At 43.6% G+C, this 71,652-nt stretch overlaps 2 protein-coding genes across 4 annotated transcripts; both read left to right on the plus strand.

The window, feature by feature from the left end:
• Positions 1-12,384: 12,384 nt before the first annotated feature.
• BCL2A1 (BCL2 related protein A1) lies at positions 12,385-18,094 on the plus strand. Its single transcript, XM_032232722.1, has 2 exons — positions 12,385-13,240; positions 17,967-18,094. The coding sequence occupies exons 1-2, from the start codon at positions 12,830-12,832 to the stop codon at positions 18,075-18,077; spliced, it is 522 nt and encodes a 173-aa protein (XP_032088613.1). The 5' UTR covers positions 12,385-12,829; the 3' UTR covers positions 18,078-18,094.
• Positions 18,095-23,014: 4,920 nt separating this feature from the next.
• Positions 23,015-46,743, plus strand: MTHFS (methenyltetrahydrofolate synthetase). 3 transcript variants are annotated; one of them, XM_032232719.1, is made up of 3 exons: positions 23,015-23,314; positions 31,094-31,358; positions 46,318-46,743. In XM_032232719.1, exons 1-3 carry the CDS (start codon positions 23,159-23,161, stop codon positions 46,551-46,553), a joined length of 657 nt encoding a protein of 218 aa, XP_032088610.1. In that variant the 5' UTR covers positions 23,015-23,158; the 3' UTR covers positions 46,554-46,743. The 3 variants fall into 3 exon arrangements, with proteins under 3 accessions (XP_032088610.1, XP_032088611.1, XP_032088612.1); XM_032232720.1 differs by having other exon boundaries at positions 23,015-23,284; XM_032232721.1 differs by lacking the exon at positions 23,015-23,314 and adding an exon at positions 23,661-23,873.
• Positions 46,744-71,652: the final 24,909 nt, after the last annotated feature.

Raw genomic sequence — 71,652 nt, forward strand, 5'->3', positions numbered from 1 at the left:
ATCAAGCCACTCCCACAAAGGAGGCCACACCCACAGAGTAGGTTCCAAAAAATTTTGAAACCCACCACTGCCACACACACACACACACACACACACACAGACTGACAGAGAGAGAGTGAGAGAGAGAGGAAGAAATAAATAAATAAATAAATAAAAAAGAAAGAAAGAAAAAGAGTGAGAGAGAGATGAAAGAAAAAAAGAAAAAAGGGACAGAGAGACAAAGGGAAAGAGAGAGAGAGAGAGAGAGAGAGAGAGAGAGAAAACACATGGCCGGCAAGCCACTCCAACCAGGTCACATGGCCATCAAGCCACTCCCACAAAGGAGGCCACACCCACAGAGTAGGTTCCAAAAATTTTTGAAACCCACCACTGCCACACACACACACACACACACACACACACAGACTGACAGAGAGAGTGAGAGAGAGAGGAAGAAATAAATAAATAAATAAATAAAAAAGAAAGAAAAAGAGTGAGAGAGAGATGAAAGAAAAAAAGAAAAAAGGGACAGAGAGACAAAGGGAAAGAGAGAGAGAGAGAGAGAGAGAGAGAGAGAGAGAGAGAGAGAGAGAGAGAGAGAAAACACATGGCCGGCAAGCCACTCCAACCAGGTCACATGGCCATCAAGCCACTCCCACAAAGGAGGCCACACCCACAGAGTAGGTTCCAAATTTTTTTGAAACCCACCACTATTTGGAAGCCTCCATTATTTCATCAAACTGGTGAGAAGCAGTTTCCATGGGTGTTTTTTAGATAGTGAGACTCAACCCTTCCCATTCTGCTTGAAAGCATGGCCGGATTGATGGGGTTGGACTGTCTGCAGACCTCGCCCCCCCCCCACTTCAGCCTACAGAAAAAACAACAGCAGATCAGCAATCTGTTCCTCCTAATAAACCCGGAAAACTTTCACTGAATCATCACAGTTCATTGAATCATATCGGATGCAGGGGTCGGCTGCTGGAGGAGGGGGGTTCGCAGGGGTTCGGGAGAACTTCTAGCTACGATTCCGTGCCATTCGGAGAACCCCCAATTCCCATTCCCGCCCACCCCACTCCTCCCCTCCCAGGAGTCCCCACGTGGCCCGTTTTGGTAAGTGCAGGGCGCCCCCGGACACTCAGGGAGGGTGACAAACATAAGGTGACCAGATTTTCAGATTGGTAAAGAGGGACACCTTTGACTATATTTAAAATATAGTCTAAGACAATTTAAAAAAAGAATCCACACAGAATAAATTGAAGTAAAATATTTCAAACTATTCCACACAGAATAAATTGAAGTAAAACTATTTTTAAAAATTCTATGCATAATACATTTCAAAGTATTGTGCATAGAATTTTTAAAAATGGTTTATTTCAATTTATTTTGGATAGAATCTTTTTTTAAATAGTCTAAGACAATTTAGAAAAAGAATCCACACAGAATAAAACTATTTTAAAAAATCCTGCACAATAAATAAAATATTATTTTAAAATACATTTAAAAAATAAAAAATAAAAACCTGGCTCACTTACCAGCAGGCAGGCACTCCAAGTCAATCCAGAATGATGTAGATGTTAATACAAAGAACTGAGCAAATTAAAATGGTGAAATTAGTTCCAGGGAAATATTTTTCAAAGAAACCTTGCCACAAATTTTCCCACACGAGCCAACCTCCAACCTCTGTGCCCCTCCCCTCCGGGAAATCCAGGAAGGAACAGTCGCTACTTCTCTAGCCAAAGTATTTCCTGGAGCTCTATGGTACTGGGTCATCTTTTCTTATAAAAGGAAGTAAAAGGGGCGGGGGGTGTTCCGTTTTCTTGCTTTAATGTTTTAATATCTTCAATGAAAGTACTGAGACATAGAGAGGGGTTAGACAGAGTGTCTTTTGTCTTGCCCCGGTTAGGATTTCTTAAGCAAATCCACTGCGCTTTCAACATGAAGGCAAAATGGGGACTTTTTTAAAACGCCGCGGGACACGGGATAAATTGTTAGAAATCGTGACTGTCCCGCTAAAATCGGGACGTCTGGTCACCTTAGACAAACAGGCCTACTAGAAGCTCCAGAAGGCTGGAAATGGGCCTGTTTCTGGCCTCCAGAGGGCCTCTGGAGCCTGGAGAAGCCATTTTCGCTTTTCCAAAGGCTCAAGAAAAGCCTCTGGAGCCCAGGGAGTGCAACCCTCCCCCACCGTGGTGCCAAAGGCTGACTAGGCCATGCCCACCATGGCAACGCCCTCCCAGCAACTGGGCAGAGAACCCGTTGCTAAAAATTTTGAAGCCTCACCATCGCCCCTCCCCATACCACACCTTCTTCCCCTTTGAATGGGCACATACAAACACTCCTAAAGTGAATTCTAGGTATCTCTGCTCAGCATTTTTGAACAGTGCCATGGTTTGCTACCAAGCTTGAAAAAGACATTTCTCCAAAGAAGGTGGGGGAAGTCGGCCACCCCTCTCCTAGAAGAATGAAATAGTTTGAGAAAAAAAAAAGGCAGAAAATTATATTTCCCTAAAGGAGGAATGGAGAAACAAGCTCTTGGAGACAGAAAGAGACAGCCCCCCCCCTCCCCACAACCTTTCTTAATGTGGAGACTCTAGAAAGAGTGCAGAGAAGAACAACAAAGATGATTAGGGGACTAGAGGCTAAAACATATGAAGAACGGTTGCAGGAACTGGGTAGGTCTAATTTAATGAAAAGAAGGACTAGGGGAGACATGATAGCAGTCTTCCAATACCTCAGGGGCTGCCACAAAGAAGAGGGGGTCAAACTATTCTCCAAAGAGCCTGAGGGTAGGACAAGAAGCAATGGGTGGAAACTAATGAAGGAGAGAAGCAACTTAGAATTGAGGAGAAATTTCCTGACAGTTATTACAATTAATCAGTGGAACAGCTTGCCTCCAGAAGTTGTGAATACCCCAACACTGGAGGTTTTAAAGAAGATGTTGGATAACCATTTGTCTGAAGTGGTGTAGGGTTTCCTGCCTAAGCAGGGTGTTGGACTAGAAGACCTCCAAGGTCCCTTCCAGCTCTGTTATTCTATTCCATTCCATTCCATTCTATTCTATTAGCCCCCAGCAGATATTTTTGCCCATTAAGAAAGACTGGACCATCCTATCTACAAAACAAAAGACCTTCAGCTCCAGGATGATGGGATTGAGACATGACCCTTCAGGACATAACAGGATTAACCCACTAACAGCAGAGCTCACCACATTGCACAATCTCCTAAGGACATTGCATCAGAGTCCAAACTTCAATCAAACCTGAGAGCTCAAACAACCTACAGAGCCAGCTATGACCCCTACAACAGCCAATAGAACACATGTCCTTGCACAGGAACAGGAAGTTCAAGTGCAAAGCCCAAGAGAAGGTATAAATACCCTTCGCTCTCAACTCCATGTGGTCAGCTGCCCAGAATCACACACGCTTGGTGGTTCTGCTTCATCGTGAAACCATCTTTCCAATCAACCCCCATGTTTCCAGTGTCTTTCTCCCCACTTGGAACTGAACCAGATGGATATTTCTTCCAGCAAAGGACATTGTTAAAAAAAAAAACCCCAACCCCAAAAGATAGGAGTTCATCCTTCCTCCTTAAAAGAAAAGAGCAACAATCGAGCATCCAGCTGTGAAGGAAGAATTTGTTTCCTGTCCACTTCCTGAGCTATTGGAAGAGTCATGATGCCCACAAGATAGTTGGGTGACTCAAAGTGAATTGAGAAACAGCTGATCCACCTGCTCTCCCCCCCCCCCCCAAAATGCGAAGAGAGAGCCATCCCAGCTAGTCATTTCAGGACCTGTGAAATGTGGAAGATGTTGTATAAGTTGTAAGCCCTGTTATTTCATAAGTCTACAGGAAGGTGAGTCAGGGTGCCTTCAATTGTGTTGTCATCTGTAGAGTGATGTTGATCGCTAACAATATTGGGAAACAGAGAAGGAAGCATTTTGTTCCAGAAAAGGGACAATACATCAGCCATGGGTGTTGCAACAGTGAAAATCCACTGTTGTGATAATGTAGAGTGGAATGGGGACATTTAAGCCACCAAGTTCATCTTCTGCCCCAGTGCAAGGATCCAGATTGATGCAGAAAAAGTCTTCTGAATCTCAGAAGGGAAGAAATTCTATAGGGCAGGCGAAAAACACAGTTCCGAGCTCCTACACAATGATATTGTTGAATAAGCGAGATCCAGAATACACCTTCCCTGTCAGATCTGATGGTCGCACAAGCTTGGCCTGGTGCCCTGCAGAGGTTTAAAGGCCGTAACATTTACTCAGTAACTCTAGTTAAACAAACTATGGTTTGACACATTGGCTGAATTCAGCCTGTCCTGTTCTCTATTTGCTGATCTCACCTCTCTGGAAATTTTTGTGAAATGCTTGTCTGAATGGAAGAGGAGACTCGGTGTACGCAACTGCTATTAGTTTAGAATATAGAATAACAGAGCTGGAAGGGATCCTGGAGGTCTTCTAGTCCAACCCCCTGCAGAAAACCCTACACCACTTCAGACAAATGGTTATCCAACCTCTTCTTAAAAACTTCCAGGGTTGAAGCATTTACAGCTTCTGGAGGCAGGTTGTTCTACTGTTTGCTTGACTATTAAACCTGAGAGCTCAGACAACCTACAGAGCCAGCCAGTAGAACACATGACCTTGCCCAGGAACAAGAAGTTGAAGGGCAAAGCCCAAGAGAAGGTATAAATACCTGTTGTGGCCCAGCAGGAGCCGTTGGAGCTGCAAACAGACTCCGACAGCGAGGGGCCTTATGAGTCGGCTCTGGTGGAGGACCATGGACAGGGTTCCGACTCCGAGCAGGGCACAGAGAGGCTGGTTGGCCACCAGGAGGCGCCTGAGGCATGGAGCAGTGGTGAGAGCCGAAGGGAGTGTGCTTCTGATGTCAGGCCTTAAAGTAGTGATGAGGAGACAAGGGAGGTGGTCCTGGATGCTTGGCAATGCCGGGCAGATCGGCGGAGAAAACAGCTTTGCAGTTACAAAAGATAATTGGACCCAGCTGGTTGTAATTAGGCTCCTCTCAAGATTGTATTTAAGGAAGTACTCTGGGAGGAGTCTGGTTTGCAGGATTCAACTTCATTCTTAACGCTGGAGAAGCTGTTATCTGTCTCTGTCGAAGTCTGAGTTGCTGCCAAAGTTCTTATCTGTTTGTTATGCTTGGGCTTTCAGCCACCGAGATTTATGTTTCCTGCTAATAAAGTGCTGTAGAATTCCAGTTAAGCTTGTCTCGGCATTCATTACTGGACGGAGGAGGAGGTCAGAACAAATACCCCTCACTCTCAACTCCATGTGGTCAGCTACCCAGAATCACACGCGCTTGTTGGTTCTGTTTCATCATAAAACCATCTTCCCAATCAGACTCCATGTTTCCAATGTCTTTCTCCCCACTTGGAACTGAACCCAGATAGATATTTCTTCCAACGATTGACTATTAAATGAGAATCCCAGTACGGAGCCCGTTTTAAATGGTCATTGTTTCTTCTTTTGTAAAAAAAAATGGAATCCAGATCGGAACATTAGGTGAAATGTTCTGCGCACGAGACCCAACGGAGCCAGCAATGGGGTGTCCATGCCAGAATATATGTCCCTAAATCCCAACTTGCAGAAGTTAATAGAATGCTGAATCCCTGATTCCCCTTAACGGCAGCTTTAATCTATACTGAAGCGATGCAATTAAGATGAAGCCACCATTTCTTTCTCTTCGGGGCCACTGAACTTAAGCCATTTCTGCTCTGTCGGTAGCTGGTGATTCCCAGACCTTGTTTCTCTTGTGAATTGAAGGGAGGGCTGGAGATAGGCCTTTTTGGTGATAATGTCAGACCCGGGAGCCATTTTTTACCTTTGGGCCTTCAGGCCTGCCACATTTTTCTACTGTGGGGAAATGGGAGCGGGGATCATATAGAGCCACGATGGTGAACCTATGCACGGGTGCCATAGGTGGCACGCAGAGCCCTCTCCACGGGTATGCACGCCATCACCAGTTACTCTTCTGGTTTCCGGCAGCTAGTCTTTGAGGGCACTGGAGCGCTTGAAAACGACCGGAAAATGGCCAAAAACGGTCTGAAAAAACAGCCAAACACAGGCCATTTTCTGGGCTGTTTTCAGGCCATTTGTTTGGCTAAAAATGCCCAAAAAACAACTTGAAAACAGCCTGAAAATGCCCCCAAAACAGGCATGCACGTGCCAGCCAGGTGGTTTTTCCTGGCGCTCCGGCACACGCATATTGGTGGTGGGATTCAGCCAGTTCGCACCTATTCGGGAGAACCGGTTGTTAACTTTCTAAGCAGTTTGGAGAACCGGTTTTTGGAAGAAATCTTTTGTTTTTTTCCACTTTACAGGGCTAATCCTGCAAGGAAGGCAAGAAGGAAACATTCCATTGTTGTTTCTAGCCTAATCTTAATTGCCCTGCTTACAGGAACTGCCTCTCCGGTTAACCCTTAGTACATTGTAACAGCTAAGGTGAAGCGCCCATCGACGTGAGTGACATTGAGTTGGCCACGCCCACCCAGTCACAAAACCACTGAGCCCCACCTACCCAGCTGGTCATTAGGGCAGAGAACCGGCTGTTAAATTATTTGAATCCCATCACTGGCGCATATGCACACATGTTCTGGTTTGGGCACTCAGCGCCAAAAAGTTTCGCCATCATTGATATAAAGTATGGGAGGCATATAGTCAAAATAACATTCTTTTCTCAGAGAGTCAAGGACATCTTGCCCTGCAGCTGCGATGGTATCACTGGGAGGCACCTCCAGTTTTGAACGGTGCCTGATTGGACCATGCAATGGACATGTGGGTGCTGGCCAGGGATTTGGACTTTCTTTTGGGTGGGGAAAACTTGGAAGCTTTCAGATTTGGGTTTTCCCAGATGTGCCAATAGGACATCTCTAATAAAATGGGACTTCGCAGAAACACAAGCCTCGGAGTCTTTCGTTGGGGGCGTGACTTGGAACCCACCCTGACATATAAATCCGTTTATATTGTGAGTTACTTACCTTGTTTCTCAGGAATCAACAACCCTATGGCAAGACATTCATGGTTTGCAAAACTACGTCTCCTTTCCCCTTATGTTTTTGTTCATTGCCCCATCATACCCTGTTTTTAAAAAATGACATTTGTTACTCTTAAGAGGAAGTGTCTCTCGCTGGCCTGAAAAGTTGTCATTTACTGCTAGGTGGCAGTCTCCTGCAAGACAACGAGAACCTAGCTGCCAAAATTCCTCTTTGCTTGAAATATGTATCAGATATAGGGGAGGAGAAGAGAGGAGAGGAGGGGAGGGGAGGGGAGGGAAGGGAAGGGAAGGGAAGGGAAGGGAAGAGAAGAGAAGAGAAGAGAAGAGAAGAGAAGAGAAAAGAAAAGAAAATAGAATAGGAGAAGGAATGGAATAGAATAGAATAGAATAGAACAAAATTAGAATGGAATAGAATTAGACTAGACTAGACTAGACTAGACTAAAATAGAACTGAATAGAATAAAATGGGAGAAGGAATAGAGTAGAGTAGAGCGGAGCGGAGCGGAGCAGAGCAGAGCAGAGCAGAGCAGAACAGAACAGAACAGAACAGAACAGAACAGAACAGAATAGATTCTTTATTGGCCAAGTATGATTGGACACACAAGGAATTTGTCTTTGGTGCAGATGCTCTCGGTGTACATAAAAAGAAAATATATTTTTGTCACGAATCATAAGGTGCAACACTTAGTCATAGGGTACAAATAAGCAATCAAATCATACTAGGAAACAATCAATATAAACCGTAAGGATACAAGCAACAAAGTTACAGTCATACAGTCATAAGTGGGAGGAGGTGGGTGATAGGAATGATGAGAAGATTAATAGTAGTGCACACTTAGTTCCATCAACCCTTGACTGTGTTGAGGGAATTCTTTGTTTAGCAGAGTGATGGCTTTCAGGAAAAACCTGTCCTTGTATCTAGTTTTTCCTGGTGTGCAGTGCCCTATAGGGTATTAATGTCCAGGATGTGAAGGGTCTGTACATATTTTCACAGCCCTCTTTTTGACTCGTGCAGAATACAGGTCCTCGATGGAAGGCAGGTTGGTATTCATTGTTTTTTTCTGCAGTTCTGATTATCTATATCTATAATTATATACGGTGTATTCTATGAATGCAAGACCAGCCTAAACCCTGCAAAGCCAAACAGATGAATGATCCACATATGCAAGTAATTACAGATGATCTCCCCCTCCCGCCCATATCATCATCATCATTATTATGGTAAGGGTATGCTTGAACCAAAACCAAATCTCAATCACAAATGCAGCATTCAGTAACCTGGTTTTGCTTAATTGTGGCTTGTAGTCTAAAGCACCACTGGGGTTCATATTAAGCTGTAAACAGTCCCACATACACCCACAATGGCTGAAAATGTACAATATTCTATAACAAACAATAATTATTATGTCCCAATCCCCCCCCCACTCCAAACCCCCCAAAACCGACAAACAAAAAGCAGCACCACAATATTTCACTTTGGTGTCATGGCTGATTGTACTTTGGAAACCTTAAGGGTAGTTTACTAAACTTGAAGGCATGAGCATAACTGGAAAGGCAGTTAATAACTAAGCTCTGAACTTAATGGTCCTTTAGGGTCCCTTCTTTAATTAGACATATTTACTACTTTGGATTTACTCTACAGCCCCCCCTCCCAGGATTGTTTTTTTTTTTTTTTTAGCAGTAGACTTATATACCGCTTCATAGGCCTTCAGGCCTCTCTAAGCGGTTTACAGAGAGTCAGCATATTGCCCCCAACAATCTGGGTCCTCATTTTACCCACCTCGGAAGGATGGAAGGCTGAGTCAACCCTGAGCCGGTGAGATTTGAACCGCTGACCTGCTGATCTAGCAGTAGCCTGCAGTGCTGCATTTAACCACTGCGCCACCTTGGCTCACCTTGGATTGTGATGCAATAGCAACAGCACTTAGGCTTATGTGCTGTTTCAGAGTGCTTTACAGCCGGTTTAGAGGGTCAGCACATTGCCCCCAACTATCTGGGTCCTCATTTTACTGACCTTGGCAGGATGGAAGGCGGATTCAACCTTGAGCTGTTCAGAAGTGATTTGCTGGTAGGCAACAGAGTTATCCTGCGACACTGCATTCTAGCCACTGCACCACCATGGGTCTTTCTTCCTTCACCTTCCTTCTTTCCTTCCTTCCCACTTAGCAGTAGCACTTAGATTTATATATCACTTCCCAGGGCTTTACAGCCCTCTCTAAGTGGTTTACAGAGTCAGCCTCTTGCCCCCAACAATCTGGCTCCACATTTTACTGACTTCGGAAGGATGGAAGGCTGAATCAAACTTGAGCCAATCCAGTGGTGGGTTTCAAAAATTTTTGGAACCTCTTCTGTAGGTGTGGCCTGCTTTCCGGGTCCACTGGTGGAACCTCTTCTAACCAGTTCGGTAGATTTGACGAACTGGTTCTACCGAACTGGTGCGAACTGGTAGGAACCCACCTCTGAGCCAATCGGAATCAAACTCCTGGCTGTGGGCAGAGTCAGTCTGCAATACTGCCTTCTAAGCACTGCATCATCACCAGGGCTCTTGCAATCCCCTACATTACTGACATCACCATCTAGATAACGTCATAACCATCTCTGAACATGGTTCTTGGAGTTTGTTCCTTTGCAATGGTTTCCTGATTTTTTTGTGAGTGTGAGAGAGAGAGAGAGAGAGAGAGAGAGAGAGAGAGAGAGAGAGAGAGAGAGAGTGAGTGTGTGTTAATTCACCAGGAGCAACAGCTTATTGATTCAAGTGACACCAGGGCTCCAGTAGATGTTCAGCAAACAGAGGATAGGGCTGTTTAGGGAACAGCCGATATGAAATGGGAAGATTGGGAATTTCCAACTTCTTGTTATTTCAGCTTTTTTCCAGTACAGGATGCAACCCACTTATCTACATAGTCATAAATTTATTCTATTACCTCTCTGACAAGCTGGGACTTCCCCCGTGGCATTAAATCATCAAATTATATGTACTAGAAAGGGTGTTTTGGTTGGTCGTGTCAAAATGAGCAAGAACAAAAAGTTCCATTGCCTTTTGGGCAAAAATTAAAGATGCTAGATAGGATTTAAAGGGGCAATCCTTTATATACATGCACGTTTATTTCTTTTTCACAAAAGACAAGATGTGCATTATTTTTTGTCTTTAGCTAGACTTTGTTCCAAAGAGCTCAAAGCCAGGCAGGGAAATTGGCAGCCTTTCCCAAAAATTTTTAAAGGCCTTCAACAGAGTTACCCTGTTTCCCTAAAAATAAGACCTCCCCGGATAATAAGCCCAATCAGGCTTTTGAGCGCATGCGCTAACATAAGCCCTCCCCCAAAAATAAGCCCTCCCCAATAATATTGCAACACAGAAGAAGCCATGAGGTGACCACACTAGCTGCCTCCTACACTGTTAAGTCCTCAAAAATAATAAGACCTCCCCAAAAATAAGGCCAAGTGCTTATTTTGGGTGTCAAAAGAAAATAGGACTCTGTCTTATTTTGGGGAAAACACAGTATCCCAGCTGTGGGTGAAAGCTCTCTAGCCCTGCCTATAAAGAAGTAAAAAGGAGATTAGAAATAGGCCTACTATCTAGATCAGCGGTCACCAACCAGTGGTCCACGAGAAAATTTTGGTGGTCTGCAGAAAAATTATTTGCATTTTTTTTGCACTAAATACTATTTATCTTTTTTAAAAAAATCCATATTAGTGATCTGGGGGATTTAAAATTATGAATTTAGTGGTCCCTGAGGTCTGAAAGGTTGGCGCCCTCTGATCTAGATGACCGCTAGATACCAGCAGAGAGATATGAAAATTTTTGCTGCCATCTGTTGGATGCCTGGTTTTTTTCAGCCCAAATATGATAGCCCTAATGTGGGGGGGAGCCCAGGATAAAAACACTTAGCTGAGAATGGTAGAATACCATCCCATAGAAAGTTATATTTGTAGCTCAGGTTGAATTGTGGGATCCTTGGTGCTCTCTCTGAGCATGGTTGTTTTCTTGCAGACGTTTCATTACCTAACTATGTACCATCACCAGTGCTAGAAGAAGTGTGCTCTCTGAGAGTTGTTGGTGGTTTCTGGATTAGGTTGTTGTTTATTGTTTGACATTTGTCTGTCTGGTATTGTTGTGGTCTGCTGGAAGCCTGCGGAGCTGGCAGCAGAGTCGGACAGTGAGGAGGTTGGGGAGGAACATGGCCCAGTCCTGGAGTCTGGGGAAGGCGCTGATGAGGGCTCTGCGTCAGAGGCAGAGAGGGGGCCAAGGCCATCAGGTAGTGATGTGCTCCCTCTGGAGCCTCCGGAGTCTGACATCAGCGAGGCAGAAGAACAGTGTAAGCCTATTCCCAGTGTGCGCATGCGCAGAGCGGCCAGAACAGTTAAGACAAAAGGGGCAGCTTGGGAGTAAGGCTTGGAGGTGATTGGCCCCTCCCATTAGACATAAAAGAGGAACAAACGGACATGAGCCTTTGCAGGAAACAATTTTGTTCATTCTGGTCGGTTCAAACTCTGAAGCTCCGTTTGACTCTGTGCTCCATTTGGCCTTGCAAAACTAATTGGCAATTTGGTCTCTGGCAGCCTTTCAAGGGAGATAAAGCTGGGTGCTTATCAGCATTAACCTGAAAAACTATGGCAGACATCTGTCCAGTGGTGGGTTTCAAAAATTTTTGGAACCTACTCTGTGGGTGTGGCCTCCTTTGTGGGAGTGGCTTGCCGGCCATGTGAACTGGTGGGAGTGGCTTGCCGGCCATTCTCTCTCTCTCTCTCCCTCTCTCTCTCCTTCCTTTTGCCTCTCTGTCCCTTTTTTCTCTTTTTCTTTCATCTCTCTCTCACTTTCTTTCTTTCTTTCTTTCTTTCTTTCTTTCTCTTTCTCTCTCTGTGTCAGTCTGTCTGTGTGTTTGTGTGTGTGTGTGTGTCAGTGGTGGGTTTCAAAATTTTTTGGAACCTCTTCTGTAAGTGTGGCCTGCTTTCCGGGTCCACTGGTGGAACCTCTTCTAACCGGTTCGGTAGATTTGACGAACCGCTTCTACCGAATAGGTGCGAACTGGTAGGAACCCACCTCTGCATCTGTCGGACTCTTCCCAGACTGTTTGTGAATCATTACGGGCTGTGAATGACCATCATCCACAGCCGTTTAAATAAAAGAGGGTTTTTGGGATTAAGCATGTGATTTATGCTTTGTCAGGAAGCATAAATCACACGTATTCCTTGATTTGGGGAACTACACATTTCCTATTCTTAAATAACTATCACATGGAAATGTGCCGATTAATATCAATAGTTATAAGAGTCACATATCTTCTCAGCTGTGCTTGGCGTAGAAAAGAACCCATGCCTCATGGAAACGAAAACTTTGTCATATAAGAAACGGAAAACAGAGAAACAGAGTGTGGGTTGCATGTTCCAAGTTCATTAGTGAAATGTCGAAATAGTATCCAACACACATGGCACTTGTATCAGAATAAGCCTCCTGGATTTGGTAACCTTAAACCAGATTTAATTTTATCTTTTATTTGATATAGTAGGGTTTCAACACTTCCTCTAAATTGAATTGCGAGAATAAATCATGTTAGAAGGCTCAGCTTCACAGCTGCTGTATTTTTCCCTCCCTCTGATCGCAAAACTTTCACTTCCTAATCACATGTGCTATGTTGATTTACATAGGGATATTTTACACGCACCGTGATGGTTATTGACGAGGCTTTGAAAAAAGGAAAATTCCACCCTCCGATGGAAAAAGCTGAAGTTGTTTCGTGAATTGCCAGGCGACAGGCCACACATTCTTGAAAGCTCTGCTGAGAATCAAGTCCTTCTTCTTTTGTCCTCGGCAAGTTATTTATTCTTTTTTTTTCAAATGGAAAGCTGCAATTTCCTTTATGTGAACACCTTGGTGCAAGATTATCTGAAGTACATTTGTCAAGAGGCTCAACTCTCAGCAGCCCCAAACAGAGTGGCTGAAGTCCTCCGTAAAGCGGGATCGTCTGCTCAGAGAGAGGTAGAAGACAAGCTGAGACCTTATGTGGACTCACTGGAGATTCATTCGGTAGAAGGAGCCAGTCACGTTTTCAGCCAAGTGATGGAAAACGAATTTGTGGATGGCGAAATTAACTGGGGACGCATTCTGACAATATTCCTGTTCGGTGGCATCCTGGCCAAAAAACTCCAAGGACCGTTGGCAAAAGAAAACTTGAAACAGATCTCTTATTTCATCACAGACTATATCGTGAGCACCAAAGGAAAGTGGATCAGCGAGAATGGAGGATGGGTAAGTTTTCTCAGCCCGAGTTTGCCTTTTTATTGTTCAGACGCTAAGTTTGTGTTCCGACTCTTCACAACCACATGGACCACAGCATGCAAGCCCTCCCACTCCCCGCTGTCTCTCTGGGTCTGTCCAAACTCAAACTGACATTATCCAACATCTTCTCCTCTTCTCTTTTCATCTTCACTGTTTGCCCTTTAGCTTCATTAGTTTTTCACGCAGAACGCGAGACCAAAAGCTCACAGAACTTGATATCAATTTAATAGCTCATAATAATGCAACGCATTGATTTAACAATACTGAATTTTACTGCTGATCCCTCGGCGTCTAAGGTACTGCACTGTTCGGTTAAACCTTACCGTAAATCAATAGTATTGTATCCAGTGGTGGGATTCAGCCAGTTCGCACCACTCCGGGAGAACCGGTTGTTAACCGGTCCTGAACAGTTTGGTGAACTGGTTTTTGGGAGAAATCATTAGGGCAGAGAACCGGTTGTTAAATTATTTGAATCCCACCTCTGATTGTATCCATAAATAAACGCCGAATAAATATAAAAGACATCTGTAAATCTACTTGCATGTTGAAATGGAAAACTCACATTAGTGACTAGGGCTTTGAATGAATATCTTAGTAAATACTGCCTTATAAAGTACAACTCGATAGTACAGCCCAATAGAATCCTATCAAACATTCAAGGAGTTTATTACTATGCAATAGGGGTAACATTATTCCTAAAAATCAGAAAAATTCAACAGTGTGGTAATAATACTGCAGAACTCAGTGGAATTTTTTTCTGAGTGGGTAATTCACATTTATTACTAATTCTCTCTCCCCCCCCCCTCTCTCTCACACACACACCTCGTTTATTTTAGTTTATTTAACAGACTCCTGCAGGCTGCTAACAGGCAACAAGTTACATATTAAATCAAACTCTGGCTTGTCTTTGAGGTTTTATGTTTGCTAATTATTTGCCTTGAAACACAGCAAAAGAAACTTGCCATAGCAGAAGAAAGAAAACACACGGTAACATATTCCCCTTCCTCATCGGAACAGGAACTTGCAAAATGCCTGTTGTTGGTTTTTTTTTCCGTGTTCCTAAGAAACGTGGCAAAAGGGTGTGATATTGGCAACCTATAATGCAATCCTGAAAATATTGATTCTCAATTAACTGCAGGCTTGCTGGGATCTTTCAGACAGGAGCCCCCCCCCCCCATCATTTCAGGGACACTCTCAGTAGTCAAGGAAAAGAAAAATGATCCTGCATTTAAGAAATCAGAATTCCCCATCGATGAATCAAATAGAAAAAGGCTCCTCGCAGCTGTACTCTCTGCAAATCTAAGATGACTTTTTCACTTTGATGTTTGGGGGAAAACCCTAGTCTTCCTTTCAGGGAATTATAACAATTCTCAATTTCTGTATATGACGGTTTCCCTATTCATCTTGATCTGCAGTGAGATTTCTGGTGGGTGTAACCAAGAGCCACATTTGTATCTACAGCATATGATGTTTCCCCCTTGGAGTTTCCATTTAATTTCTGCAAAATAGAAATGGCAACTGAGGGCAAATTCCTCCCAAATCATTTGAGCCCGACTAATAAATTGCACCTCGTTCATGGCGGTCAGCTTGGCTTCAGACAATGTACTGAGGCAAAATAATAACCCCAAAGAACCGGGCTTCTGTTATGCTATTAAGCTCCAAATAAGACTTAACGGCATTCAATACTAACAAAATTTAACGTGCAATGTGACATCACTTTGCTCTTTGGTTGATCTGGACAGTGTATTGCGTGAACAGTATGCCAAAAAAAGCCAATGCAATCCTAGGCTGCATTAATAGAGGGATAGAACCAAGATCACGTGAAGTTCTACTATGGCTTTACAAAGCCTTAGTATGACCACACTTGGAATATTCCATCTACTTCTGGCCACCACAGTATAAAAAAGACGTTGAGACTCTAGAAAGAGTGCAGAGAAGAGCAACAAAGATGATTGGGGGCCAGGAAGTGGGTATGTCTCATTTTATGAAAAGAAGGAGTAGGGGTGACATGATAGCAGTCTTCCAATATCTGAGGGGCTGCCACAAAGAAGAGGGAGTCAAGCTACTCTCCAAAGCACCTGAGGGCAGGACAAGAAGCAATGGGTGGAAACTATTCAAGGAGAGAAGCAACCTAGAACTAAGGAGAAATTTTCTTCCTTAGTGAGAATGATCAATCAATGGAATGGCTTGTCTTCAGATGTTGTGGGTGCTTCATCACTGGGGAGATTGGGAAGCCACTTGTCTGAAAGGGTACAGAGTCTTCTGCTCCAGCAGGGGGTTGGACTAGAAGATCTCCAAGGTCCCTTCCAAGTCTTGTTCTGTGTTCTATGATCTTTTTGTTCTGATTCTGCCAGCAGCTTCTATGACCCTGTTTCATATTCTTCTTGCTGGAGTAAAAGTCTTGGAATTATCTGAGGGAAACCTTAAGACATAATTATGCATATATAGCTGTGGTGCATGTACGCATTTTTTAAAAAAATGCAAGCTTGCTGGTGGTTTTTATTTTTTACTTGTTCCGTTACATTTCCGTTCACTCTTGATGGCAGTGTCCTACCTCCAAATCCACCAGATGGCAGCAATAAATCTCCAAAATCAAAATAAAACACTGCAATTTTGTTAAAACATGGCATGATCAACATGCAACAAACATTGGCTTAAACCCTTGTGAAAAGAGATCTCATCAGATAAGGCTCATTTTTACAGTTCATGTGAAATATTTAAGGGATGCGGTGGCTCAGTGGCCAAGAAGCTGAGCTTGTCAATCAGAAGATCAGCAATTTGGCGGTTCGAATCCCTCGTAACAGAGTGAGCTCCCATTCCTTGTCCCAGCATCTGCCAACCTAGCAGTTCGAAAGCATGTAAAAATGCAAGTAGACAAATACGCACCATCTTTGGTGGGAAGGTAACAGCGTTCCGTGCGCCTTCAGCATTTAGTCATGCCGGCCACATACCACAGCGACATCTTCGGACAGCACTCGCTCTTCGGCTTTGAAACGGAGATGAGCACCGCCCCCTAGAGTCAGGAACGACTAGCACATATGTACAAGGGGAACCTTTACCTTTACCGTGAAATATTTAAAGTTATTATTTTCACAGGAAGTTTGGCCCCAGCGCCATAGCGCAAGACATAAGATACTTAGCAAGCAGATCCAAATGTTGTGTGATTTGCAAGCCACAACAGCTGGTTCACACAAGCACTAGGTGAAGGCCAAGTGTGGTTTTATGCACTATGAACAACTGTGTCACATTATTTATTTATATCCCACCTTTATTTTTTGAACAAATAACTCAAGGCAGCGAACATATCCAATACTTTTGAGTGCTCCCAGGATAATCAACCAGACTTTAATTCCCACCCTCCCCGAAAATGGGGAAGGGTATTTATTCATTGCAAATTATGTATAATGTATTTTTATTTTATTTATTTTTGTCCCTTTATTAAGTGTTATAAATTACTCAAGGTGATGGACGTACCTGATACAGGTAGTCCATGACTTACGGCCACAATTGAGCCCAAAATTTCTGTTGTTAAGCGAGATATTTGTTAGCTGGGCTTTGCCCCATTTTACGACCATCCTTACCACAATTGTTAAGCGGATCACTGCGGTGGATAAGTCAGTGGCATGGTTGTTAAGTGAATTTGGTTTCCCCATTCACTTGGCTTGTCAGGTCGCAAAAGATGATCACATAACCTCAGGGCACAGCAACGGTCGTAAGTATGAACCAGTTGCCAAAGCGCCTGAATTTTGATCACATGATCATGGGGACACTGCAAAAAACGGTCATTAATCACACTTCTTCAGTGCCGTTGTAACTTGGAACGGTCGCTAACTGGATTGTTGTTGAGGACTACCTGTACTCCTTCCTCCTCCTATTTTACCCACAGTGGCCCTGTGAGGTGGGCTGGGCTGAGAGAAAGGGACTTGCTCAAAGTCACCGGAGTTGGCTTTCATGCCTAAGGCAGGACTAGAACTTCTGTGATTGGCTCAAAGTCACCCAGAGAGCTTTTATACCTAATTAGAATTTACCACCTCCTGTTGTGGCCCACCAGCAGCCAGATGAGATGGCAGCAGATTCGGACAGTGGGGAAGTTGGGGAGGAACATGGGCCAGTCCTGGAGTCTGGGGAAGGCTCTGATGAGGGCTCTGTGTCAGAGGCAGAGAGGGGGCCAGAGCCGTGTGCCAGTTATCAGCTGCCTTCAGAGTCAGACATCAGTGAGGCAGACAAACAGCTGGAGCCTGTTCCCAGTGTGCGCATGCGTAGAGTTGCCAGACAAAGGAACAGCTAAAGAACAGGGGTCGACTTGGGAGTAAGACCGCAGGTGGACGGTGAATGGCCCCTCCCAGAGGACATAAAAGAGGAGCGAAAGGGGAGTGGAGTTTGCAGGAGACAATTAGTTTGCTTCATTGGTTCATGACTCTCCAAGACTCCTTGCCAAGTTTTGCAGATATCGTCCTGGCAGCTCTCCAAGCCAGATAAGGTCTGTGACTGTAAATCCTCCTTTGAAAGACTTTACTGGATGTGAATGAGCAGAATTCACAGCAAATTAATAAAAGTTTTTTTGTTTTTTTTCTGGGACAAGGAGTTTGCTTCATGCTTTTGGGTAGCCTCGGTCAGAATACCTCCTGGTTTCTGGCCAGGTGCCTTAACCTTTAGACAAAAGTGATTCTCATCATTTTCTTCTCTTTGCTTGCAGGAGAAGGGCTTCATAACAAAATTTGAGGATAGAAGCTCCTGGGTATCCTTATCCACTTTGAAGACAAAGATCTTGGCTGTTTTTTCCATCTTCAATCAATATCACTCATAAACCTGGTCAATGCTTTTCTTGAGGATGTTACACTGGGATGACTTCCAGAAACATTTCCCTCTTAGTAGAAGACTGAGAAGGGAAAGGGGAAAGAATATTATATTTCAAACTTTATTTATATGTTATTTATTATATATATACATATATATATTTCTTTTGGGGAAATGTTTGCAGATATTAGTGTGCAGTAAAATAAATGGTTTAGCTGCTCAGCATAGAAATTATTTCTATCTCATCAAGAGTACTGCTCAAGATTTCTGAGAATGCTGGGGCTACTCCAGGGGGAACCATGACCCAGGTTGCATAATGCAGTGTATAGCAATAGCAGTTAGACTTATATACCGCTTCATAGGGCTTTCAGCCCTCTCTAAGCGGTTTACAGAGTCAGCATATTGCCCCCAACAACAATCCAGGTCCTCCTTTTACCCACCTTGGAAGGATGGAAGGCTTAGTCAACCCTGAGCCGGTGAGATTTGAACAGCCAAACTGCAGACAGCTGAAGTAGCCTGCAGTGCTGCATTTAACCACTGCGCCACCTCGGCTCAGTGTATGTCAGTGTGTTGCACAGAAGTAGTCAGAGAAGGCTCATCCTTTCCTGCAGACTGGCTCACTGCTTCGTGGCAGCCTGGATAAGAAAATAATCATACGTGGCTTGCATAGAGAAGATGATTAAGGGCCAGGAGGCCAAAATATACAAAGAAAGGTTGCAGAAATTGGGTTCAGCTCATCTAGAGAAAAGAAAGATCTACTGCATCCAGTTTTGGTTGCCACGATGTAAAAAAGACGTCGAGACTCTAGAAGGAGTGCTGAGAAGAGCAACAAAGATGATTAGGGGACTGGGGACTAAAAGATATGAAGAACGGTTGCAGGAATTGGGTAGGTCTAGTTTAATGCAAAGAAGGACTAGGGGTCTTCCAATATCTCAAAAAAGAGGGAGTCAAGCTATTCTCCAAAGCACCTGAAGGCAGGACAAGAAGCAATGGGTGGAAACTAATCAAGGAGGAAAGCAACTTACAACTAAGGAGAAATTTCCTGATAGTTAGAACAATTAATCAGTGGAACGACTTGCCTCCAGAAGTTCTGAATGCTCCAATATTGGAAGTTTTAAAGAAGATGTTGGATATCTATTTGTCTGAAGTGGTGTAGGGTTTCCTGCCTAAGCAGGGGGTTGGACTAGAAGACCTCCAGCTCTGTTATTCTATTCTAAGGAGTACGGGTGATATGATAGCAGTGTTCCAATATCTGAGGGGCTGCCACAAAGAAGAGGGGGGGGGGGGGCAACCAGTGATGGTATTCTAACAGTTTGGATCAGATCACCCAAACTGGTTAACAGAAATCATGGGTGGCCCAGCCCACTCGCCCCGGCTTTACAGCATCCCATTTAAGGCCTTTTGCCAAATGCCCATGCGCGGAAGGTTGTGCCCATGCACGGAGGTGGCACGTATAAGTAAAGCAAGCGTGCTTGTGCATTCATATTTGTGAATCCCACTCCTGGGGTCAACCTGTTCTCCAATGCACCCGAAGGCAAGACAAGAATGTATGGAAATTAAGGAGCGAACCAACCTAGAACTAAGGAGAAATTTCCTAACAGAGAGAACAGAAGTTGTGGGTGCTCCATCACTGAAGGCTTTAGAAGAAGAGACTGGACAGCCACTTGTCTGAATTGGTCTAGTGGGGTCTCCTGCTTGAACAGGGGGTTGGACTAGAAGACCTCCAAGATCTCTTCCAACTCTTATTATTCTGTATTCTGAGCTCACCTAATGTGCCCATATATGAGAAAGGCCTTGAGCAGGGGTGGGTTTCAACAGGTTCGCGGCGGTCCCCGCGAACTGGTTGGTCGGCGAACCCGGAAGTAAGTAACTTCCGGGAACGGCGAAGGGCCCACCCGCCCGCCCGCACTCCTTACCCGGTTTTGACGAGTTCTGCGCTTCCACGCATGCGCAGGACGCATACAGCGCCTGCGCGATCCTCCAGGAGAAGCTGGAGCATCACACAGACACTAGTACGCATGCGTGCACTGCGCATGTGCACGAGGACGCTGCCGGCCCCGTTCCAACCGAACCGGTTGGAATGGTGCGAGAAACCCACCCCTGGCCTTGAGAGATAGTTGAAGAAATGCTGTTTTGGGAAAGGACCGATAAGAAGATACTATACTTTCAGGCCTACAAGATTCTCTTAATGTAGCCTTACAATGAAGTAGAATTAGCTCATCTGGTCGTGCTTTCTGTCTGGTCTACCTTAAAAGGCTGGCATCAATATTGCAAGTCTGAAATTGCAAATCTCCCGCCGTCTCCTATACAGTCTGGGAAGCTAAGAGGCTTTTGAGCCTCTTTCTCCATCCATTAGGCAGCTAAGGGCTAAGCCCTTTGTTTTCTGATTATTCCCTAGGAAGCATTTCCTCACCCTGACTCTCAAGGTCTTTCTCACATACCATTACACCTGACAAGGTAAATCATTATGTCTTTAGCCACAAAAGAAGTCATAAAACACCAAGGCTTGACTCACAGGACATGACAAAGTACCAGCCAACCAATATTACAACGTAAGTGTGTGGCTTAGACCCAGCTGCATTCAACCACAGCTCCTCCAATCTTCACCATGTGGACTATAGAGGCATTATACTCGTTAATGGAAGCCAACCCTACTCTTAAAACATTGTTTGGGCCTACAGAGGCAAGGCTATTGCTTGCTTAATTGTGGCTAACTGAATACATAATCTTGAATGAAATCATGAGGCGGCAATAATCTGGTTCAGTAAATAGGGACGCAGAGTACAACAGAACTGATTTTATAAAACTAGAAGCTAGGGCTGAGCGAATCTCCTTTCCATTGTCCAGGAGTCTCTTTTGATCATCTTCCAGGTCATTATGCAAAACTCTACATTCTACACGTGGAACATTCTGTATTTTTCTCTGAACAGGGCACTCTGGCTGTTTCTGAAAATTTAAAGTAAATCTCCCAGAACAGCAAGTTGGTTGCTGTGTTCCAGATGAGAACAGTCTGATCCCCGAGCAACTGGACCACCCTGTTCTGGAGGGGAAAATGGAATGTTTTGGGAGAAATGGTATGTTCCATGCCTCAAAGTTTGCACCTCCTTCTCCAACCCTTTTTTTGCACAATCATTTTACCCACCACCTCCCCACCACCCTCCCCCAAATTTTATATATAAGAAAGGATTTTTCAAAATGACCACCAGATCATTAGTATTCCTAATACAGTATTATATTAACACGCTCTGATGCTAAGGAGTTAGATGTTCTACTCCCCCTCCCCACCTGAAAGGAACTCTGTTCCAACTGCCAGTTGCCTTATATTAACACCTCTGATGCTACCCCTTCGCTAGACTCATTCGGCCTGCGGGCTGGGGGTTTAGACATTCTACTCCCCCTCCCCACCTGAAAAGAGCTCTGTTCCAACTGCCAGTTGTCTTAGATTAACACGCTCTGATGTTAAAGAATTACACATTCTACATTAAGTTTCAAGCTTTAAGTATAAAGCCCACACATAGTTTCATAGTGAAGAACGAATATCCAGCTAGCCTTATATATCCCCTCCAGCTGTGAAAAGGTTGACCACTCTACCATAAACTATGGCTTACAATTTGCAAAGGATGCGTCGAAATCTACAAAATCTACAAAATCGGCACTCCGGTACAAATTAAGTGGCATCGCCTACAATCGGCTAGGAAGGGAGATCATGTTATCAGTAGGTTTGATGGTTATCAGCCCAGAAAATGCAGCGAGATGCCTTCCGCCCACAGTGAAAGCTGCAGAAAAGGGATGCACCAACTGAACAGTTTGTTCCATGCACAGAATAATTCTTGCAGGAAACGCATCGCCTTTGAATTTTTTTCTTTTCTTTCTTTTTCTTTCATTCTTCACCTTTAGAATCGCATGTGTGTGCGCTGTTTTGCAATCTAGAGGGTTGTCCGAAGGAGGGCTTCAACAGATGTCAGCTTAATAAATACAGGTAGTCCTCAAGCTATGACCACAATTGAGCCCAATTGAGCTCGGCAACCGTCATAAGTATGAACCACTTGCCGAGCCTCTGGATCAGGTGACCACAGGGATGCTACAATGGTCGTTAAGTGTGAAAAACTGTCATCAGTCACTTTTTACAGCGCCGTAATTTTGAATGGGCCCTAAATGAACTGTTGTAATTCGAGGACTACCTGTAGCCCTTTTTGTAAAATAAAAAATAAAAAAATAGAATAAGATAAAATAAATAATAAAATAGAATAAAATAAAATAATAGAATAGAATAGAATAATAAAAACTATAATAAAATAGAATAGAAATAGAATAAGATAGAATAAAACAATAAAATAGAATAATAAAAAAGAATAATAAAAAAGAATAGAATAGAATAATATAATAAAAGAACAATAAAAATAAAATAGAAAAAAATAGAATAGAATAATAAAAAAATAAAACAATAAAATAGAATAATAAAAAAGAATAGAATAATAAAATAAAATAGAATAATAAAATAAAATAGAATAATAAAAAGCAAAATAATTAAATAAAATAGAAATAAAATAGAATAGAATAATAAAACAAAATAATAATAAAATAAATAAAATAAACAAAATAATAAATAAAATAAATAAAATAAATAAAATAAATAAAATAAATAAAATAAATAAAATAAATAAAATAAATAATAAAATAATAAAATAATAAAATAAAATAAATAAAATAAATAAAATAAATAAAATAAATAAAATAAATAAAATAAATAAAATAAATAAAATAAATAAAATAAATAAATAAAATAAATAAAATAAATAAAATAAAATAATGAAATGAAATGAAATGAAATGAAATGAAATGAAAGTCACACAACCCACTCCTTCGTGACAAATCAACGACCGTCTCATCTTCGGACTTTGGAGCTGGCTGCCTCTTTGCTTTGGCGCCTCTCCAAGCCGAGGGGAGCGAGCGGTCTCTTTTCCCCTCGCCTTCCCGACACTCAGGGACCTTTAGAAACGAACACCCCCTCCCCCCCGAGTCCGTTCAGAGCTTCCTCCGTGTTCGGGGCGCCTCCCCGAGGTCGGCCGAGGCGGCTGTTCTCGCTGTCTCATGGAGCGCTCGGAGGAGGGAGGAGCCGCCGCCAACCCGGCCGACATGGCAGCCCTGCACGCAGCCAAGCGCGCCCTGCGAGCGGAGCTGAAGCGCCGCCTGAAAGGGCTGAGCGAAGCCGAGAAGGTCCGCCAGTCGCACCTGCTGGCCGGCAAGGTGGGTGGGAGAGTCGGTGGGAGAGCGGAGGCTGTGCCTTTCTCCGGACGGTCCCCTCCAGGGGCCTTTGCAGCCGAGCCCGGAGAACGCGAGAAAGTCCCCGGGGGCTTCCGCCGCGGACCTCTCCAAAAGCGCAAAGCCCGTGCGCCCACGCGCGTCTCGAAACTGGTGCCCACAGACCTTGGCAGACCCGGGGATTTCCCCACTCCCGACTGAGAATCCTCGCCCCTCGCCCGCCACTCCCACCACCTCCATACGCGACTAAGGACCTGGCCTTCCAGGGAAGGGAGGGAGGGTATTCGGGAAAAGGGCAGCGGGTGAGCGCGGAGGGGATTTGGCAACGGTGGAAGGGGACCTAGCGCTGCGCTCTGCTTGTCTGGGGGACGCCTTGAAGCCTTTCTTGCCTTCTCCCAGAAGCGGAAATTCAGGGCGAAGACCTGGCTCTGTCTTGCGGTTGCCAACTCTCACTCTGGAAGCAAGGCTGGGCTTGGAGCCAAAGGGTTTCACAGCGAAGGCAAAGAAGGAAGTGGAAACTGGCTTGGCAAGTCACAGGCTGGAGGTTGGTCGTGAGAATCCGCCCCACGGCGCTCTCCTTCAGCAAACCGCGTTGTAGCTTTGAGCATTGGCAGGAATCCAGCACGGTCTGTCATCGTCTGCCTTTTAGGAGAGGGTAAAAAACACAGCAGGGACGCAGGTGGCTCAGTGGCTAAGACGCTGAGCTTGTCGATCAGAAACGTTGGCAGTTTGGCGGTTCGAATCCCTGGCACCACGTAATGGGGTGAGCTCCCTTTACTTGTCCTAGCGTCTGCCAACCTAGCAGTTTGAAAGCATGTAAAAATGCAAGTAGAAAAATAGGAACCACCTTTGGTGGGAAGGTTACAGCGTTCCATGCCCCTTTGGCGTTTAGTCATGCCGGCCACATGACCACAGAGACGTCTTCAGACAGCGCTGGCTCTTCGGCTTTGAAACGGAGATGAGCACCGCCCCCTAGAGTCAGGAACGACTAGCACATATGTGCGAGGGGAACCTTTACTTTTATGAAACACAGCATTGACTGAAGTGTCAAGTGTCATCTCTTTCTGTATGACCCTTGTGTTTGGTTTCATCTGTGTCCCAACCGCTTTGCAGAACTCCTTAACAAGAGCCTCAAGTTGTCTTCTCAATTTTTTTTTTCATGGGTCTTTGGGGCCCTAAACAGATGTAAGTTGAAGATAATAAGGAGTCCGGAGGCTAAATTATATGACGAGCGATTGAGGGAGCTAGGGATGTTTTCGTCCCAAAGGTGCTTTTTCAAGAGGCAACTTGGACTTTCTGGGGTTTTTTTTAAAGACAGTTTGCTTCTTGGAAACTTCTTGGATAACAAGTGAAAAGTCCTCAAAAACAACAACAACAACCAGAAAGTCCAATTGCCTTTTGAAAAAGCACCTTTGAAACAACCATGACCTGGATGACTGAGAATCTCCATAGACATTTAGCCTATGAGTGATTGAGGGGGGGGGGAGCTAAGTGTATTTAGCCTATCGAAGAGAAGAATTGAGGGGACATGACAACTGTCTTCCATTACTTGCCATAGAAGGGATTGACTTCTTTTCCAAAGCACCAGAAGGCATGACAAGAAATCATGAGTGGAAGACCATTAAAGAGAGACCCAACCTAGAACAAAGGAGAAGTTTTCCTGACAGTGAGAACAATTATTCAGTGGGACAGCTTGCTTCCTGGAATTGTGGGTGTTTTCAACACTGGAGATTTTCAAAAATAGATCAGACAACATTTAACTGGAATGATATAAAGTTCCCTGCCTAGACTAGCATTCAACAAGACTAGAGTTGGACGAGAAGGTCTCCATGCTTTCTTCTAGCCCTATGATTTTGTGTATGGCTGAATTCAGTTTATTTCAAACTTGCCATGCAATTAGTTTCATTTGAAAATCTCAAAGGGGCTTTTTTTCCCCAGGAGGCAACTGGACTTTTTTGTTGTTGTTTTTTTCCTTTTGAAGATGTTTCGCTTCTCATCCAAGAAGCTTCTTCAGCTCTGACGGGATAGTGGGGGATGGAAGGGTTTATATTCCTTGCAAACAGCTGGTCATTTGCACCCTTTTAGAGCAGGAGTCTCCAGCCTCACCAACTTTAAGGCTTATGGACTTCAATTCTGGAAGTTGGAAGTTCGCAAGTCGTAAAGTGGGCAAGGTTGGAGACCCCTGTTTTAGAGGGTCTTTGAAGCACTTGGAGGTTTATCTGTGTTCTCAGGGTCACCTGAGTGGTGCTCCCGCAGTCTGCAATTTTTCCTCTGGAAAGCCACTCCTACTCCCATTCAAAGCGTGTTCATCCCAAATTGTATAGCTAAAAGCCTACAAGGAATATAGATCCTTCCAGTGATGGGTTTCAAAAATTGTTCGAACCTACTCTGTGGGTGTGGCCTCCTTTGTGGGAGTGGCTTGCTGCCCATGTGACCAGATGGGAGTGGCTTGCCGCCCATGTGACCGGATATGAAGATGCCGACGACCCTTGTCAGAACCACTTTAAATTACCTCACACACAGCACTGGCATGCATAAGAATATGATGTAAACTTGTTTTTTAAAAGGCATCTTTGGTTTGCGTTAAAACAACTTCAACACACGCAATGTTCTGATTGCACCACAAACACAGTAGCCATCCTTACCTTTCACAGAGGCACTGAGTTTTATAAATATGAGCATGATTGTGTAGAATAATCATATCCAAGGACCAGTGGTGGGTTTCAAAATTTTTTGGAATCTCTTCTGTAGGTGTGGCCTGCTTTCCGGGTCCACTGGTGGCACCTCTTCTAACTGGTTTGGTAGATTTGATGAACCACTTCTACCGAATAGGTGCGAACTGGTAGGAACCAACCTCTGGATCCTTCCATTCCTCACTATCTTGTCAGAGCTGAAGAAGCCAAAGAAAAAAAAAAGCAAGAAAGTCCAGTTGCCTCCTGAAAAAAGCACCCTTGGGACAACCATGACTTGAAAATTTCTACAGACTTTCATCTGAGAAATGATGCTAAGGGAAAATTTATCCTTCATTCTGAAAATGAAAGTCTGGGATTTTTTTTTTCTGTTTTCATGAGAAACTGACTAAGGGGATATGAAATTCCACACCCAGAGTGCTGCATCAAGTCATCACACTATATAAAAAGATGGTGAGACTCAAGACTGTTGGTGGCGCAATACTGGAAGAAGGAAGATTTGCCTACTATTCAAGAATGGACATTAAAAGTTACAAACTTAGCAGAGATGGCTAAAATATCAGCATATCTTAAGGACCACTCAAATGAGAAATATAAACTGGAATGGAAAAGATGGATTGATTATATTCAAAATAAATACAAGACTAAGAAATTCCAGATAGTTTATGACTGAAGAAGCAAGGAATGATATAATCTATTTAGAGTTAGCCTAACAAAAGAGGAGTTAAAGCTCAAATGAAAGATGATACTAATTTTTTTTAAAGTTTATTTTAGAACATCTTTGTTAAAGATTTATATCCTGTATTTGTTCTGGGAAGTCGGGGGGGGGGGGGGTAAGGTTGGGGGGGTTGGGTTTGGGTGGGGAGGGTGGGGGAGGGGAGGTAAATATTTGTAAAAGCCTTTTTTTTTTCAAAAAATTTCAAAAAAAAAGATGTTGGAAAAAGTTCAGAGATGAGCAACCAAGATGATTAAAGTTTTGGAGACTAAAACTCATGAAGAACGGCTGTAGGATTTGGGTTTGGCTAGCCTAGAGAAAAGAATTAGGGGTGACATGATAGCAGTCTTCCAATATTTAAGGGGCTGCCACAAAGAAGAGGGGGGTCAAATTATTTTCCAAAGTACCAGAGGTCAGAATAAGAGACAATGGAAAGAAGGAGAGACGCAACCTGGAATTAAAGGGAAACAGTGAGAATATTTACTGTAACTCATGGAACAGCCTGCCTTCATAGTTACGACTGGAGGTTTTAAAGAAGAGACTGGGCAGCCACTTGTTTGAAATAGTATAGAATCTCCTGCTTATGCAGGTGGTTGGACTAGAACACCTCCAAGGTCCCTTCCAGCACTATTCTGATTGATTGATTGATTGATTGATTGAAGATGTGAATATATTCTAATATAGGTAAAGGTAAAAGTTCCCCTTGCACATATGTGCTAGTCATTCCCAACTCTAGGGGGCGGTGCTCATCTGTTTCAAAGCCAAAGAACCAGTGTTATTCAAAGACATCTCCGTGGTCATGTGGCCGGCATGACTCAACGCCCAAAGGCGCACAGAACACTGTTACCCTCCCACCAAAGGTGGTTCCTATTTTTCTACTTGCATTTTTATATGCTTTCGACGTGCTAGGCTGGCAGAAGCTGGGACAAGTAACAGGACCTCACTCCATTGCATGGTGCTAGGGATTCGAACCGCCAAACTGCCAACCTTTTAACAAGCTCAACGTCTTAGCCACTCAGCCACCAGGGTCCCTATATTCTAATATATTTCCAGTTAAATCGGTGATATTTAGACACAGGATATCCTATACTCCCTATAATCACCCTTGGTAAATTATTTTTAAGTGGCCATTTCTATGCCACCGAAGCCGTGGAAATCATACTGGAAAGTATACTTTTCAAAGTTTTGTCAAAACTTCAATACTCTCATCATTCCGGATCAGCAGAATTAATGAATAATCCGAGCATGCAAACAAGTAGAACTTCAGTCCCCAAAACAAACATTCATCAAGTAAGAGTAGTCAGTCATTAATTCAACAGCAGCAGGAAAGTCAACCCAGCGTGATTATTCTACTGAATATTAAGATATTTGGAAAAATGAATATTTTCAAGGAGAAAAACGCTAGCAAAATAAATGGTCTCTCTTCTACCTGAACCTTTCAATTGAGTGGTTGGATAATTTCCCAGCATTTTTAAATCTATTTTATCATAATGATTGATAGCTCTATCATAGTATAGACACCTCTCGGGCATGTTGCAGTGTTGAAGCACCCAATAAAATGCGAGGGCCTGGTGCACTCGGAAAATGTGGTTGCATTATAAGAAATCTTATGAACTTTGACTGTGCTCAGAATGAGGTATGGTTTATTTGATTTACTCCCCACTGTCCTGCTCGAAACCAGCTTTCAAAGTAGCTCAGAAAATTAAAAACATACCAAAATTTAACACTCTATGCCAAGAATTCAGTTAATAAGAATTTAGAGATTTTGTGAATGTTAGGGGATAGATAAAGACTCTGTAGGTCCTTCCCTGGCAAAACTCCTTACGTAATTGGTTGTCATTGTTGTCATTGTTGATTGAAAAAGAACAATGCCAGTCTTGGAAGAGACCTCGAAGCTCTTCTAGTCCAACCCCCTGCTTAGGCAGGAAACCCTACACCACTTCAGACAGATGGTTATCCAACATCCCCTTGAAAACTTCCAGTGTTGGAGCATTCACAACTTCTGGAGGCAAGTTATTCCATTGATTAATTGTTCTAACTGTCAGGAAATTTCTCCTTAGTTCTTGCTTCTCTCCTTGATTAGTTTCCACCCATTGCTCCTTGCCCTGCCTTCTGGTGCCTTGGAGAATAGTTTGACTCCCTCTTCTTTGTGGCAACCCCTGAGATATTGGAAGACTGCTATCATGTCTCCCCTGGTCCTTCCTTTCATTAAACTAGACCTACCCAGTTCCTGCAACCGTTCTTCATATGTTTTAGCCTCCAGTCCCCTAATCATCTTTGTTGCTGTTATTGTTAACAACAACAACATCAACCACAACAATAAACAGTAACAATAACAACAACAACAACCAACCAACGACCAATTTGGCCCAGTGATTAAGGCACCAGGCTAAAAAGCTGGAGACTATGAGTTGAAGTCCTACTTTAGCTATGAAAGCCAATTGGGTGACTTTGGGCCAGTCACTCTTTCTCAGCCCAGCCCACCTCATAGGCTTGTTGTTTTATGGGGAACATAAGAAGAGGAAGTTGTGTTGGATGTGTTTGCTGCCTTGAGTTATTTGTCAAAAATAATAAAGGATAAAACTGGGATCTCTGAAACAATTGGCGTAGAAAAATCTCATCCAGATTTATTGAAGAACTCACATTTTCATTCATTGCCTATTTGGGACATGGAGAATAATGTCTGTTCTTCTTTTTCCGTTAAAACACTGTGACAAGTGAGAATAGCTGTGTTTTATTCTCTTCCCCATTCATAAATCTGATACCACTTGTTGAAAGGCTCTGTTCCTGTGACTCTAAAGAAGTGAAGACCACTGGACACATCCTCCTTCGACGTTCTTTTTATAGAGATATTCGGGGAGGGGAGAATTACCCTTCCAATAATTAATAGGTATCCTGGCTGTTCTGACACTGCTTATTTCTAGTCGCTGCTTAAGGATGAATGGATTGTGATCACAGTGCAGGTGGCTAGATTCTGCGTAGCAACCCTAGGGATTCATTGGAATGTGACAATAATGATCTGAGCCACGGTGGCGCAGTGGCTCGAGTGCAGTACTGCAGGCTCCTTCTGCTGACTGCCGTCTGCCTGCAATTTGGCAGTTCGAATCTCAGCAGGCTCAAGGTTGACTCAGCCTTCCATCCTTCCGAGGTGGGTCAAATGAGGACCCAAAATTGTTGGGGGAAAGATGCTGACTCTGTAAACCGCTTAGAGAGGGCTGTGAAAGCACTGTGAAGCGGTATATAAGTCTAACTGCTATTGCTATTATTCTGTTATAGCTATTTGACACAATTAATGCAGCAAATATCTTTTGATATTACCACTTCATTGCATTTTAGTATCTAATAACCATAGGCATTCACAATTTAAAGATTGATGTTATAATATATTATAATTTAGTCCATGTTGGGTTTTGTTTATGTGCCAAGGACCACCAAATTATGATTTTAATGTAGATGTTATTTGTTCTTTACTATTTTATTCTAGAAATTTTAACTGGATACAGGGAGTTCTTGACTTATAACAGTTCAAAGTTACAACGGCACTGAAAAAAAAAGTGACTTATGACCATATTTTACACTTATGACTATTGCAGCATTCCCACAGTCACGTGATCAAAAATAATATGCTTGGCAACTGACTCACATTTATGATGATTGAAGTGTCATTGATTCACAGGATTCCCTTTTACGACAAACAAAATCAATGGAGAAGCCAGATTCATTTGACGACTGTGTTATTAACTTAACCACTGCAGTGATTCACTTAGGGCAAGAAAGTTTGTAAAATGGGGCCAAACTTACTTAGCCAATGTGTCATGCCTGCAAGCCATCTTTTTTTTTTTTTTTGGACTTCAGGCCTGCCACACTTTCTACTGTGGGAAACTGGGAGGGGGGATTATGTGGAGTTGGGTGATATGTAGCCATAATAACATTCTTCTTAGAAAGTCAAGGTCATTCATTGTCTCTGTACCTAGCCGGAACTGGATGGGAGGACTCTGTCTTCATGGCAGAGGAAGATTGGATCATGTAATGAACTTGTGGGTGTTGGGACAGGATCTTGAACTTTCAACTGGGTGGGAAAACCAGGAAGCTTTCAGATTTGGGTTTTCCCAGATGTGCCAACATGGCTCTTTTAACAAAATGGAACTTTGAGGAAGCTCTCGCCTCGGACTCTGATTTTATTTCGGATACTATTTGGAACCCTGAAACAATGTCTCATTTAGCAATAGAAATTTTGGGCTCAATTATGGTCATATTTTTTGAGTGTTTTTAACTTGTTCTGGTCTTTGACTGTAGTAAACATTGACTTGGCTTGACGTTCATAAAATCTGATTGCAGATTCTCCTTTTCCCGAAACAGGTGATGGCCCATCCTCGCTACCTCGCTTCCCAGTGCATTGCAGTCTTCTTAAGCATGCCAGATGAGGTCCGGACCAACGAAATCATTAAAGACATTTTTCAAAAAGGCAAAGAATGCTTCATTCCATGGTACAAGCCCCAAAGCAGCCACATGGACATGGTCAAGCTAGCTTCCTATGAAGAAATTGCCTCCCTTCCTCTGACATCCTGGAATATCCATCAACCAGCTGATGATGACATCCGGGAAGATGCATTGGCAATGGCAGGTAAGTTTGGAATTGTGACACAGGATTGTGATATCAGTAGGATGTGGCTTATACCTTGGCTTAAGAGGGATAAAAGCAGGCATCTCTTTGCATGCACTAAGTCAATGGTGGCGTACTATGGAACTTGTGCCAGAAGTGGCACTCAAAGCCCTCTCTGTGGGTACGCATGTCATTGCCCCTGCCCAGCTCCATCACATGGAGGGGGGGGAGAGAGAGAGGGAGGGGAAGGGGGGGAGAGAGAGAGGGAGGGGAAGAGAGCAAGAGAAAGAGAGAGAGGGGGGAGGGAAAGAGAGAAAGAGAGAGTGGGAAAGAGAGAGAGAGGGAGGGAAAGAAATGATATTACAAAAGTTTTTTTCTTTTTTATTGTTGCTAAACATAATCTTTCAAAAGCAGAAAAAATGCTTTTGAAAGTTCATTTATCACATTTTTCTTAGAACAATTAGCTGAACTCTGCCTTGTTTGTCATTGTTTTAGGTAGTAAAACCTCATTATTCAGGTTAAATTGCTGTGTTGGCACTTTGCAATAAATACGTGGGTTTTGGGCTGCAGTTTGGGCACATGGTCTCTAAAAGGTTTGCCATCACTGCACTAAGTCTTCACCCTCTTAGGAATGCCTCAACTCATTTAGTGACCTGTTCTGACCCCCTCCTCCGTCCAGTAACGAATGCCGAGACAAGCTTAACTGCAATGTACTTTAATAGCAAGACACCAAAACCTCGGTGGCTGAAAGCCAAGCATAACAAACAGATAAGGACCTTGGCAGCAACTCAGACAAACTCAGGCAGCAATAAACACAGATAAGGCTTGGCAGCAATCCAGCCTGCCAAGCTCGCAGTAATGTCCTCCGACATTCAATCCTGCGCTGACTTCTGCAAAGAGGGGCGTGTACACCAGTAACTTTTTATAGTCTGGAGAGGAGCCTAATGACCACCAGCTGAATACAATCACCTCCTGTAATTGCGTAATTGTTCCTGACGCCTATTAGCTCTTCAATGGCGTGCATCCAGGAACAACTCACTACTGGCCTCCGGCTCACTCTCCCTTGTCTCCTCCCCACTGGTCCAAGGCTCAGGTGTCTCCTGGTGGCCAACCAGTCTCTCTGTACTCTGCTCTGAGTCGGAACCCTGTCCAGGGTCCTCCACATCCTCCAGAGCCGACTCAGAGGTCCCCTCGCTGTCGGAGTCTGGTGGCAGCTCCAACGGCACCTGCTGGGTGGCAACAGTGACCATTTGAAATTATAATGGCGCTGAACTGTCCCAAATGTTTTTTCTTTTTCCTAGAGGCAACTGAACTTTCTGGTTTTTCCTTGAAGACGTTTTCACTTCTCATCCAAGAAGCTTCTTCAGCTCTGACTGTCAGCGTTCCAAGTATCATGAACTTTTAACTGGGTGAATTTCTGATGTCATTTCCAGAATTGGGATTAACACAGACGTGCTAAGACGTCTGCTTTATTAAATTGGAACTTTAAGGATCGTTTTGCCTTGGACTCTGATTTAATTCTACATGATACTTGGGACGCTGACATTATCCCAATTCTCTCTTCAAAATAAATCACCAGCACCCCCTCCCTCACGGGGGGGGGGAGGGCTGGTGAGGGTTGCTGTTTTCCCAACACTGAGCCACCCGGTCAGCGTAAAATATCAGCAAACAATTATGAGCAAGCCTTTTGAGATAAGAAGCTGAGATGAGACGCTTCTCTTCAAATCTTCAAAGGTGAAGGAATTCTCTTTTAAAATTTATTGCCGCTGGCAAGAAGCCCAGCTTGTGGGGGATGGAAAGATGACACTGACTGGATGGTCAGAGGAATGAAAGGATTTATTTTCCTTGCAGTCAGAGCTGAAGAAGCTTCTTGGATGAGAAGCGAAACGTCTTCAAAGAAAAAAACAGAAAGTCCAGCTGCCTCTTGGGAAAAAAAAAACACTTTTAGGATAACCATGACCTGGATGACTGAGAATCTCCATAGACAATGGAGCTGAAAAAAGGTGACACAACCGTTTTTCACACTTATGACTGTTGCAGAATCCCCATGGTCGTGTGATCAAAATTTAGACACTTGTTGACTGACTCGTGATGGTTACAGTGTCCTAGGATCATGGGATCATTTTCTGCGACCACCTGACAAAAGAAAGTCAAGGGGGAAGCCAGATTCACTTAATACTTGTGCTACTAACTTAACAACTGCAGTGATTCACTTAAGAAAGTCGTAAAATTCATTTAACCAATGTCTCACTTAGCAACAGAAATTTTGGGTTCAGCTGTGGTTGTAAGTCAAAGACTAGCCATATACAATCTGTGCTTTTCTTTAAAAAAATAATCAAATGGAACGAGTAATGTTTAGATCAATTTGATGATTGGGAGATGCTTTGGAGAGTCAAAAAGTCCACTTGGACCAATCCAGTAATCCCTAATGGAGCCAATTTTCCCCTCTGCAATAAACACATATCGAGTAGTCATCCTAATTCAAGCTAAACTATGGTTTATTCAATTATCTCTAGTTTTTAATTTCATTTGACACACTGAACTGTCAATGAATGGGCGGGCAAGGCACTGCTTATGCTTCTGGGGTTGGACTAGATGGCCTACAAGGTCCCTTCCAACTCTGTTAATCTGTTAATGTTATCTTCTTGCCAGGCTAAAATGTAATAAGCTACTTTGTGAGTAATGGATTGCGTGGTTATATCATGGAGATGCCGGCTTGGAAATTAAAATCTGCAAAGTTGGTGGAATATAATGGAATAAATGGCAGCATAAAATTGACCTGTTCTTACTGGGACAGAGGCAACTTAACTGAGCTTTGCAAACCAGTTGCAGTTCCCCCTCCTTACAGAAATAGTTCAGTAAATGCATTCTATGACCAGTAGATGGCAGAGTAGAATGCATTAAGAAATGAGCTAGTATGACATCCCCCTCCACTCCCTGCCCAGCCCAGCCCAGCCCAGGTATGATACAACCTTTCTCCCTGGGGAAGAATTTATCTCTGGGCTTGAAAAGCAAGCTGGAGAAGGGCCCAGCTCACATTTTAAGGAGAAAAAAAAAAAAAAACCTCCCGTGCCCTAAATGTCTTTAAATATTACTTTCTCCTAATGATATCTTATGATTACATTATTTTGTTGTCTGGATGTATATTCAGAGCTTAAGCGCTGGAGACAAATTCTATCCTATTCCTATTCCTATTCCTATTCCTGTTCCTGTTCCTGTTCCTGTTCCTGTTCCTGTTCCTGTTCCTGTTCCTGTTCTACCCTACCCTACCCTACCCTACCCTACATCCTATCCTATCCTATCCTATCCTATCCTATCCTATCCTATCCTATCCTATCCTATCCTATCCTACCCTACCCTACCCTACCCTACCCTACCCTACCCTACCCTACCCTACCCATTCCTATTCCTATTCCTATTCTACTCTACCCTACCCTACCCTACATTCTATTCTATCCTATCCTATTCTACCCTACCCTACCCTACCCATTCCTATTCCTATTCCTATTCCTATTCTACTCTACCCTACCCTACCCTACATTCTATCCTATCCTATTCTACCCTATCCTATCCTACCCTATTCCTATTCCTATTCCTATTCCTATTCCTATTCCTATTCCTATTCCTATTCCTATTCCTATTCCTATTCCTATTCCTATTCCTATTCCTATTCTACCCTACCCTACCCTACCCTACATTCTATTCTATCCTATCCTATTCCTATTCCTATTCTACCCTAACCTACCCTATCCTACGCTACGCTACTCTACATTCTATTCTATCCTATCCTATCCTATCCCATCCTATCTTATTCCTATTCTACCCTACCCGACATTCTATTCTATTCTATCCTATCCTATTCTATCCTATCCTATCCCATCCTATCCTATTCCTATTCTACCCTACCCGACATTCTATTCTATTCTATTCTTATCGTATCCCTATTCTTATTTCATTCCCTTTCTTTCCATGAATTTATTGTGTTGTTCTTATCCCATCCTGCCTTCTGTGAACTGAGCAATGCTTTGTTATTATTTATATTCTAGGCCAGTCAATAAAGGCACTTATGCCCACTAAAGTTCTTTGGACAGATGCCGAAAACTAAAAGTTAGGCACTACCTTGAATGCCAGTAAGATGGGCATATAATAAGATTGATTGACTTAAAATGTACCGCCTAGGGGTGGGTTTCAACCGGCATTACTGCTGGTTCACTTGTGCGCATGGGCGCTGGAAGTGTGCTGTGCATGCATGCAGAGTTCAGTGGAAATTATTCTGCACATGCGCAGAACTAAAAAAAAAGACGGCGGCGGTGGCGGCTGGGGAACCGGTTTGGGGGCATGGCCAGCCTGGGTCGCTGCTGGTTCTGCAACCCAGGCCAGCATTCCACTACCTGTTTGACTGAACTGGGCCGAACCGGTAGGAACCCATCTCTGGTACCGCCCCTTTTACCAGAGGGTAACTCTGTGATAAGTTACAGAGTAAGCTTGCTTAACATTCTGGAATTAATATCTCTCTGAAGAAACATTTCGACTTACGGCTTTCTATTTTTCTTCTGTTCAGTCCTGTCCAATTCTTGGACACTGCCTGGACAAGCAAGGTGGCGCAGTGGTTAAATGCAGCACTGCAGGCTACTGCTAGATCAGCAGTTCAGCGGTTCAAATCTCACCGGCTCAGGGTTGACTCAGCCTTCCATCCTTCCGAGGTGGGTAAAATGAGGACCCAGATTGTTGGGGGCAATATGCTGACTCTCTGTAAACCGCTTAGAGAGGGCTGAAAGCCCTATGAAGCGGTATATAAGTCTACTGCTATTGCTATTCTTGGCATGGTTTTGCAGCGGTATTTTGCCATTGCCTCCTTCCTAGGGCTGAGAGTAAGTGACTGGCCCAAAAACCACTCAGCTGACTTTGTAGCTAAGGCAGAACGAGAACTCACCACCTCCCAGTTTTTAGCCCGATGCCTTAACCACAACACCCAACCGGTTCTGAAACATCTATCTGAATTGGAGGTTTGAAATGCAGAATATATGAGACAAATTCGAGTGGAAGCTGTGGTTTATGATTTGCAAACCCAGAAAAGCTGAGCAGCGATTGTGTGTGTGTTGTTTGGTTTCGTTAGCTCCAAATTCTTTTTCCAAAATATTCAGAGCGGTGTTTCCTTAAAGCTGTGTTCCCATGTTTATTAAACAGAGGACTCTGTTTAAATCTAGTTTGTCTTGGTAATTATATTTTTTGTTTTTGACAGCTGCTCCATATGTACCATGTCACAAAACTGGTATTATTCCTGAAGGGACAGGCACAGGATTTTGCTATTACTGGATTTAAAACCCTCATAACCAGAGCTGGGTACAAATGGCCTCCCCCCCTCCTCCCCAAAAATGTTTTTTTAATTTGTTTTCTTTATATTACTTTCCATTTCCATTAAACAGTGTGTGATCTGGGTACAGTTATTTGAACAATCATAATCCAGATATTTGTTATTGTATTCAACATAATAACATTAATAATATAACTGTATAGTAATATAATTATAATAATTCATAACATCTTCGTCTTCAAGCTCTTGACAGATTAACATTTCCTCTTTTTATATCTCCTCCTTTCTAACTTCTGTTTCTCTTGAAAGACTTTGCTGGATGTGAATGAGCAGATTTCACAGTCAATTAATAAAAGGGGGTTTGTCGGGACCAGGAGTTTGCTTCATCCTCAGGAATGCTTGGGAAGCCAAGGTCAGAACACAAACCTCCATCCAAGCATCCTAACTATGTGAGCTCCCAACCCCACACTTATCCACGGAAATTCCTCTGAAGGGGTAAAATAGCAATAGCAATAGCAGTTAGACTTATATACTGCTTCATAGGGCCTTCAGCCCTCTCTAAGCGGTTTACAGAGTCAGCATATCGCCCCCACAGTCTGGGTCCTCATTTCACCCACCTAGGAAGGATGGAAGGCTGAGTCAACCTTGAGCCGGTGAGATTTGAACCGCCGAACTGCAGGTAGCAGTCAGCTGAAGTGGCCTGCAGTACTGCACTCTAACCACTGTGCCACCTCGGCTTTTCAAAAGACCATTTGAAAATAAATGACATCATAGAAGACATTTTGAAAATAAATGGCCTCCTGAAACCGAGGGAGAATCGGTTGTGTGTATGTGTGGGGGGAAACACAGGAGCATTTCTCAACCCTCATTACCGAAACTCATCAAATAAGGCTATCCCCTTGATCAGTTATTATCTATTTATACCCTTTGTAGCTGAAAGTAGGTTGGAGCTCAGTGGAGGAACTCCTGTGCAAAACGCAGTTTAATCAGAATGCGACACCACACATAATTACCTGGGAATAAGCTCCGCTAAACCCAGTGGAGTTTTCCTTAATAGTAACTGCATTGTCTGTCTGTCAAGTTATTTGCAGGCTAACGAAAGTGTTCCTTTGCAAAGCCAGGCCACAACTTGACAACACAATGTTTTGCTGTCTGAGAATAACTTGCAGTTTTCTGAACTAATAGCTGTGCTTTGGGGCCAAAAGGTGTGTGTGTGTGTGGGGGGGGGAAAACTATAATAATGGGGAAGTTTATTCCATGCTATTAAAATTACGGTATCTCACTGATAAATCTACAAAGTGCCTTGGACTGCAATCCTAGAGGAGATCAACCCTGACTGTTCTTTAGAAGGCCGGATCCTGAAGAGGAAACTCAAATCCTTTGGCCACCTAACGAGAAGGAAGGACTCCCTGGAGAAGAGCCTCATGCTGGGAAAGATTGAAGGCAAAAGAAGAAGGGGAAGACAGAGAATGAGGTGGCTGGATGGAGTCACCGAGGGAGTAGGCGTGAGCTTAAATGGACTCCAGAGGATGGTAGAAGACAGGAAGGCCTGGAGGAATGTTGTCTATGGGGTCGTGATGTGTCAGACACAAGTTCGCAACTAACACAACAATGGGAGTCTTCCTTTGCAAAGCCGGGCCACAACTCAACAACACAAAATGTTGCTGTCTGAGAGTAAGTTTTCTGAACTAATAGCTGTGCTTTAGGGTCAAAAGTGGGGAGGGGAACCTATAATAATGGGGAAGGTTGTTCCATGCTATCAGAATTATGGTATCTCATTGATAAATCTAGTTTAAATATATTGAATAATAGCATATCCTCACATAGAGTGGCAAAAATAGTTTGCTTCAGAGCTGGGCAGACATGCCCGGAGCAACTGATGTACAGTATTCCCTTTTTAAGCTCCAGGATTTTTCTAAGCCATCCAGTTTCTGAGAATTTACTCCAATGGCTTACCTCCAATTACAAAAATTCCATCCAGTGTTACATTGTTAAGGTTTTCCTGGAGTGCAGATATATCACTCAAATAGTCATCCCTGATCAACTACCAACAAAAAACCAAGAATAACAGAGTTGGAAGGAACCATGAAGGTCTTCTAGTCCAACATACTTTGTCAGACAAATAGTTGTCGACAGTCTCTTCTTAAAAGCTTCCAGCGTTGGGGCATTCACAACTTCTAGAGCCAAGCTGTTCCACTGATTAATTGTTCTCACAGTTAGGAAATTTCTCCTTAGTTTTAGTTTGCTTCGCTCCTTGATTAGTTTCTACCCATTGCTTCTTGTTCTACCCTCAGGTGCCTTGGAGAATAGCTTGACTCCCTCTTCTTTGTGGCAGCCCCTCAAATATTGGAACACTGCTATCATGTCACCCGTTTCTTCTTTTCATTAAACTAGATACATTCCTATCCATCTGAGAAAATGAGACTACAGTGTGTGTTCTTCATAGCCTGTTTCCCCAAAAGCAATATTATTGATTAGGATGCTTGGTGTTATACAGATTTTTGGAAACAGCCTTATTTTGAATCAAACTACTTGTAAGGAAGTCAAGCACAAGAAGAATCACAAATACAGATGAAGAAAGCAGGGGTGGGTTATTGTAGCAACAAGATCTTTCTTTCTGGTATTGCAAGTCCTCCATTGGGTGCAATCTCAAAGCCATCAATCCTTTAATTCTGTGTTTCGAAACTCGCATTATAAATCTCATGCATACTTAAGGATTAACGTGGCCTTTTCCAGAGTCAGACCCGAGAATAGTTCTGATTTTGGGGGAGAGAGATTGAAACATAAAGCACTCCTTAAAACCTTCCTCAAAAGGCAGAAAGTCTACAAACGTCTGTTTAATAAAGGAATAGAAAGAGAGAAGAAACCACATACTTGGATACAGTCATCCGTGGTAGCGTATAGTAGTATGCAGGCTTGGCCTAAAATACAAATTGCATGTTAGGGGTGTGTAAGCAAAACACGATCTGATTTAAATCAATGAATCTAAGTTTGCAATCTGATTTGGACTTGAATTGTAATTTAGAGGATCAATCCAGGGCAGGGGTCGGCAACCTTAAATAATCAAAGAGCCACAAAGGTCCTAACCGGAAGCCCCCCATTCAATTCTGGAGCCGACTGGAAATGCAGTTCCCTCACCAAAGAGTTTCCTCCTAGTGCAGCATCCTTTTTTCTCTGCTGACAGGAAGTCCGGTTCCCTCATCATAGAGTCTCCTCCTAGCACAGTGTCCTTTTTCCTCTACCTGCCCTAACCGAAAGCCCTATCAATTGTGAAGCCGACCGGCGACAGGGAGCCGCAGCAGAGGGATGAAAGGGCCACATGCGGCTCCAGAGCCATGAGTTGCCAACTCCTGATTCAGAGGAAGGAAAAAAATGTTTCTGCATATGACTGATGCCTTGGACACTCAGGGGGTTGGAACAGAAGACCTCCAAGTTCCTTTCCAGCCCTATGACTCTATGGTTCTGTGTGCAAAACTCTACAGTTCATCAATCTTATTTGATTCAATAGTTCCAATGCTTTGCTGCTTCAATTTGGAAATCTGACTTAATTTGTGGGTTCAGTCAAATTGCCTTCAAGTCGAATCTCTGGATTGAATTGTCAAATGCCTCTATTACAGCAAAGACCAGCACCCAACATTTTGGGATGCTTAGTCCCTATTAATCAAAGGGGGAGTGGATTGGCTGTTCTCCTTTTTCTCACAAATAATTCATTTCACTTTTTTAAAAATAAAAATCAATTCAACAGAACAGCCCTGGCAGAAGCTGTGAAAACGCCCTGACAGTAATTACATATAGAGCACCCATCCAAGTGCATTGATACCAATATACAAATAAATTGCAACTCCCAGCCAGAAACAGAAATAATTAAGCGAGAGGAAGCAATTTAGTTCCAGGCTGGAGATGTTAAGCTAAAAAAGGTTGCATAATAAGGAAAGGGATGTGGGTAAAAAAAAAACAAAAAAAACTTACGCCCCCTGCTGACTCCTCTTTATGATGGTGTCAAATCATGTGCTGAGTTGATGGAAAGCACATCCAGGGACCACTTCTCATCGGCGCGAGCATTAAAAGAAGCTATTCAGGTACAGCCATAATTTTTCAGAGTTTTAATCACTTGCACTGAGCTGCTGTATGAATTACTTAACGTGATTGGATGGGCATGCAAGTAAAAATTTGCTATCAATTCCATCTTTGCACCTGAGTTAAATAGCAATGGCACTTAGACTTATATACCTCTTTGCAGTGCTTTTACAGCCCTCTCTAACCAGTGTACAGAATCCGCCTATTGCCCCCACCCACCCCAACAATCTGGCTCCTCATTTTATTGATCTTGGAAGGATGGAAGGCTGAGTTAACCTTGAGCCTGGTGAAAATCGAACTGCTGGCAGTGGGCAGAGGGAAGGAAGGAAAGGATGGAAAGGAAGGGAAGGGACAGGATGGGACGGGAAGGAAGGAAGGAAGGACAACAGCAATAACGCTTAGACTTATATACCGCTTCACAGGGCTTTACAGCCCTCTCTAAGCGGTTTACAGAGAATCAGCCTATTGCCCCCAGAAGTCTGGGTCCTCATTTTATTGATCTCGGAAGGATGGAAGGCTGAGTCAACCTTAAGCTGGTCGGGATCGAACTCCTGGCAGTGGGCAGAGTCAGCCTGCAATACTGCATTCTAAACACTGTGCCGCCACAGACCTGGTTGTATTAAATAAATACATTTGTGTTCCAATATTTAAAGAGTTCCTTTAATTTTTGCAGTCTTGGGCATGCTATTGGAGAAAATATGTATTCTTGTTTTGAAATGAAAAAGCAAAAAAAAAAAAAAAAACATGGTGGGAAACCACTGAAATCCACAGGAATCTGGATTGTATTAAACTTTACGGAATGCTGTTGCCAAGATCATTACTTTATTTATATTTCAGTTTTCCTATTTTTATAAATATTACTCCATATTTATTTTCAATTCACGCTTTGTTGTTTTATGTGAAACTTCCAAACTGCAAGATTGGACTATAAATAAATAAACAATCGTTTCTTGCCATTCTGAAGTAGAAAAAGCAAAGCAAAAAGAGTGTATTTCTAAAATAACTTTGTTTTAGTTAGTTGCGAAGTTGTGTCCCACCCATCGTGACCCCATGGACAACGTTCCTCCAGGCCTTCCTGTCCTCTACCATCCTCTGGAGTCCATCTAAGCTCACGCCTAATGCTTCAGTGATTCCATCCAACCACCTCTTTCTCTGTCGTCCCCTTCTTCTTTTGCCCTCAATCTTTCCCAGCATGAGGCTCTTCTCCAGTGAGTCCTTCCTTCTCATTAGATGGCCAAAGTATTTGAGTTTCAGTTTCAGGATCTGGCCTTCTAAAGAGCAGTCAGGGTTGATCTCCTCTAGGACTGACCAGTTGGATCGCCTTGCAGACCAAGGGACATCGTAGATTTATCTATGAGATACTGTAATTTTAATAGCATGGAATAATCTTCCCCCTTATTATAGTTTTTTCCCCCCTTTTGGCCCCAAAGAACAGCTATTAGTTCAGAAAACTGCAAGTTATTCTCAGAGAGCAAAACGTTGTATTGTTGACTTGTGGCCTGGCTTTGCAAAGGAATACTTGCGTTAGCCTGCAAATAACTTGACAGACACACAATGCAATTACTATTAAGGAGCTCCCAGCGGAGCATATTCCCAGGTAATTATGTGTGGCATCTATTACTATTAGTAACATATTAGTATTAGTCTAGCACTATTACTTACACACACACACACACAAATAACAAATTCTGCCAATACTTCTTTCCATTTAAAAACACAAGAAAATAGCAAAGTCTTCCAGTATTTCTTTCAGTAAAGAGAATATCCAACCTTTCTCCTGTGAATCCACTCCCTCCCTCCCAAAAATATGCTCAGGTGAGCCTTCCCCCCTCATCGTCTTCGGACCAGATGGCCCGATCATTTCCTACATTCCATATTATTTTTGATGCATTCAGCTTGCATTTCTACTTCCCCTGAAGGCCTTATCGGCTGGACTTTTTCTGTTTCCTTGCTCCAAAAGTTTGCTGCAAAATTTTCTTTAGGGAAAAAAAAACACCCACCAAGCAAGATGATAAGTTTGTTCCAATGGGCTGCTCTAACTTGTGCTGCCTCATTTGTTTCAAATGTCCCCTTGGCAAATCCTCCTCCGTAGTGAGGGGGGGAAAAAAACCCAGACCTACATATAGTTAGTTGCCTTTAAAATGCAGCAGAGGCTCAGAATGCCAGCCTGTTCCTTCGCGCTTCCTGGCAAAGACAACTGCATCAATTCTGAAAGCAGATGGAAGAAAGCCGGTCCCTTTGAGGTTTGAGGGCAGGATGGCAGAAACATCACCACTGAATTTATTCCAAATTTCCCTTCCCATGAAAGAAGCTAGCAATAGCCCTAGCAATGCCACTTAGACTTATATATTGCTCAAGGTTGACTCAGACTTCCATCCTTCCGAGCAGTGACGTGCAGTCAGGGGAGGCAGAGCCTCACCACTGTCATCATGAAAAGAAAAAAAAATTAAAAGGAAAAAGGCTGAGCTAGTTGCTGCCAGAGTCACCGTGGATGACTCTGCTTAGTGCTTAACTGTTTAAAAAAGCCTCTTAAAAAGTGCCCTCTACAGGAGGAGGCGGGAGAACCATGTGCCTCATTTAGTCTGACTTTATGATCACTCGAGCAGAGTTAAGCAAGGGTTAAAAGCCGAAAAATTCCTTATGTAGATGAGGCACGTGGTTCTCTTGCCGCCTCCTGTAGAGGGCGTTTTTTTTAGAGGCTTTTTTAAACAGTTAAGCAGAGTCATCCATTGGGGACTCTGGCAGCAGCTAGCCCAGCCTGACTTCAGCAGCTCTTGCCTTTTTCCTTTTACATTTTTACATTTTCATGATGGCAGGCAAGAGCAGAGTTGAAATCCTCTGTGACTGTGAAACAGCTGGAAAAGGTATGTTGGACATAGTGCCGGGAAGGCCGAAAACCGCTTTCTTTCTTTTTGCCTCACCAGCCATAAACCTCACCACACGTCACTGCTTCGGAGGTGGCTAAAATGAGGACCCAAATTGTTGGGGGCAAGAGCCTGACTCTGTAGACTGCTTAGAGAGGGCTGTAAAGCACTGTGAAGCGGTATATAAGTCTAAGTGCTATTGCTTGAGAAGGAAGGACGGAAGCCGTAGTGGTGCAGTGATTAGAATGCAGTATTGCAGGTTGACTCTGCCAACTGCCAGCAGTTCGATCCTGATGGGGCTCAAAGTTGATTCAACCATCCATCCTTCCTTCCGAGTTCATTAAAATGAGAAGCCAGATTGTTGGGGGGGCAATAAGCTGCTTAGAGAGGGCTGTAAAGCACTGTGAAGCAGTATATAAGTCTAAGTGCCAGTGCTATTGCTATACTGTATGTTCTGTGGCCTGCTCATCACTAACTACATACAAAAACAATCTTTTAACAAGCTATCTACTTTCAAATGTGAAAATGGGGAAAAGAAACCCCTTCTGCGAGCTGAAAAAACAATTGCCATTTTAAATTGCAATTTCAGGGTTCCATCCAGAAGGCTCTTGATAATACTGACAGGTCCATGCTGAGAGCTGGATGTTTCTCAACCAGGGGTTGATCTGCAATTAAATCTTTATTCTATTTTATATCTGACATCCAAACAAATGCTTCAGTAATTGTAGCTCTTTCCTTTCCCTTTGGCAACCCCCACTACCCCCCCCCCCCAGGAAAAAACAAATATATATTAAGTACACAAACTGAGATCTTATCTTATGGAACACACAATAAATCAACTGTGGAATTATTACCATGGAAAAACTTGGAGGGGGGAGATAAATGGCTTGCTGTTGCAGCCATTCTCCCTTAGCCAACTTCTCCTCTTTAAAAAAAAAAACACTCAGCATTAGAGATAAGAAACTTGTTTAGACAGAATTTAAAAAAAAGAAAAGAAAACAAGAGGGATTTTTGCGGAATGCAAAAATAAAAAAAACCAAAACAAATTAGAGCAAAATGTGGGAATAAAATAGTTTTATGATGATATTTAGCTGTTACTATATGCATATACTATATACTCTGTGTGTGTGTGTGTGTGTGTGTGTGTGTGTGTATGTGTATATATATATATATATATATATATATATATATATATATATATATATATATATATATATATATATATATATATATATATATATATATATATATATATATGTTATATTTATGCTGATAAATAAATCTGGATGGTCTCTTGTGACGAGCCGAAGACAGAGAGTGGAAGTGTGACCTTCCTCCCATGTTTGGGCATACCAGGGGTTGTGACTTTAAATATATATATATATGTGTATGTGTATGTGTATGTGTATGTGTATGTGTATGTATATGTATATGTATATGTATATGTGTATGTATGTATGTATGTATGTATGTATGTATGTGTATATCTATCTATCTATCTATCTATCTATCTATCTATCTATCTATCTATCTATCTATCTATCTATCTATCTATCTATCTATCTATATCCAGCTCCAATCTCTAACTCTACATGGAGAACTACTATGGAGATATTTCACGAGGAGAGAGAGATACACTAGGAGAGAGAGATATACCCTCTCATGGCCTCCATTATATAGACAGCTTCTTAAAATGGCAATATCCTGGCTTCTTAAAGCGGCAATACCTCTGCTTCATTTCACCATCTTAAGTTACAGCATTACATTGGCTGGTCAGCTTTAAATCATCATTGCCCTGACATACTGAATATTTCCCCCCAGTCTTACTACGCTTTCTGCTTTTCATATGGCCTTGAGTTAATTTTGCTTTCTATTCTCGAGGGGGCTTTCTATTTCATGTATAGGTGTGCTGTTCCAGGACATTGGAAAAGAAATGCATTAAATACTTTTAAATGATAAGGATAGAGAAACGGTGACCTCACACATGAGATCTCATTTGATGCATGGTTAGAAAGGGTTAAAATCCATTTCTAGGGAGGCTGTGAGTTCTAGTCCTGCTTTAGCCTCAAAGTCACTTGGGTGACCTTGACCCAGTCACTCTGCCTCCGCCCTAGGGAGGAGGAAATGGCAAACCACTCCTGAAATCTTGTCAAGAAAACTGCGAGGGCCCAGATTGTTGGGGGCAAGAGGCTGACTCTAAACTGCTTAGAGAGGGCTGTAAAGCATTGTGAAGTGGCATATAAGTCTAAAGTGCTTATATAAGAGCCTCTGTGGCGGCTCCGGCCCTTTGGAACGAGCTCCCCGCAGAGATTCGGACCCTCACCTCTCTCCAGGCCTTCCGAAAAGCCGTTAAAAACTGGCTGTGTCGGCAGGCCTGGGGTCGATGAGTTCCCTTCCCCTCTCGAATTGTGTGGCTGTTGGTTGTTTTAAATGCCCTGTACTTTTTGTAGTTTTTGTGTTTTTCCCTCCCCCCTCCTTGGGTTTGTGCGCCACCCTGAGTCCCGCCGGGAATAGGGCGGCATATAAATAAAATGAACCTCGAACCTCGAACCTGCTATTGCTATTGCTATTGCCATGAGCTGGAAATCCAACTTTACCAGCTTTTTAACCTGGGGGCGGGGGGAACCCCTCAATTCTTGGGCAGATCAGGAAGAAACCAAAATTGAAAAATGAAAAAGTTAGTTTGATGTCCTTTCACCCCAGGTGTTTCCTTTCCCTTCCACAGATGGTCTGGATCTCATCCTGATGCCTGGACTTGGTTTTGACAAAATGGGGAACAGGCTGGGAAGAGGAAAAGGGTATTATGATACCTACCTCCAACGATGCCTGCTACATCCGAAAGGAAAACCATACACAATTGCCTTAGCTTACAAAGAACAAATTTGCCATACGGTCCCTGTGTCTGAAACGGATATGAAAGTGGACGAAATCCTCGTTGAAGACTCCAAACAAGAACTCTGATGATCTTGGCTTTCCGTGGAATTTCATGGACCGCTTCATTCACACCTATTCACGATGGGGAGGTTCGGTGACGGACTTCTGTCAATATCTTTGTGATCTCAACTTGGTCGCTGGGTTGACGATGGTACTACTACCAGGTTCTTCTGCCCGTAAAGATGCAATAAATCGTGTCTCTTAGATTATGCACGCAGCACACATGTGGATTACCTCTTTATCTTTTCTAAACAATTGGCGTGTGCTTTGGGTAGAGTTTCTTTGGATGGAAACTCATGAGAAATACGTGATCCAGGTGGTGAGTGAACCACCAGTGAGAATACTAAGAGGTTTTTAGGGAGAAAAAAGTAATATTCTGTAGAAACCATGTAGATGCTATTTTAGAAATTCGTTGAACAAAATGGCTTCAGCTGTCCCCAATGGGTTTATTTATCTTTATTATTTATTATTATTTATTAAATTTATAGGCCGCCCAATCCCGAAGGACTTCGGGCGGCTTACAGAGAGGGAAGAAAAAAGAAAAGAAAAATAAAAGAATAGTTTAAAATTCACAACACACATTCGTTCTAATCGGGGCTGGACCTTACAATAAGGTCAACAGCCCCAGGCCTGCCGGAACAGCCAGGTTTTAACAGCTTTCCTGAAGGCCATGAGAGTGGGTAAGGTCCGGACCTCTGGGGGTAGCTGATTCCAAAGGGTCGGAGCAGCCACAGAGAAGGCTCTCCTCCGGGGGCCCGCCAGTGACACTGTCTGGCTGACAGCATCTGAAGGAGGCCCAATCTGTGTGATCTTATCGGCCACTGGGAGGTATGTGGCAGTAGGCGGTCTCGCAGGTACACTGGTCCTAAGCCATGTAGGGCTTTAAAGGTTATTATCTTATTATTTTATTGTCATTGTACGTATATACACAGTATAAACATTCAACGAAATTCCCATAACACCCAGAGACCAGGCCCAATGTACATAACAATCCCCAAACACCTAAACCCCCCAGGCATCCACACAACAGACCAAGTAGTGTTGTCCAATAGCCCACTGATGGTGGCCCTTTAGTTCATTTTTGAGTCCAATTACAGCTCTGGGATAAAAGCCATTCAGAAGACATGTGGTCCTAGTTTCAATTGTTCTGTTCCTTCTGCCAGAAGAAGGCAACAGTCTAAAAAGATTGTCAACAGGATGGGAAGAGTCTCTGAGAATGTTATGCAACTTCCTCAAACTGCGAGGTGCAAAGATGTCATCCAGGGCTGGTAGCTGGAGCCCGGTGATATTCTGGGCAGTTTTAATGATTCTCTGTAGAGCTTTTTTGTCCGCTGCAGAGCTGCTCCCATACCATGCAAGAATGCCGTATGTCAGGACACTCTCAGTGGTGCTGCGATAGTAGGACAGAAGTAGATGTCAAATCTACCGAACCAGTTAGAAGAGATTCCTACCAGTGGACCCGGAAAGCAGGCCACACCTACAGAAGAGGTTCCAAAAATTTTTGAAACCCACCACTGGCAAGGATCTTGTAACTTGACAGCTTTAAGACTTGCATGCTTCAATGCCAGAGTTTCTGAATAGCTACTTGGACCGACCTAAGTACTAATTCATAATTTCATATCCGGTCACATGGGCGTCAAGTCACTACCATCTGGTCACATGGGTGGCAAGCCACTCCCACAAAAGAGGCCACACCCACAAAGTAGGTTCCAACAATTTTTGAAACCCACCACTGATTTCCATGAATACCTAATCCATAAGAGTTCAATTGAAATGTAACTTACTCATGGGAGTGCTGCTTTTGAGAACCCAGCCAAAGCCAACTGCACCCCTGGTCCTTGATGATCATCAATCCAACCTCTACCCCCAGCTTTTTCTTACCCATCTTCCTACTACTGCCCAGGTGATTAGAGTAAAAGACAACAGAGGAATGCCCCAATCCCAAAGCTAGCTGCAGAATAAAACAAATCTTGGCAGTTCTTCAAGGACACAATGAGCCAGATGTCCACAAAATACAGCAGAGCTGCCACACACCACACATTGAAGCCAACCAGGGAATGCTAATATTGTGCCTTTTCAACAACAGAAGTGTCTGTTTTTCTACTTAATTCTCTGGGGACTTAAGGATGCCTTCTCAATTCTCTTGATGGTGTCTTTGAGCTTCCTTGAATATTGGGCAACGGGGACTTAGGGGCTAAGATGCTGAGCTTGTCGATCAGAAGGTCAGCAGTTCAGTGGTTTGAATCCCTAGCGCCGCGTAACCGAGTGAGCTCCTGTTACTTGTCCCAGCTTCTGCCAACCTAGCAGTTCAAAAGCATGTAAAAAAATGCAGGTAGACAAAATAGGGACCACCTTTGGTGGGAAGGTAAAAATGTTCCATGCGCCTTTGGCGTTTAGTCATGCCGGCCACATGATCACGGAGACATCTTCAGACAGCGCTGGCTCTTTGGCTTTGAAACGGAGATGAGCATCGCCCCCTAGAGTTGGGAATGACTAGCACATATGTGCGAGGGGAACCTTTCCTTTAATAAACACAGCATTGATTGAGTCAAGTGCCATCTCTTTCTGTATGATGCTTGTGTTCTGTTTTATCTGTGTGATAACCGCTTTGCAGAACTCCCTAACAGGAGCTTCAAGTTGTCTTCTCAACTTCTTTTATCATGGGTCTTTGGGGCCCTAACAGATGTAAGTCAAAGATGATAAGGAGTCCGGAGGCTAAATTATATGACTCCAACACTGGAAGTTTTTAAGAAGATGTTGGATAACCATTTGACTGAAGTGTAGGGTTTCCTGTCTAAGCAGGGGGTTGGACTAGAAGACTTCCAAGGTCCCTTCCAACTCTGTTATTCTATTCCTATTCCTATTCTATTCTATTTTTTTATTATTAAATTTTTTTTATTTTGTTACATAAACAACACATGCCCACACCAGTGGGGGGGGAAAAAATCAAAACACAAAAAAGACAAAAAACAGAAAACAAGGCAGGGAAAAAAAAAAGAAAACACACACACACACAAAAGAACACAGGTATATATTATAAAAAAGTATATCAGCTGGTTACAACATGTTTTTGTGCATCTCTTCCATTAATTCATATTAATTCAAATATCTTAACTCAAATGTTTACCATATTGACATCATCATACCTCCACTTTTAGTTGACTACAGTTGTTTAAACATCTTTCATCCTTAATTATGCCAAAGATTTAATCCATAACCACATGCTAGCATTTCATTTACTTGTTTATAAAATCCTCATATCCTGTTTTAGCTAAACATCCATAATATTTAATACCAAAAATTCCATCCTCCATCCTCTATTCTATTCTATTCTATTCTATTCTATTCTATTCTATTTCTTGCCACATCGCTTACCATCAAGTTGAAGCCTCCTTGGCTTTTCATTCATTCCAATTTAACAAGTCCCATGGCAGGAAACCATATCTTGACACTCTCCTTTGGGATTTAATAGAAGCACCAGAGGCCAGGCAGCTTTAGATTGCTAGAAAGAATCATTTTCTAGGCTGCCTTTTCCCTAAATGAATGCTATAACATCCATCTGCTTATGAGAGTTTCATTGAAGTTCTTCTATGGAAAAATAAATCAAAAGCAAATTCTCTTTCATCAGCTTCAATGGGGACCTGGTATGCCTGGCCCTTTTCTGCCTACCACTTAATAATATGCATTGCCTTCCGAATGAGATTCCTTGTAAGTCTATTAAATCCTGCACGTAAACATTCCACTGACGGTTCAGCCTGTATTATACATTTTAATCAGCTTCTTCCCAGATAGTTATCTTATCCGTTTAATCAACTGGACAATAGGGAAGAGCAAGGAAGTACAAGAAGCAATCTTCAGGTTTTCCATTTTTCCTGGTGTTAATTGCAAAATGGCAGAGAAAGAGGCTTGGCTGGGAAGGAAGGAAGGAAGGAAGGAAGGAAGGAAGAAGGAAGATTATGCTTCTAGGGAAGGAAGGAAGGAAGGGAGGGAGGGAGAGAAGGAAGGAAGGAAGAAAAGGAAGGAAGGAATAGGGAAGGAAGGAAGGGACAATGATTATGCTTCTAGGGAAGGAAAGAGGGAGAAGGAAGGAAGGAAGGAAGGAAGGAAGGAAGGAAGGAAGGAAGGAAGGAAGGAAGGAAGATTATGCTTCTAGGGAAGAAAGGAAGGGAGGGGAGGGAGGGAGGGAGAGAAGGAAGGAAGGAAGGAAATTATTTGTATACTTATAAGAGGGAATGGGAGAGGCAAGTGAGCAAAACAAGTAATTTTTGTCTTTTAACCATTGACCTGAGACTCTCATAAAGCGAGAAGATTGTTGATCATTCTTTGATGCTGACATCTAGAAAGGAGGTTTTTCTGAGCCTCTTCTAGGTATGTCTAGTTTAATGAAAAGAAGGACTAGGGGAGACCTGATAGCAGTGCTCCAATGTTATGTTTATGTTATGTTTATTATACTTGTATGCCGCCCTATTCCCGAGGGACTCAGAGCGGCTAACAAACAAGTGGGGAAGGGGGAAATACAAAAAACGAACAAGACAAAATCAAGATACAAGAAACAGATTAAAAACCACGCAACAATCGCAACAATTCAAGTGGGGCTGGGAACTCATCAGCCCCAGGCCTGCCGGAACAGCCAGGTCTTGACGGCTTCGTGGAAAGCCTGAAGGGTGGTGAGAGTCCGAATCTCCACGGGGAGATTGTTCCAGAGGGCCGGAGCAGCCACAGAGAAGGCCCTCCCCCAGGGGGTCGACAGTCGACATTGGCTAGCTGATGGTACCCGGAGGAGGCCTAATCTGTGGGATCTAATAGGTCTATGGGAGGTGATTGGCAGGAGGCGGTCTCTCAAGTACCCAGGTCCAATGCCATGTAGGGCTTTAAAAGTTACGACTAGCACCTTGAAGCGTGTCCGGAGACCAACAGGCAGCGAGTGCATCTCGCGGAGGATAGGTGTGACGTGGGTGTACCGAGGTGCGCCCACAATCGCTCACGTGGCTGCATTCTGGACAAGCTGAAGTCTCCGAATACTCTTCATATCTGATATCTGAACATCTGAGAGGCTGCCACAAAGAAGAGGGAGTCAAGCTATTCTCCAAAGCACCTGAGGGTAGGACAAGAAGCAATGGGTGGAAACTAATCAAGAAGAGATCCAACCTAGAACGAAGAGTTTTTCCTGACAGTTGAAACAATTAATCAGTGGAATGACTTGACTTCAGAAGTTGTAGGTGGTCCAACACTGGAGATTTTAAAGAAGAGATTGGACAACCATTTGTCTGAAATGGTGTAGGGTTTCCAGGGGGTTGGACTAGAAGACTTCCAAGGTCCCTCCCAACTCTGTTATTCTGCCAGAAGTGAAACATGAAATCTCCTGGAAGCTACACAAAACAATCTGTCCTTAAACACCCACCAACATCTTAATGGGGGAGGACCTGGGACATCACCGAGACTGTCCAAGAATGGGAAAAAAACAACAACAATAATACACGGGCAAACAATAGATACAAACTCAAATAAACCGCTCCAAAGTTGATTGCAGAAAATACAACTTCAGAAACAGAGTGGTCAACGCCTGGAATGCTCTACCCGACTCTGTTGTTACATCCTCAAACCCCCATAACTTTAACCTCAAACTGTCTACCATGGATGTGAGGTCCTAAGAGGTCTGTAAGGAGGCGTGCATAAGTGCACCAGTGTGCCCAACATCCTTGTCCTACTGTCCCCATTTATTCGTACCCATTTCCTGGGCTCATGTCCGTGGTTATATTTATATCTGTTATCTCGTACATGGTTGACAAACTAAATAAACAAAAAAATAAAATAAATAAAATGAGAGAGAGCTGGGGAGTAAGGGAATTCAAGAGTGATACTCACCCAGTGGTGGGTTTCAATTTTTTTTCGAACCTACTCGGTGGGTAGGTCCCCCCCTTTGTGGGAGTGGCTTGCCAGCCATGTGACCTGGTGGGAGTGGCTTGCTGGCCATGTGTTCTCTCTCTCTCTCTCTCTCTCTCCTTCCTTTTGTCTCTCTGTCCCTTTTTCCTTTTTTTCTTTCATCTCTCTCTCACTTTTTCTTTCTTTTTTCTTTCTTTCTTTCTTTCTTCCTTTCTTTTTCTTTCTCTTTCTCTGTGTGAGTCTGTCTGTCTGTCTGTCTCTGTGTGTGTGTGTGTGTGTGCATGTGTGTGTGTGTCAGTGGTGGGTTTCAAAAAATTTTGGAACCTCTTCTGTAGGTATGGCCTGCTTTCTGGTGGAACCTCTTCTAACCGGTTCGGTAGATTTGACGAACCAGTTCTACCGAACTGGTGCAAACTGGTATGAACCCACCTCTGTACTCACCGAAGCTCCTTGGCTGGGAAGGGAAATCTCAGGTGGCCAGTATTTGTGGCTAAAAACATTTCTCCCCCAGCATTAAGTCCACCAAGACGCAAACATTTTCAGTGTTGGAATGCCGGCTTCTGCTAGTGTCCCCTACGGTCGAGCAACGTTAATCTGCTGCCAACTCACTGCTCATTATTGTTCAACTCCCAAGAAAGGTGTCACTTTGTGTGAAGTGGAACCTGCTAAATAATTTTGACAGATGCACCACAGAGGGCCAGCTCCAGAGCCACCTTCTCTATTGCCATTGCCTCAGGTAATTGCTCTGATTAACAGGGAGGTCTTTAGAATGCACCACCTATTCCAAACAGAGCTTTTCACATCCCTTTCTCATAGCTCCTTTACATGATTTGCATTCTTGGAGCGGGGGGGGGGGGAGGGAGAGGTGGCACAGGGGGAGAGAGAGAAGGAGAGGAGGAGAGAGGAGGTAGGAAAGGAAGGGGAAGGGAAAAGGAGAGGGGGAGATAAGGAGAAGGAGGGGAGAGAGAGAGGGAGAGAAAGAAATAGGGGGCAGGAAAGGGGGAGAGAGAAGGAAAGGAAGAAGATAAGGAAGGAAAGGAAGGGGAAGGGAAAAGGAGAGGGGAGAGAGGGAGAAGGAGGGAGAGAGGGAGAGAGAGGGGGAGGGAAAGAGGGAGAGAGAGAAGGAAAGGGAGAGGAGGAGAGGAGGTAGGAAAGGAAGGGGAAGGGAAAAGGAGAGGGGAGAGAGGGAGAAGGAGGGAGAGAGGGAGAGAGAGGGGGAGGGAAAGGGGAAGAGAGAAGGAAAGGGAGAGGAGGAGAGAGGAGGTAGGAAAGGAAGAGGAAGGGAAAAGGAGAGAGGGAGAGAGGGAGAAGGAGGGAGAGAGGGAGAGAGAGGGGGGAGGGAAAGGGGAAGAGAGAGAAGGAAAGGGAGAGGAGGAGAGAGGAGGTAGGAAAGGAAGAGGAAGGGAAAAGGAGAGAGGGAGAGGGAGAAGGAGGGAGAGTGGGGGGAGGGAAAGGGGGAGAGAGAGAAGGAAAGGGAGAGGAGGAGAGAGGAGGTAGGAAAGGAAGAGGAAGGGAAAAGGAGAGAGGGAGAGAGGGAGAAGGAGGGAGAGAGGGAGAGAGAGGGGGAGGGAAAGGGGAAGAGAGAGAAGGAAAGGGAGAGGAGGAGAGAGGAGGTAGGAAAGGAAGAGGAAGGGAAAAGGAGAGAGGGAGAGGGAGAAGGAGGGAGAGTGGGGGGAGGGAAAGGGGGAGAGAGAGAAGGAAAGGGAGAGGAGGAGAGAGGAGGTAGGGAAGGAAGGGGAAGGGAAAAGGAGAGGAGGAGAGAAGGAGAAGGAGGGGAGAGAGGGAGAGAAAGAAATAGGGAGCAGGAAAGGGGGAGAGAGAAGGAAAAGAAGAGGAGGAAAGGAAGGGGAGGGGAAAAGGAGAGGGGGAGAGAGGGAGAGATGGGGAGGGAAAGGGGGAGAGAGAGAAGGAAAAGGGAGGAGGAGAAAGGAGGTAGGAAAGGAAGGGGAGAGAGGGAGAAGAAGAGACAGTGATAGAGAAGGAGAGAGAGGGAATGAGGGAGAAGGAGAGTGGGAGAGAGACAGAGAAGGAGGGAGAAGGAGAGAAAAAGTGAGAGAAGGAGAGGGAGAAGGAGGGAGAAGAAGAGGGGGAGAGAGAGAGTTTGCTTAGAGAGGATAAACACTGCAATGGTTCTGCAATTACATCAGTAACATTTTCTCTGAAAAATTAATGAAACACATTGTGTTTGGTCTATAGCGCCTGTCTTTGATATGCCCTATATGTCTGAGAAAGTCTGTGCTTGTGTGGGTGTATGTAGTTACAACTAAATATTTTTTTCTCTATGTACAGTATAAACACACAGAAGGAGAGGGAGAAGGAGAGGGAGAGAGGGAAGGAGGGAGAAGAAGAGGGAGAGGGGGAGAGGGAGGGAGAGAGATGCTTTATTTTAAAGCAGCCTTAAAATTTGAGGTTCCCCCAAGGACACAGATGACAATTAACAGGACTTTGAAGAAACTTCTCGAGAATGGAGTGTCGCTTTCCTTAGCCCAGATTACAGTCTTTTATTAATTAGAAAGGCAATCCGTTAATTAACAGCAGAGCTCAGAAAGACGGGTGTACGCATGTCAGATGAAGTGTCAGATCTCAAATTCTCCCCAGGCTGCTGTTGTATACGCACATCGCCCGATGTGCTGCACTCCTCTCACAAAACAGAGTTATTTTGGTGGCTGAGAACCACCCTTGACGTGGCGAGGGGGCAAGGGGGCGGGGCAAAGTCACAAAGTAGGAGGAGCTATCTCATCAATCACATTGGGCGGAAGCTACACTTTTCATTTGGCCTGGGAAAAGTGTTAATTTCTGTTTTCTTTAAAAAACAACAACACCGTTGAATTTCTGCCTCCCTTTTAGGGGAAATATTCTTCCCTTATAATATTTCCTGAAACATCCGATTTTCCTAGGAGAGGGGTGGGTGCTAACTTCCTACATTATTTAGGATCTTTAACAATTACTCTACCATACATAGGAGAGCCATAGTTAATACGAGGTGGGTCAGAATAACAAAATAATAGAGTTGGGGGGGACTTGGAGATCTTCTAGTCCAACCTCCTGCTCAAGCAGGAGACCCTGTAGCATTCCAGACAAGTGGCTGTCCAATCTCTTCCCAAAATCCTCCAGTGATGGAGCACCCACATCTTCTGAAGACAAGCCCTTCCACTAATTCATTACTATCAGGAAACTTCTCCTTAGTTCCAGGTTGCTTCTCCCCTCGATTAGTTTCCAGCCATTGCTTCTTGTCTGGCCTTCTGGCACCACTGTAACTCATTTATCAGCTGAAAACGGAAGTCAAACCTAAGCTAGTGAATTGAATTCTTGGTGGCTTCATGGACTAGGTTTTTCCTCCACTGAGATTTCCTCCCCCTTCTCCCCCCCCCCCCCCACCCAAGGGGAAAACCCAAATGCTCCTGTTGGAAGAAATGTCCATCTGGGTTCAGCTCCAAGTGGGGAGGAAGACATCGGAAACATGGAGGCTCTTTGGAAAGATAGTTTTAATGGTGGACAGGACCACATTATCTGAGGTCAAAAGGGAAGAGATGCTGAGATAGGCTAGTTTTATACCTTCTCTTGGGCCCTTCCTTAGATTTTCCTGTTCCTGTACAAGCAGTGGTGGATTTCAAAATTTTTTCGAACCTACTCTGTGGGTGTGGCCTCCTTTGTGGGAGTGGCCGGCCGGCCATGTGACCAGGTGGGAGTGGCTTGCAGGCCATGGTTTTTTTTTTCTCTCTCTCTCTCTCTTTCTCCTTCCTTTTTGTCTCTCTGTCCTTTTTCCTTTTTTTCTTTCATCTCTCTCTCTCACTTTTTCTTTCTTTTTTTCTTTTTTTCTTTCTTTCTTCCTTTCTTTTTCTTTCTCTTTCTCTGTGTGAGTCTGTCTGTCTGTGTATGTGTGTGTGTGAGTATGTGTGTGCGCGTCAGTGGTGGGTTTCAAAATTTTTTGGAACCTCTTCTGTAGGTGTGGTCTGCTTTCTGGTGGAACCTCTTCTAACCGGTTCGGTAGATTTGACGAACCGGTTCTACCGAACTGGTGCGAACTGGTAGGAACCCACCTCTGTGTACAAGAAATACATCCCATTCGCTGTCAGACTCCCAGGGGGTTGGGGATCTTAGCTAACTTTGTAGGCTGTTTGTCTTTTGAGTCTCAAGCTTGCTTGAGCTGTTGCTGGGTGATGATGTAATGAAGGGGCTTTGGGCCTCCTATGGCTTTGCCTGAAGTTGGTAGATTTTTGTAGAATACACTGTCTCAGGCCTTAATGGTCCATTGACAAAGGTGGGGGGGACCGGTGGGCAGGAAGCTGCAGGGAGCTACTTTGTCTTTAAAACACGTGTCTCCTTTTCTCATCCAGGGAAATATAATATTCTGCCTTTTTAATATTTCCTAAAATATTTCATTTTTTCTAGGAGAGGGGAGGGTGCTAACTTGCTATACTCCTTTTGGGTTAATATGGGAGGAATCAATGAATTCTCAGACAAGTAGTTCTTTCAGACATTCCCACTGGATTGTATAAAAAGAAACCAGAGATTACATTTTTCCATTCCTGTAATGAACTTCGAGCCTCTGGGTTTGCGGCACCCATTGCTCAATCAAGGCGTATAGAAATAAGTCACTTCCCCCTCCCCCCCACGCTTTGCGCATTTTGGGCTTTTTCGCAAGAGGCATAATTAAATATCATCCTCTTAGAGTTAAAGCCTCCTACGAAAGTAAAGGCTCTGGGAATTATTTAGCCGTCGCGTTAAGCAAATAAGCGCCTTGTCAAAAAGGCATACCCAGTCTTCTTTCCGGTACAATATATCCCCCAATGGGTTTTACTGCTTTCATCTTGAATCTGTGTCATTCCATTCTTGAAAAGTAGCGCAGAATGAAGGCGCGCTGTGTTTGAAAAGTGGCAATGAAGATTTAAAGCCTTAGGGCAATGGGGAGCATAGAGGTGTGACTGAAGGCGAATATATATATGTGTCCTGGGATAACGTCACAAGATTGAATCTGGGTTGGTCACCAGGACCAGAGGTTTAGTCTTCCGAGCTTTCGGACTCGTGCTGGAGCCCATCCTCAGGGGATTTCTCTCTACTGGAATAAATAAATAATGATTGAAACCTGGGCCCACTTGCCCGTCAACAGGAGTGCTGATTTACCACTGACTTATAAAGTATTTAGGAGGCAAGATTTTGGCAAGGATAAGGAAACAACACCCAACAACTTAATAGTTTTAGTCACCACGATGTAGAAAAGATATGGAGACTCTGGAAAGAGTGCAGAGAAGTGCAACAAAGGTGATTAGGGGACTGGAGACTAAAACATATAAAGAACAGTTGCTGGAACTGCGTATGTCTAGTTTAATAGAAAGAAGGACTAGGGGAGATATGAAAGCAGTCTTCCAATATCTCAAGGGTTGCCACAAAGAAGAGAGAGTCAAACTATTTTCCAAGGCACCTGAGGGTAGAAAAAGCAATGGGTGGAAACTAATCAAGGAGAGAAGCAACTTAGAGTTAAGGAGAAATTTTTCTGTCAGTTAGAACAATTAATTGGTGGAACAGCTTGCCTCCAGAAGTTGTGAATGCCCCAACACTGGAAGTCTTTAAGAAGATGTTGGATAACCATTTGTCTGAAACGAAACGGTATAGGGTTTTCTGCCTAGGCAGGGGGTTGGACTAGAAGACCTCCAAGGTCCATTCCAACTTTGCTATTGTATTGTATTGTATTGTATTGTATTGTATTGTATTGTATTGTATTGTATTGTATTGTATTAGATTGGATTGGATTGGATTGCATTGCATTGCATTGCATTGCATTGCATTGCATTGCATTGCAATAGCCAGCCATCAACACCCCATTCAACAACTAAAGAGCCACACACAACCAGGCACCATATAGCAATATCAATAGCACTTAGATTTATATACTGCTTCACAGTGCTTTACAGCCTTCTCTAAGCGGTTTACAGAGCCAGCCTCTTGCCGCCAACAATCTGGGTCCTCATTTTACCCACCTGGGAAGGATGGAAGGCTGAGTTCAACCTCGAGGCGGTCAGCATATTGTAGAGTTATATGGTTGAGCTTTCAGTCTGGCCAGATTCTGTCTACAGGTGTGGAAAACAATAAGGATCTCAGCTTGGGAGGATCACCACATGTCATTCTTGCTTTGGAGTCTGACAAGGAATGACCTTGGGGGCCTGGAGGAAGAGATGCAGCCTAGACAACAGTCTAAAAAATGAAATTTGACTCCGAAGGGAGAACGGGGTAGCAAAAAAGGTGATTTATGCAACCTATCAGGTTTTTTCTTTTTTTGGGGGGTGGGGGGATATAAGCATTCGGATACTTTATAATTCGGAGCTTGTGGACATCCCAAAAGCAACATAACTGGGTTACAAGCAGTGATGGCTTCCGGCTGGTACGGCCTGATACGGCTGTACTGGTAGTAGCCAGGAGCAGCTGACAGCGTACCAGTATGGTGGCTTGTTTGGTCCACCCCAGAGCTGGGTTCCTGCCAGTTCTAACCTCTTCTATAGAAAAGGTTCCACAAATCTACCGTGCCATTTAGAACCGGTTCCAGCTCCCTCCCCCCGCCTGTCCGCACATCATCAAGATGAAGAGCGAGAGGAGGAATTCTGGGAGTTGAAGTCCACAAGTCTTTTTTTTTTAATTGAAAATTTTGGAAAAAAAAAAACTTTTACAAATGTTTACTTCCCGCCCCCTCCCCTCCCCCCCAACACCCCCCAACCTCCCCCCCCCCCCGGCTTCCCAGAACCAATACAGGGTATAAATCTTTAACAAAAATATTCTAAAATAAACTTTAAAAAAAGTTAATATCATCTTTCATTTGAGCTTTAACTCCTCTTTGCTAGGCTAGCTCTAAACAGATTATGTCATTCCTTGTTTCTTCAGTCGTAAACTATCTGGAATTTCTTAGTCCCATATTTATTTTGAGTATACTCAATCCATCTTCTCCACTCCAGTTTATATCTCTCATTGGAATGGTCCTTGAGATATGCTGATATTTGAAGTCCACAAGTCTTAAAGCTGTCAAGTTTGAACACCCCTGGGGTTTTTCTTTCTAAAGAGTTAGGGGTGCAAGGGTCTTGTAACTTGACAGCTTTAAGACTTGCGTGCTTCAAATGCCAGAGTTCCTGAGCCAACATTTTGGTTGCTAAGCAAGAGCGTTGTTAAGTGTGTTTCACCACATTTTACAAGTTGGCCACACCCACCCAGTCACATGGCCAGCAAGCAACTCCCACCTAGTCACATGGCTGGCAAGCCACTCCCACAAAGCAGGCCACACCTACAGAAGAGGTTCTAAAAAAAATTGAAACCCACCACTGGTCCCCACACACGCCCGCATTCTATACCGGTTTTTAAAGTGTGTAGCACATGCATAAGCTCCGACAAGCAGCTGGGTGTTGCAGGGGTAGGGGCATGTGCATGAAAGGAGGCGTGGCTCCGTGAGCACCGTACCGGCAGCGATGTGGAGAGGAACCCACCACTGATTACAAGCATCATCTGAACTCAACCATCAAGTCTATCTTGGTGTAATTTTGGTTTTGTTTATGCACTCACAGATGCTACCTCCAAAGGAACCTCTAGAATTAACAGCATTCCAGGCAGGGACAAGAAAAACCAACACACCAAAGAGAAAAGCTTGAAAATCCCCTGCCCATTTCATCCCCCTGTTCAGCTGACAGCTTTCTCCCTTTTGTTGAAACGTTCTTTGCGGTGTTCATAATATTTTCAGTACATGCGCTGTTCAATAATGTTGCTTCCAAGTAAGTTCTTTTTCCTTTGATTTTTTCTCAGGGAAAAAAAAAAGTCGTCTTGCTTGGGTTGAAAAGTGCTTTCCAGCACATTAATGGAAAGCAAGTTTTCATTCATTCATTTTTATTTCAGCTTCCCACCAGCGCAGAAAGGGATTTTTTTTTTAAATCTCCAGAATCAATGGAAGCTGTCATAAAGATTAAAGAAGGATCCTGTGCTCCAGGGGTGGCATCTCAACGGCAGAAGATACGTTGGTTTCTTCTTTCCAGGGCCGGAGGGAGGAAATGGATATCAGATCTCTCTCTCTCTCTCTGAAGCGTAATTGTTGTTGTTTTTTGTTAGGTGCAAAGGGAGCTTTCAAGTCGATGGAGAGAACAACTCAGGTGCCTATGAATAAGGTTGGAGTGTTCCAATTTTGCAATTAGAATTACTCCATGGTTTTTTTTTCCTGCAATAGACTGACAGACAGACAGACAGACACAGGCAGACACAGACACAGATAAACAGACACAGAGACACACAGACAGACAGACAGATAGACAGAGGCAGACACAGATACAGACACAGATAAACAGACACCGAGACAGACAGACAGACACAGATAGACAGACAGACTGACAGACAGATAGACAGAGACAGACAGAGACAGACACAGGCAGACACAGATAAACAGACACAGAGACAGACAGACAGACACAAATAGACAGACAGAGACAGACAGACACAGATAGACAGAGAGACAAACAGACAGACACAGATAGACAGAGACAGGCAGACAGACAGACAGTCACAGACAGAGACAGATAGATAGATACAAATGGACAGACAGACACAGAGAGACAGACAGACAGACAAAACAATTCCAAACCAATGTTTCTCAACCTTGGCAACTTTAAAATTTGGTGGACCTCAACTCCCAGAATTCCCCAACCAGCATTCTGGGAGTTGAAGTCCAACTACATATCTTAAAGTGGCAAGGTTGAAAAAAAAGACAGCACCGAACAAACACAAGGCCACCAAGCTCAGTTTTAAGTATCCTTGCCAATTGATTTAGCTCCCAAGTCGCTCCGCTTTGTAGATCGAATTGACTTAATTTGGCAAGGTATTTATTTTTTTTAGTATTTTTTTATGATCTCCTTTGGCTTCCTAGCTTCCAGGGACACTTCGCTGCTTTCAAGGAAGAGTGAAAGCGTTTGCAAATTCCTGCTCTGCCTTCCCAAAGCTTCCTTGTGCTGGAAGGGAGGAATCACATCAATTTGTATTCCACTCCTGCATCCCTAAGATAACAAATCTAAAGGGGAAAGAGGAGATCAATCTCAAATTCGGTCTTTTTTCTTTGTCCTCCCTACAGTTTTGAGTTGTGTGGTGACTGCTAACATCAGTTTATTTTGTTAGTGAATTAAATAAGTGTTGAATGCTCACTGGAGTCATTTTATACCTGCTAACATCTCCACAAAGGTGCAGTATATTCTCATTTTCTTTTCAGTCACTATTGAAGGGCTTTATAATGGGAGCCACAAATCAATGGCATCAGATAATGGTTTTGAAAGAGAGCCCCCACTGAAACATAGAGTTTCTTCTATCTTTGAGTTTTTTTTCTTTTCCCTTTTACAAAAATAATATGAGGGCATGCAACATTTTAGCAACAATAACAATCCATTAATAGAGCAACCCTTGGAATGCAAGGCGATCCAACCGGTCAGTCCTAGAGGAGATCAACCCTGACTGCTCTTTAGAAGGCCAGATCGTGAAGAGGAAACTCAAATCCTTTGGCCACCTAATGAGAAGGAAGGACTCCCTGGTGAAGAGCCAAATGCTGGGAAAGATTGAGGGCAAAAGAAGAAGGGGACAGCAGAGAATGAGGTGGCTGGATAGGGTCACTGAAGCAGTAGGTGTGAGCTTAAATGGACTCCAGAGGATGGTAGAGGACAGGAAGGCCTGGAGGAACGTTGTCCATGGGGTCGTGATGGGTTGGACGTGACTTCGCAGCTAACAACTGATTTCCCTCAATTGTGTCTTAGTATGTTGTATGTCCCCACTCCATTATTTGCACAGATTCACCCTGCTGAGAAAGTAAATGCTAGGGTGAAAACTCTTTTGAAAAATGTATGAGAGGATGGTATTGGTATCTGGCCTTTATCCATCCCTTAAAAACTAAGGTTTTGACAGGATTTTGTTGTCAGCCTCATAATTGCTAGTTTTTAAAAAAAAAATGGATTTGGCTTGTGTTTGCCAAGCCAAAAGATCCAGTAAGATTGGCCTCCTGGCCAATCTCCTCCTCCTCCTCCTCCTCCTCCTCCTCCTCCTCCTCCTCCTCCTCCTCCTCCTCCTCCTCCTCCTCCTCCTCCTCCTCCTCCTCCTCCTCCTCCTCCTCCTCCTCCTCCTCCTCCTCCTCCTCTTCTTCTTCTTCTTCTTCTTCTTCTTCTTCTTCTTCTTCTTCTTCTTCTTCTTCTTCTTCTAGGCTTAGCATCTATACTAGAGTCCTGATTCTTTCTAAGATGTATTTTTTTTAAAAAGCATTATAATACAGAACTTGGGAACATGGATCTAGTTTCTCCTGATTGGACTATAACGCACAGCCACTTATTCCATGTCAGTCCTGGGACAACTTGGATTTGGGATATTGCCCTCGCAAATGAGGTGGCTGGGTGGGGTCACTGAAGCATTAGGCATGAGCTTAAATGGACTCCAGAGGATGGTAGAGGATAGGGAGGTCTGGAGGAACATTGTCCATGGGGTCACGATGGGTCAGACATGACTTTGCAACTAACAATAACAACAACAACAGAGCAAAAGAGCATGCACAAATGTCAAAATACATTAAGGATTCACTGACCCAACATATTCCTGTGGTGGAATGTAGTCTGGAGCTCCAGAACAGAAGGGCTCCTTCCCAAAGGCAAAGAGGCAACGGAGCTTGGAAAGCCTGATAGGGCAGAAGAGGGCTAAAAGAGCCCCTTCCTACCAGTTTACAGAGTATATCCATAGTTATGCAGGCAGTTACTTTAGTCTGGCAAGATTTTGTCTGTAGGTGAACAATAATGGAGACTGCTCAGAAATAACTCCACATGTTGTTCTCGGTTCTTGGGGCCCTGACATCACCAAGATGTTCCTGTAATTCTAAATCTACTATAATTCTAAATGTACTAAATGTTGATGCAGACTCAATGTCAGCCGGCCACCTAAGAATGTACAGGGTGAAAACACGTCAAAACAAGTTCATCAATGTGCCCAAACTGTGGTCTTTGCATTTAAATCTTGCAGCATTAGCAATACTTTGCAGAATAATGCAGAGACACACATTTGTATTCTCTGCAGTCTTTTCTCTTACTTACCAAAATGTACCTTTTGCAAGCTACAAATGGGACCTGCAAACCATCCATTGTAATCTCCCTCTCAGGGAGGCAGGCATATGGTCTTCCTCCATCTAATGAAATGCAGCCCCAGAGCCTACTCCAAAGATACTTCAGACCTAAGCCATGTGCCTTGTGCAGCACTGCATATCATATTCTCTCTCCCTATTACACTGTCCAGTCCAAATGAGTAGCAGGCAGCACAGGGCTTAGAATGCACAGGGCTTAGAATGCAGTATTGCAGGCAGATTCTGCCCACAGCCAGGAGTTTGATCCTGACCAGCTCAAGGTTGATTTAGCCTCCCATCCTTCCAAGGGCAGTAAAATGAGGACCCAGATTGCTGGGGGCAATAGACTGACTCTGTAAACAGTTTAGAGAATGTTATAAAGCACAAGGAAGCGTTATATAAGTTTAAGGGCTATTGCTATTGGTCTCTGTGTCTTGATTGCTTAGGCTGGAGAGCAAATCAGGAAACAACCAGTCATAAGCTTCAGAACAGTACCAAACTCTCAAAGAGTGCAGACTCAAACAGATACTTTTGGAGTTTGAACCCCTGGACAAAACAACAGTGTTGTGTTCCAAGCTCAAAAGAAGTCTGGTTTGGCTCTGCAACTAAACAAGACATACACAGACTTCAACGGATAATTAGAACTGCAGAAAAAACAATGGTTACCAACCAGTGGTGGGTTTCAAAAGTTTTTGGAACTTCTTCTGTAGGTGTGGCCTGCTTTCCGGGTCCACTGGTGGAACCTCTTCTAACCGGTTCGGTAGATTTGACGAACCGGTTCTACCGAATAGAATAGAATACCAACCTGCCTTCCATTGAGGACCTGTACACTGCACAAGTCAAAAAGGGGGCTGTGAAAATATCTACAGACCCCTCGCACCCTGGACATAAATGGTTTCAACTTCTACCCTCAAAATGACACTATAGAGCATTGCACACCAAGACAACTAGACACAAGGACAGATTTTTCGCGAATTCCCACAACGCTGTCAAATAATTTACTAAGACTGGATTATTATTATTATTATTATTATTATTATTATTATTATTATTATTATTATTACTACTACTATACAATTGTATCACAGCGGCCAGTTGTTTCGCCGGATTTGGCATTGGTTACTAGTCGGGCCCCACCCAGGGGCCTAGGACGTTGTAACGTATTTTCTTAATATGCGTGCAGATCCAAGCAGTGCGGCTTTTTGCATTTGACCGATGGTGATTTTGTCAATTTGTAACTGTTTTAAATGTAATTCCAGTGCTTTTGGAATAGCACCCAGTGTGCCAATTACCACTGGAATTACCACTGCTGGTTTGTGCCATAGTCGTTGAATTTCGATTTTTAAGTCCTGGTATCTTGCGATTTTTTCATGTTCCTTCTCGGCGACCCTGCTATCACCTGGTATTGCGATGTCTATGATTGTGACCTTATTTTTCTCAACCAGTGTGATGTCTGGTGTATTATGCGCCAGTATTTTGTCGGTTTGTATACGGAAATCCCACAAGATCTTGACCATCTGATTTTCTGTGACTTTTTCAGGCTGATGTTCCCACCAGTTGTTGCTGTTTTAATATTATAATTTTTGCACAAATTCCAATGGATCATTTGTGCTACTGAATTGTGCCGCAATTTATAATCAGTCTGCGCGATTTTTTTACAGCAGCTGAGAATGTGATCAACAGTTTCGTCAGCTTCTTTGCAAAGTCTGCATTTGGCATCATCAGAGGATTTTTCGATTTTGGCCTTAATGGCATTTGTGCGGATAGCTTGTTCTTGCGCAGCCAGGATTAGTGACTCTGTTTCTTTCTTTAATGTACCTGTTTTTAACCATAACCAAGTTTGTTCCCTGTCCACTTTATCTTTTATTTTTTCCAGAAATTGACCATGCAGTGCTTTGTTCTGCCAACTCTCCATTCTTGATTTATCACATCTTTTCTGTATTCTTGTTTTGTCTGTTGGGCCTTCAGTAGATTTTTGTTCTTTACTTCGATTAATAGATGTTCTTGACTTTCTTTTAAATAATCAGCCAGTGCATGTTTTTCTTGTTTATTATTATTATTATTATTATTATTATTATTATTATTATTATTATTATTATTATTAACTTCCTTCCTAGTACCTATCTCTCCCCACTTATGACTATAACCATGTTGCTTGTATCTTTCAATTTATATTGTTTTATTTGTTTCCTAGTACGATTTGATAGCTTATTAGTAACCTTGACTATCACTAAGTGTTGTATCCTTTTTTCTTGATGAATGTATTTTACTCTCCTTATGTACACTGAGAGCATAGGCACCAATGACAAATTCCTTGTGTGCCCAATCACACTTGGCCAATAAAAGAATTCCATTCCATTCTATTCATTCAGAACAAGCTTAGAACACTTAGTACTTTGAGTCGGTCATTTCCTCCTTAGAATGTTAAGCTTTGAAACTAAAAGCTGTACCTGTGTGCAGATGAATCTAACATTTCAATTACAGCCCTGTTGATGGCTGGTTCTTCATGACATCTGCCTCTGGTTGGTTCTGCTTCTTTTGCAAAAGCTAGCCGAAAATGTCAGGTGAGTTTTTAGGACCATCAAAGCAAGAAGCCCAGGTGAAACAATCTCAGTTTCTTTTGTCATCTGCTCCACATTTCAGCAAGGCTGTCTCCCCACCTTTCCACATCAAGAGATCCATAATATCGATTTCCAGAGATGAAAAATCCATTTAAGGCAGAAAGCTGAGAGAGGGGAGCTAGGAAAATCAATATAATTTAAAGTGATGGAATGGAACTCTCCCTTCCAGTGCCAACAGCCAAAGAGGATTATCCCCATCCCATAATGTTTTGATCTCTGAGCCTTTATTTTCATTATATTTGTCACTGACAAAATGTTCTCCTCACACCGACATGGCTAGGAATTAATTTAAAATTAGAAGTGCTTTGGAAAGACAGATTTGTTTTTCTCCCCACCCTGGAATCCAAAATGGGATCAGTGTTGCTCTGAACCGGAAGCAATTCAGTGGGGAAAGTTTAGCGTCGTCTTCATTATTGATAGAGTGCCACTGATGTGATTTGCTTTGTATGGAATTTAAAAACAAGATTGTAAATGAAATCTACCCAATGTGGATTAGCAATAGCAATAGCAATAGCAGTTAGACTTATATACCGCTTCGTAGGGCTTTCAGCCCTCTCTAAGCGGTTTACAGAGTCAGCATATTGCCCCCAACAATCCGGATCCTCATTTTACCCACCTCGGAAGGATGGAAGGCTGAGTCAACCCTGAGCCGGTGAGATTTGAACAGCTGAACTGCAGAACTGCAGTCAGCTGAAGTAGCCTGCAGTGCTGCATTTAACCACTGTGCCACCTCGGCTCTATACTGAGCAATTTGATTTCCACTCTGATGCACCACCATGTTTCCCTGAAAATAAGACCGGGTCTTATATTATTTTTTGCTCCAAAAGATGTAGTAGGGTTTATTTTCTGGTTAGGTCTTATTTGGGGGGAAATACAGTACTAATTGCATCCGTCTAGCTCAGGGGTCAGCAAGCTTAAACACTCAAAGAGCCATTTGGACCCGTTTCCCACAGAAAAGAAAACACCAGGAGCCACAAAACTAACATATGTAGTTGAATTAAACATTCAGTTTTCTTCTGAAACTTTCCTTTTCTTGGATTTATCCATGGTTGGCCTACTGGGGGTTCAAAAAGCTTAATAAATCGTATGGCAGCAGGTATCACACATTGGCGATTGTGACGCAAATTTTGAGTGATAGGGAGCCGCAGCAGAAGGATGGAAGAGTCACATGCGGCTCAAGAGCCTTGGATTGCTGTGCCCTGGTCTAGCGGATGATCTTAACTGGGCCTTATTTTGGAGGTAGGGCTCATATTACAAGCATCCTGAAAAATCATGCTAGGTTTTTATTTTCCGGTTGGGTCTTATTTTAGCAATAGCAACAGCAGTTAGACTTATATACCACTTCATAGGGCTTTTAGCCCTCTGTAAGTGGTTTACAGAGTCAGCATATTGCCCCCAACAACAATCCGGGTCCTCATTTTACCCACCTCGGAAGGATGGAAGGCTGAGTCAACCCTGAGCCGGTGAGATTTGAACAGCCGAACTGCAGAACTGCAGTCAGCTGAACTAGCCTGCAGTGCTGCATTTAACCACTGCGCCACCCCGGCTCTTTGGGGGAAACGAGGTAGCAACTGTGTCTTTCCCGATCACAATTCTGCAAAAAGAGTGCCCGAAATTAAAGAGATGGGAAATCAGGAGATCCAGGCACTTCAAATTGGTATAAAGATTTAGTGCAAGCTTAAGCTTTCTACAAGAATCTGAACTTTCTTAATGGTCGAAGCAAATTGGCAGTGAGAAGAGTCGAAGGAATTCAAAGTGGGTTGGACTTAGATCCCTTGTGGGCACGCAGGGGCTTGAGAATGATGACCTATTTGACCCTACCCTCTGGCTTATCCTGGTCACCTCCTACAAGACCCTATGGAAATTATGTACAATTGTGGCAATAATCTTTTAAAAGAGAGTTTGGAGCAAAGGTGGGTTCCTACCAGTTCGCACCAGTTCGGTAGAACCGGTTCGTCAAATCTACCGAACCGGTTAGAGGAGTTTCCACCAGAAAGCAGGCCACACCTACAGAAGAGGTTCCAACATTTTTTTGAAACCCACCACTGACACACACACACACACACACACACACACACACACACAGATTCACACAGAGAGAGAAAGAGAAAGAAAGGAAGAAAGAAAGAAAGAAAAAAAGAAAGAAAAAGTGAGAGAGAGATGAAAGAAAAAAGGAAAAAGGGACAGAGAGACAAAAGGAAGGGGAGAGAGAGAGAGAGAGAGAGAGAGAGAGAGAGAGAGAGAAAATACATGGCTGACAAGCCACTCCCACCAGGTCACATGGCCAGCAAGCCACTCCCACAAAGAAGGCCACACCCATAGAGTAGGTTCAAAAAATTTTTGAAACCCACCACTGGTTTGGAGTTATATTTAAAAATACGTGGCTGACCGAGTCTCACCTTGGAAACTCAGAAGAGTTGGGCTGGGCTAATGTTTGAATGAAAAATGCTCAAATAATGCCAGGGCTATAGGCTAGCTTGGATTTGGAAAGTGAAATTAAAAAAAAGTAATCTAGAAGGAAATGTCAAACCCCTATAATGCTGCCAAGAAAACTGTATCGACGTGTAAATGCAATCATGAGCAGTCAAGCTTGACCCAAAGGATAGGATAATTTAAACATTAGGAAAATTTACATGCCAAAGAATTAAATCTTGCCCGCATTGGAAAGGACAGATCTCTGATCCAAAGAATTTATCACGCGAAATTGACACAGGGAAAAGTTAGAGAAAGTCAAGACGGGAGGGGAAAAAAAAGTTATTTTAATTCCTCTGCTCAAGGTTGTCCACAGGCTGAATTCAAGGACATTTGGATGTCTTATCAGGACAAGCAGAACAGCCTTCTTTCCTCCCTCCCTTTTCTCCAACTTGTGAAGTTGGATGTCTCAGTCACCAGCAAGGATGACACAATACAGTCTCACCTGGAAACAAAACATCTGGCAAGGATGGAAAAGACCAACACTCAATGTTACGGGTGAGAATTAAATGTAGAAACATCTCCATTTGATAAACTCAAAATAGACTAGTGGAAGGAAGCACCTTGAGAGTTCCAGTAACAAAAGTAGACATGGGCAAATGGTCCCATCTTTCCCATTTTCCTTCAGAAGTTGTGGATGCTCCATCACTGGAGGATTTTAAGGAGAGATTGGACAACCAATTATCTAAATTGGTATAGATCTCCTGCTTGAGTAGGGGGTTGGACTAGAAGACCTCCAAGATGTCTTCCGGTTCTGACTTCCCCCCTTCTCCGTTCAGGAACGAAAGCCAAACAGACGTACAAAAAAATGTTTTAATCAGTCCCAGCTCTTGCTGGCTGCGAGCCCAAAATAAACAAAGATAATCACTCTGGCAACAATTAAACAAGCTTCTCACAGGAAACCACTTATCCAAGTTGGTTTCTCTGAATCATGAACATGAACGAGAACGTTGACTCCTGCAAACAGGGCATGACACAAACAGTCTCTTTTATACTCAGCTAATCACAATCATCTCCTACAATTACGCAAGTGTTCCTTCCGTTGAGTAGCCCTTCGCCTGCATGCATCCTGAAACAACTCCCAAATGTTTTCCGAAACATTCCCTTTGATCCAATGCTCTGCGCCACCTGGTGGCCAACCAGTCTCTCCTCGCCCTGCTCGGAGTCGACACCCTGTCCAAGGTCCTCCACCTCCTCCAAGGCCGACTTATAAGACCCCTCGCTGTCGGAGTCTGGCGGCAGCTCTAACGGTCCCTGCTGGGCCACAACACCTTCCTATTCTGCTATTCTGTTATTTCTTTGGTGACTTTACTTTCCATCGCAATGCCCAACTTCCAAACAGCAAGAGCTGTTTGACAGTGAAACCAGCTACTGAAGGGAGTAATGGACTTTTTTTGGGTCAGATGTTTCAAGGAGAAAATGATGTCCCCTCCAGGGGTGGGTTGCTAATCCCGTTCCAACCGGTTTGGTTGGAACGGGGCCAGCATCCTCGTGCACGTGCGCAGTTCACACATGCGTCTTAGTGTCTGCGCGATGCTCCAGCTGCTCGCGGAGACTTGCACAGGTGCTGTATGTGCCATCCAGCTGCTCGCGGAGAATTGCGCAGGCGCTGTATGTGCCATGCACCTGTGTGGAAGCGCAGAAGCTTTCAAAGACTGGTAAGGAGCGCGGGCGGGCGGGCGGGCCCTTCACCGTTCCCAGAAGTTACTTACTTCTGGGTTCGCCGACCAACCGGTTCGCGGGGACCACCGCAGACCAGTTGAAATCCACCCCTGATCCCCTCCCTTCCCAACCATCACTATTTGCCAGGAATTGTTTTTTTTTGGATTTCTTGTACGGACTGGTTTCAGTGGTTGAAATGGCTCCATTTAGTTGTAGGAGTTTGTGAGAAAGATGAAAGAGATGGGTAGAAATTTGCTACCCAGCCAGTTTGCTTGGAAAGGAAGGCATGGGGCATAGGGGCACTTGTTATGACCGAGGCTTCCAAGAGCATGAAGCAAACTCCTTGTCCTGACAAAACCCCTTTTATTAATTTACTGTGAATTCTGCTCATTCACATCCATCCAAGTCTTTCAAGGGAGGATTTACAATCACAGACCTTATCTGGCTTGGAGAGCTGACAAGCCGATATCTGCAAAACCTGGCAAGGAGTCTCGGAGAGTCACGAATGAATTAAGTGAACTAATTATCTCCTGCAAACTCCACTCCCCTTTCACTCCTCTTTTATTTCCTCCAGAAGGGGCCATTCATTGTCCACCTCTGGCCTTACTCCCAAATTGACTCCTGTTTATGCGCACACTGGGAACAGGCTCCAGCTGTTCATCTGCCTCACTGATGTCTGACTCTGAAGGCAGCTGATAACTGGGATACGGCTCTGTCCCCCTCTCTGCCTCCAACACAGAGCCCTCATCAGAGCCTTCACCAGACTCCAGGACTGGCCCATGTTCCTCCTCAACCTCCTCATGGTCTGAATCTGCTACCAGCTCTGTTGGCGCTAAATGAAGAGTTGGAAATAGATATTGGTTGATATGATCCAGTGGTGGGTTTCAAAATTTTTTGGAGCCTACTCTGTGGGTGTGGCGTCCTTTGTGGGAGTGGCTTGCCGGCCATGTGACTTGGTGGGAGTGGCTTGCCGGACATGTGTTCTCTCTCTCCTCCCTCCCTCTCTCTCTCTCTTTCTCTCTCTCTCCTTCCTTTTGTCTCTCTGTCCCTTTTTTCTTTTTTTCTTTCATCTCTCTCACTTTTTCTTTCTTTTTTCTTTTTTCTTCCTTTCTCTCTCTCTCTCTCTCTCTCTCTCTCTGTCAGTCTGTCTGTCTGTCTCTCTCTCTCTCTCTTTTGTGTGTGTGTGTGTGTGTGTGTGTGTGGCAGTGGTGGGTTTCAAATTTTTTTGGAACCTCTTCTGTAGGTGTGGCCTGCTTTCTGGGTCCACTGGTGGAACCTCTTCTAACCGGTTTGGTAGATTTGACGAACCGGTTCTACCGAATAGGTGCGAACTGGTAGGAACCCACCTCTGATATGATCATTGCTAATCAAAGCCAGGAGTTATTTTGTT

Source organism: Thamnophis elegans, chromosome 16 (assembly GCF_009769535.1).
Source record: "Thamnophis elegans isolate rThaEle1 chromosome 16, rThaEle1.pri, whole genome shotgun sequence".
In the NCBI taxonomy this organism is placed as follows: domain Eukaryota; kingdom Metazoa; phylum Chordata; class Lepidosauria; order Squamata; family Colubridae; genus Thamnophis; species Thamnophis elegans.

Bases quoted from the DNA above. Each gene is read 5' to 3' on its own strand.
- BCL2A1 (XM_032232722.1), top strand. From the start codon at position 12,830: ATGGAAAGCTGCAATTTCCTTTATGTGAACACCTTGGTGCAAGATTAT. The intron at 13,241-17,966 runs GTAAGTTTTCTC...CTTTGCTTGCAG, and splicing joins TCAGCGAGAATGGAGGATGG to GAGAAGGGCTTCATAACAAA.
- MTHFS (XM_032232719.1), top strand. From the start codon at position 23,159: ATGGAGCGCTCGGAGGAGGGAGGAGCCGCCGCCAACCCGGCCGACATG. The intron at 23,315-31,093 runs GTGGGTGGGAGA...TTCCCGAAACAG, and splicing joins CGCACCTGCTGGCCGGCAAG to GTGATGGCCCATCCTCGCTA. The intron at 31,359-46,317 runs GTAAGTTTGGAA...TCCCTTCCACAG, and splicing joins AGATGCATTGGCAATGGCAG to ATGGTCTGGATCTCATCCTG.